The sequence below is a fragment of the Xenopus laevis genome, chromosome 5L (genome assembly GCF_017654675.1).
Source record: "Xenopus laevis strain J_2021 chromosome 5L, Xenopus_laevis_v10.1, whole genome shotgun sequence".
NCBI lineage: Eukaryota > Metazoa > Chordata > Amphibia > Anura > Pipidae > Xenopus > Xenopus laevis.
The window spans coordinates 58,194,893-58,266,981 of NC_054379.1; the positions used below are offsets into that span (position 1 = coordinate 58,194,893).

A 72,089-nucleotide genomic window follows, 5' to 3' on the forward strand; every position below is an offset into this window, starting at 1 on the left:
ATAGAAAGGATAGATTGGACTTTGCTTAAAAAAAAAAAAAAAAAGGCCATAACAGTTCTGGAAAAAACATACAGATGAAACCAAGATCAACTGCTACCAAAATGATGGCAAGAAAAAAAATATGGAGAAGGCCTGGAACAGCTCATGATCCAAAGCATACCACATCATCTTTAAAACATGGAGGCAGGGTGATGGCACTGGGACAACAGTGTTTATCGATGATGGGACACAGGACAGAAGCAGCCAAATGAATTCGGAGGTGTTCAGAGACATACTGTCTGCTAAAATCTAGCTAAATGCAGTCAAATTGAGTGGGAGGTGTTTCATAATACAAATGACCCAAAACATACAGCCAAAACAACCCAGGAGTTTATTAAAGCAAAGAAGTGGAATATTCTTGAATGGCCAAGTCAGTCAGCTGATCTAAACCCAATTGAGCATGCATTTCACTTGTTAAAGACTAAACTTCAGACAGAAAGGCCCACAAACAAACAGCAGTAGTAGTAGTAGTAGTAAAAGCCTGGCTGAGCATTAAAAAGGAGGAAACCCAGAAGCTGGTGATGTCCATGAGTTCAAGATTTCAGGCTGTCATTGCCAGCAAAGGGTTTTCAACCAAGTATTAGAAATTAATATTTTATTTTTAGTTTTTTAATTTGTCCAATTACTTTTGAGCCCCTGAAATGAAGTGATCCTTTCTGAAGGAGACCGAAGAGAAGAAGATGGCTGCCATGAGGGGTGCAGATTCAGGGTTTTTTTTTTTTTTTAACAAGGGGTTGAATTCTCCTTTAAGTTATATTGTTATAAGTGATCAGGCAGCAGCATGGGATGGGAGGGGTTTCCCTGCAGAGTTCAGCCTGTCAGTCAGTGCTGTGATCACTTCAGAGAATGAACAGACACTCCTACTCTTCATTTCAGCCTATGTTCTGACCTGTAAACATCTTTCTGCAGCTCTGATATGACAGTTTTAGGAGGTAAAATGCTTTCAAACATGTTTTGAGGAAGGATGAGTACTATATCTAAATATGAAGGTTATATAAAAGGTCTCCTTTAATCTAAACCAATCTGTGATACAACATTTTTCCCAAAAACAACATGGCTCAGTCAATAAGGCTGGCATATTGCACCTGCTTCATGACGACTTCATAATTGGTCAGAAAAAGTCCCTTTTAAGGCCCTGTTTTATAACCTTGGGTCCTCAGATGTTGCCAAACTATCTGCATGTTTTAAACCTTGATTAGTTAGAAGAATCCTTGTAGCCCAGCATCATGGAACAGGGCTTTTCAAACAGTATTAGTTACATAGTAAAACACGTCCATCAAGTTTAACCTTTTACGTCTATATATAACCTGCCTATTAGTTGATCCAGAGGAAGGCAAAAAACCCCATTTGAAGCCTCTCCAATTTGCCTCAGATGTGGAAAAAATTCCTTCCGGACTCCAGAATGGCAATCGGACCAGTGGAGCTTTAAGAGCACAAAACACAATAACTATTTGTCAATAACTAGGCTATTGTTACAATTATTCCCCATTGATAGCTCAGTTTTGAAAGTGAACAAAACATTACTGGAAGTTTAACATTTATTGGTTTATTATGCAAAAAAATAGAAACTGCCATTGTTACATTACATATCAAAAGCAATGAGATTTTATTAAATCCAAGATATTTGCTCTTTACTATGCCAGTTATTCAAAGATGGTACATAATACAGTTATATACTGCTTTCTTGAGCTGCATTACTTGCTTTCTAACAACAGCTAGTAACTATAAAATAAAGTTTTACAAATAAATGCACCTGCCTAAATATTTCTGGTAAATATTTCAGGATTTAATGTATTACATGAGACCATGTATACAATGGTAGAAATCAGGACTCATAATGAAATTACAAACACCCCCACAGCCCAAGTTTTAAGCATCTATCTAGATACAGAACTGCCAACAGGTATCTTAATTTTTAATGTTTTTTTTTTTATTATATAAGTGAAGCACTTATCTCTTAATGAAAAAACAAAATGGTTAAGATTTGAGAAAGAAAACCTAAAACGGCTTCTTACCCAACAAGGTGGTCCAAAACATTATTAAACATATTACAAACCCTAAAGATGGTTTCTTGAAAAATGTTGTACTGTAATTTTACCAGAATTTTAAAAGTGGCAGAAACCAATATACCAAATGATATGAAAGTTACGGACAAAGGCAACTGGTCGTGCAAAACATAAAACAACTGATACTGGCAATCAAATGCATTAATTATAATGGGGGTACCTAGGAATATTTTTGATTTGCTATACTGTTTTAACATGTAATACAGGGCATGTGCTTATAAGGGACTAAGGAAATACTGTGTTACTGTGCCTTCCACAATTGCAAGAAATGGGGCATAAGGACAGTAACAATGCCAACAGCAATTAATAAACCCTTCTGATAAAAAAAGGTTAACGTTCACACTGTAAAAAAAAAAAAAAAAAACCTTAACTTCTGAACACTGAAAAGGAGACTTGACTGGTGTGTTCTACCGAGGCTACCATGTTCACAATAATCATTTAATGGTGATTGTCACTGAACAGACTGCATTAAGAAAATACCCTTTCTAAAATTATGCATTTAAGATTTAACCATATCCATCAGCACCTGTGACTTTAGAGCAGTCTTACAGACAAGAATATTGTGGCGAGAAGAAAAAAGAAAAAAAGCAAATAATCATCATACTCAGAATAGTGCTTTGGTGAACAAGAATTTTTTTTTTTTTTTTTTTTTTTAATAATCATTACCCAGTGGTTCAAATTACAGCAATAAATTCTACAATTAAAAAAGCATAATCTCAAAGTAAAGGACTTCAAAATGAGCAACCAGAGACAATTTACAATGTCATAAAATGTATTTGGCATTTTTAACAAGTGCATACAAATACAGCTAAAAGCATTTCTGTTTTTCCAAGTGCTCTAAAAAGCATCTCAAGTCACAGCCTACACTGAACAGTAACTGTCACTGGATAAGAACAAATACTTGCAAATAACATTAACAAAGAGGAAATACCTTTTGAATCAGTACATACCTTTGTCTTCAAAAATAGAAACACAATGTATTCAAAAATTAAAAATTATACAGCCATGTTTATGCAGTCTACATTTCCCTTGTCTTGGAGATTATATATATATATATATATATATATATATATTATATATATATATATATATATATATATATATATATATATATATATATTATATATATATATATATATATATATATATATATATATATATATATATATATATATATATATATATATATATCACACACACACACAACTCAAGAAGTTTTAGTTAGAGATAATGGTGGCTACCAAGCTAAAAAGAAAGTCAAGAGTCCCGTTCTTTTTTCACTTTTACATCCCCAGCAAGAATGGTGGCAATTTCTCCCTGCATAAAGGCCCATGGTACATTTGATCCCACCAAGGGGCATTTTTCCCCACTTGGACAATATACTTCTCCAGATGATCCTTGTTGTTTAATACTTTGCCTTGAGCATGGGAAACAAAACTTATGAGAAGGTACGGAAGGGCACTGTACAAAATGTGTGTCTTCAAGACGCTCATGGCAAAGAGTGCAGCACAATGGTATACTGTTTGGTATAGAAGAGTCGGGAATGCTTTGAGGAAGCCCTTGTTCCATTCCTGCATGGGATGATGTTCCTCCACTAGGAAGCTGGCTTGGCACATCCCTGGGAGCCATTCTTCTTTGGTTCATAGAAGATGGGGATGGTGGACTGCTACTGTTTCTTCTTGTTGTAGAATGCACCTGGTTTGCATCTTTTGATGCATGATTGCCACCAGCATTATCAGCGACTAATATCAGAGCAGCCATGGGAGACTGCCCATTTTGTGCAGCTTCTGGTGGTGTTGTACGGTTGGAATGAGGAGAAACAGTAGAAGGTGGGGATATAAAAGATGGGCTAGCCATTGTAGAAATTTTTAGGCTCTCTGTTGCTGGCAACCATGGTTGTCCTTCTCCATTTATTTTAACAGAGCCACCTTCCCCTTCTGGTTCTGGTGAGGTTTTCCTTTTTCTACCACCACGGGCACCTGGAATATAGTGAGAGGGGAACAAGATTAATATAGATATAAGAATGTGTTTATATTTAAATCTATGATTCAACATGCACACTTTACCAGTGCAATATGCCTGGAAGCCCTTATTTGACAGATTACCCACATAGGACAGTGACTATTTTAAACATTTGTACTTTGAGCTATTAAAGGGGTTGTTCACCTTCCAAACACTATTTCAATTCAGTTGTTTTTAGATTGTTCCCCAGAAATAAAGTCTTTTTTCAATTACTTTCCATTATTTATTTTTTACTGTTTTTCTAAAATCTAAATTTAAAGTTGAATGTTCCTGTCTCTGATGTTTCAATCTGGCAGCTCAGTAATTCAGGTGCAGACTCTTAAATGTTACAATTTTGCAACATTGCAAACAGCAGCATCTCTGGAGTATTAGCAACTATTAGATCAATTCTAACAACTGCCTGTAATGAAACCTAGAGATTCTGCTCAGCAGGGACAAAGATAAGAAATGTATCAACTAAATGTATCCATTTAGAACAATTTACGGGTTGGCGACCCCCCTCCCAGAGCTGCTACATAAGGTGACATATGACACTTTATACTTCATTATTAGAAAAACGGTCACACATAGAAAACAGGAAGTCATTGGAAAAAGTCGTCATTTCTGGTGATCTATCTGAAAACAACTAGTTGTTTGAAGGTGAACCACCCCTTTAAAGACCAGAAAAAAACCAAAACAAAATATAACCAAAAATACCCAGGTAATGGTGGATGATGGGGGGGAGGTTTAAAAAAACTCTACGGGTAGGGTTGCCACCTTTCAAAAAGATTTCCACCGGCCGTGGTGAGGGAGGGAAGAAAGGGGCGTGTCCTGCCGTCAAAGGGGCGGGCCACGACACGCGATTGGACAGACGCTGGAAAAGAAGGTGAGTTTTCAGGGCTTTTGATAGGGGTATTACAGATTTACTGGCAGCTACATTGCCGTTAAATTTGTAATAACGGCCCCGGGCCTTGGCAGTTGTTTTACCGGCTAGGCCGGTAAAATACCAGCCGGGTGGCAACCCTATCTACGGGTAAGGTCACACCTGGAGATTCAGGGAGATTAAGTGAAAAAACGCCTGTGGCATGGCACTCGCGGCGCTTCATCTTTCTAAGTCATCTGAAGTTTCCTCGTGAGGAAACTTCAGAAAACGAAGCACCGCGACTGCCATTCCGCTGGCGGAAGACAGGAGAAAGCCGTTCAGGGAGATTAGTCACCCCCAAAGAAGAGGCGATCAGTCGCCAGGCAACTAAATGTCCCCGAATCTCCAGGTGTGACCTTACCCTAAGATGTAATTCACCTTCAAAACACTTCTGGCAAATTCTGCAAGAGTAGCTCTTTAGCAACACTGCAAGCTTTATAGGGCTCCATGGCAATATTTTTCTGTTGCCCTCTACTACTTTCAGCTTGAACTCGCTTCAAAATCAAAATAGTGAAAATGGACTTCTGTACTTTATAGTTCTGAAAAAAAAAATGCTTGCTTCCAACACGTGCCACTGGATTATTCCAAAATGAAAAGATGCCATTTAAAGGAGGCTTCTGTAGCAGCCAAAGGCAATCACAGCCCTTTAGCAGTAAAGATCTGTGTCTCCAAAGATGTGCCAGTAGCTGCTCATCTTTTCTGCTGATTCAATGCACATGCTCTGTGCTGCTGTCACTCACTGATCTTAGGGATCCACTCACAATATGCAGTACACATAGAATAGAAATGTCACAATATAAGGCTAATTAGGAATTAATACAGATAATAACTACATGGCAGCACAGAAACCAGAGCAACTAGCATCAGAATTTAAGAAACAGCCCTGTAGCATCAGCTTACATTACAGACCAACCTCATTTTCTGCTTGATAATTTGTGACAACCCCTAACCTTAGCTTCTCAACAGCTGCTCAAAGCCCACTGAGCATGTAAGTGTCACAGACACTTTCCAAGATGGTGAACCCTTGTGACAAGTTTGAAGTCCTGGACCATTGCTGCTATAGAGAAGTTGGAAGTTTAGGCTGGTGCAATAAGTTCATTATATAAAATGTGGCATTTTTAGTCATAGCCATCGTTAGGGTTTAGTTCTCCTTTAAGTACTACAGTCCAAACAGGTGGCTTGCATGAAGCTCCATAAAAAAACACAAAATCAAGGACACAAAACACGCAGGGTTACATCAGCCAGTGAATACACATAGGAATGTCTCTTACTCCCACACTTTTCCCTATTACACTCAGAAATGCATTTTCTACTTTGCCATCACATTATCTGTAAGGGACCACACATAAAAAATGGAAATATTATCATTGTACATGGGATGTATTATCAGGTGAACAAACCTGGTGTAGGAGCCTGTCATTAGTATTAATGGAAACTGCCTGTCACCTGTAACGCTGGTAACAGGTGGCTCCCATTAAAGGTAGAGTAACACCAAAAAATTGAAGTGTTTTGAAATAATAAAAATATGTTGTAGCTGAACTGCTATCTGCTGTATGTAACTTGAGCCCTTTTACTTTAAATAGCTGCCCCAAAGGCTACAGAGCAGTCTATTTATACAAACTATAGTAGTGTTTCTGAAGCAAAAACAGCAGTTTAACTAGTGCAGGGCAACACTGAATTATATTTTTATTACTTTAAAAAAAAAAAACTTAAATTTTTTGATGTTACTGGTTCTTTAAAACGAATGACAGGCTCATCGGCAGGATTAGGAAGCTTTTCCACAAGCTGAAAAACGCTGACGGAGAATATGTCCTGCATGCCATGAGCCTAAAAGGTCAAAAGAAAACAATGTATCAAACTGTATGAGCAGTAGGGTGTGTAGATGCCAAAAAACAACTGCCTGAACTCAAATGCAGATAAACAATACAAAGATCAGGATTCAGCTCTAGCGAAAACACATTGATAAGCAGCAGGTATGACTGGTATGTCCATGCAAAGATTGCCTTTGCCTAGTCCAGTTAAGTCATTTAACAAAGACCTTTTCATAAAAGAAATCTTAGCACAAGATGCAAATATAAATGTAATCTGAGAATACCTGTAAAAAGGCAAATTATTTAATTTAATGTATTTCTTAGCCAGCCAAAAGAACAAATACTGTATGACATGTGCCTTGCCATCTACAGCTGCTGTTTCTAATTAAGGAGCAAAACCCTCAAAAGCATTTACTGGAAATTCCCATTTTGCAGCTGTTAACAGAAACCATCCACCTCATGCTTTCTATTACGGTTTTTTTACTCTAAAAATTGGTCCACATTCTTAAAATTTATTAAAACCAATTAATCCTCATATCTGACCAATAAATCACAAGCTATTCTTCTAAGTTCCTTGATTTCAGCAAGTCAGCAGCTGTATTAACAAGCAGGCTGGAAAACAAAATTTGCATAATTTACATATGCAAATTAGGATTTTTATTCGGTTTGGCCAGGCTGAAGGATTCGGCTGAATTGAATCCTGGATTCGGTGCATCCCTAGTGTGTGTGTGAAAAAGTGGAATCCTGGATTCGGTGGTGTGTGTGTGTGCGTGTATATATAAAGACCCTGAGTAATGCTAAGAAATGATTCATGACACACTACTGCGGCCTGCAAAGGTACCGACACATGGTAAAATGCAGAGGCTGCAAATCAAGTCACAACAAGCTATGAGATCTCCCCTCCCCAAATAAGGCTAGGGACATGTGATCTGTACTTACATCATTACTTCACAAACAAAAATTGCAACTGAAATCAGACCAGACAGGTGGATGACATCAACAATAGAATGACTGATCTCCACAACCTACCCCCCCCCCACAATGGTTGCCATGTTTACAATGGTCTTCATAAATTGTACTGATCTGTTCAGAAATGCCCCCATTTTAAAATGGGCAGGCAAAACCAATAATAAAAAAAAAAAAAAAAAATAGAGATAAGGTAGAGAATCACAATCAGTTTGATGGCTGAATTAACATTTTCACTACAAAAGACAGAGGAGACGTTAAAGGGGTGGTTCATCTTCAAACAACTAGTTTTCAGATAGATCACCAGAAATAATGACTTTTTCCAGTGATTTTTCTATTTTCTATGTGTGACTGTTTTTCTAATATTGAAGTGTAAAATATTCACCTTCTGAAGCAGCCCTGGGAAGGGGGTCGACGACCCTGTAAACTGTTCTAAATGGATACATTTAGCGGATACATTTCTTATCTTTGTCCCTGTTGAGCAAAATCTCTGGGTTTCATTACAGGCAGCTGTTAGAATTGATACAATAGTTGCTAATACTCCAGAGATACTGCGGAAAAATGTATCAACTAAAAGTTGCAAAGTTGTAACAGTTTATAGTCTGCACTTGAATTACTGAGCTGCCAGACTGAAACACCAGAAACAGGAACATTCAACTTTAAATTTAGATTTTGGGAAAAAAACAGTAAAAAAAATATAAAGTAATTGAAAAAAGTATTTATTTCTGGGGAACAATCTAAAAACAACTGGCAGATTCTAAACTACCTGCAAAGTGTTCACACTATATACCACATCAACTTAATTTTCTTCCTAAAGTTACACTACACATATTATTCCCAATCGCATAAAGAATATATGTAAGCACTGCAATGGATTAGACTTTTGAGAGTACTATGTTTAAGTCTGTATGTGTGATGGGACAATCTTGAAATGTCTTAACACAAGGAGCAGGCAAACAGGTCCATACAAGAAAAACCATCCATGAAAGATTTGTCAAATATTCACTAGATGGCTCCTACTCCTTACAGTGAAGTACTAATTCTGTCTACAGCAAAGAAATGACTGAGAAATGTGGAATGATATCTTACACGCACGGAAATTTCCATTGCATCTAAAAAGATTACGCTTTGCTTCTGACACAAACTAGAAGAATAACAAATTTTTTATTCTGAAAGAAATGTTCATACCGCAAGCCATTTAGTATTCAGCAATTCAGTCCCCAACAACTTAGCAAGGCAAATGCTGAGCAACAACATATTTCATGACTGAATTCACCTTCCAGAAGTTTAAATTGATTTCCCCAAAAACAATACAGATGAATCCAAGTACATGAAAGTGAAAACTAATTACATTTACAATTAGCAGGTCATAAATAAGAATACAAGTGTGTGGAACCTGATAATGCCCAAAAGCGGTCCAAAGAATGAATATCTAAAACAAACCATGAAAGCTTAGACTTCAATCATATCCCTTGAGTGCTTAATCCGATCAAAACCGTCACAAAGTCTAACAAAAGTTTATAGACTAAGAGATCGAGAGAAAAAAGCTACAGTAGTTGCAAGGAGACTGAGAAGGGGAGAATGTCTTGAACATGAGAAACTTTACAAGTCCCCGACCCTTGTAAATCGCTAAGTCAGCAGATACACACATTGCATGTATGCTGAGGGCTGGGACACACTGGGCGATTTGGGGAGATTTAGTCGCCTGGCGACTAATCGCCGCGTCTTTCCACGACCAATCTTCCCCGAATGCCTCCCCTCGCTCTGCACCTGGCTAAAATGAAAAATCGCCTGCGCTAATCACACGCGGCGATTCGTTTTCCGAAGTCGCCCGAAGTTTCCTCGTGAGGCAACTTCGGGCGACTTCGGAAAACGAATCGCCGCGTGTGATTAGCGCAGGCGATTTTTCATTTTAGCCAGGCGCAGAGCGAGGGGAGGCATTCGGGGAGAAAAGTCGCGGCGATTAGTCGCCAGGCGACTAAATCTCCCCAAATCGCCCAGTGTGTCCCAGCCCTGAGAGTCTGACTTTAGGGCAGGGCACAGTGTGCTGGGTGCACCCTTTCGGTGCCGACATGTCCCGCACATGGCAGCACTGCTCATACACCAAGACGTGTGCTAATACGCAGCGCAGGAATGTCTGCACTTCCCTCATCATCCCACCATTTTGCATGAACCCGCACGCAGTAAGAGTACAGGCCCGAGTTCCTGACCATATACAAAGCTCTACTAGTTACTATAGGAAATAAGACTTTCACTCGCTACAGGTTAGGTGCCAACCATGCACACATTGGAGAAAGTCATACCAGATTTGGAAACGGGGTTGTTGGCTTCAAAGCTCAGCACCCTTCCGGGCCCGGTGTCCTTCTTGAACTTGGAGTCAAAGGGCGAGTGGCTGTGCTGCATGGCCATCAGCGTGTCCCTGACCGTCTTGGGCTTGCTGATCCACTCCTCGGCCCTGCTCTTGTGGTTCTCGCCCAGCTCGGAATAGCTATCGGCCCTGTGCTTCTCCTTGCCATCGTGTTCACTGCTGGACACAGAACCCGGCCGCTTGCCAGACAGGTCCGCAGAGGTGGTGGCGGCGGCAGCTGCCACCAAAGAGGCCCCAGAGAGCCCGATTGTTGCCCGAGCGCTGCCCATGGGAGTTCCGTTCATAAGTGCGCCAAGGGACTGAGGCACAGTGCTAGTCCTGCGCGGGTTAGGGCTTTGCCGGTTTAGTTCCGGTGGCTCCTCTGGCTTCGGGAAACCGTTTGGTAAAAGGATGCCGTTTACCTGCCTGCCCAAGCCATATTCCGAACCCAGACGAGGGGGCGGCGGTCTCTCCAACGAGTACCGGTCCAGGCACTGCGGAGGAGGGGGTTGCTGCGAGGTCCGCGTTACCCCCTCGGGCCCCCCCATCGTGTGCCCGATCTGCGCCATCTCCTTTGCGCTGAGCTGCGGCTTGACTGAAGAGGAGGAGGAAGATGACGAGGAGGATGAAGGCGAAGGCCCGGGGGACCTGCCCTCCTGGAATCCGTGTGCCCGCTTCAAATGACGAGCCGTCTCGATAACAAACTCAATGCGATCGGCCCCTTCATAATTGACGCAGCCCCGGCACACGGGCTCTGTGAAGTCCCAAATCATGGCCCATGGCATGCGGGGCAGGTCGCAAAGGTAACACGACTGCCGCCGGGAGGCAGCCACCGTCGCGGACGACATAACAAAAAAATTATAATCCACCGTTTAGTATTTGTCCAGTAAATATAGATTCCAGAATTGGAAATGGGCACAATTCCCTTTCCAGTACGTGTTTTGAAAATCGTATTCTAATCCTTCCACTAGAAACAAAATGGTCGGGTTCAGCCTCGAGGGGCGGCGGCGGCGCCCTCCGCCTCGGCTGCTGCTGCTGGCGATTCCGGCTTGAAGCATACACGCTACGCCCAGCTCTGGATCCAGGGGAGGAGGAGGAATTATTATATATTTTTTTCTGGTGCTTCTCCCTTCTCTCGCTTTCCTCAGCTGCACAGCTCCAGAGAGGGAGGGAGAGAAGGGGGAGGGGAGGCGGCCCGGTGATAGGCTGTTGCTTCAGTCACCAGAGGGGCCCCCCTTGCCTGAACTGCCAAGAGCTCACAACAACTCGGGACATTAACCCCTTCCTGCACTTGGCGAGCGGTGTACAAATATAATTTGTCGTCGAAGTGAAACGGGAAAATGTCCTCACGTAGAACTGTAATTATGCAGCTGCCAAACCAACTGCTTTTATTTCCCGCCTCCCTCTCTTAGACCTCTTCTGCTAGCAGCTCTGCTAAGGGTGGTGACGTCACGGTCGAGCCAACCGTTGTGATTCCAAGTTCTCTGTTTACTTGATTCTTCGACAGTCCCCGGCCAACCACCACCCCCTCCGCGCAGGCGCAGTAAGTGTTACTGACGTACCCGCCCACGCTTCTTCACCCTTTTCTCCCCCCCACTCCCTTCTCCTTTGAACTGCTGCCAAGACAACAAACAAGAGCTGCAACAAGACGAGAAGCACTGACTCAGTTACTATGCCCTGTTGCAAGGGCTGAGAGAAATGAGGAGGGGAGGGAGAGGTAGAGAGACTTGGATGCGTGTGATGCAAACGTAGGCTTTAATAATTGTGTTCACAGAAGTTAATTCATAATACATTTTGTGGCAAAGGCAGCCCGATACCTATAACCTGAATTTTGCAGATTTAACGCAGAATTCCGCAAGGTTGAACTACACAGGTGTTTCCTTTCCGCGCGGTAAAGTATTATGGGGGGGGGGGGTTATATTATGTGCAAGTTGAGCGGTTTATCCACTGACACCTTAGAAGGGGCCACATGGTGACAAGGTAAATCCCACCATAATAGCTTTTTATTTTCAAACAGACCAAAGTGAGTGGCAAAATGGCATATTTAGTTCCAGGGAGCCAGTCGGTGAGTCCCTCGAAGTGAATGGAAAAAAAATCAGGCGAATAATGATTTAACCAGTGGGCATTGAGTCGAGGAAAAGCAAAGTCCTTACAGAAATATCCTGTTCCTCACCCTCCCTCTAATGTGCACTAGTTTCGGGCAAGGCCCGCCCTCTCCCAATGGACACTCTTTAACTATTATTTGGCCGCTTTGTAAACTCCGTATCTAGCCAGCCTGTATGTTTGTTATTGTTTCCATTGCTTCAGCAATTAAATATGGAGAGTGTCTTATTTTCCTCCCTGGTATTAAGGGTGCTGAATCACTGAGCCAAGGGCGCTTGAGTTAGCAGGAAAAGAGCGAGGTCAGAGCAGAGAGCGGCTAACAAAACACATTGCAATTGCAGCGTGTGCTGGGGGGAGGGGGCGCTAGTCCCTGTCCCTTAACCCCCTCTCTCCCGTAATGATTCATGATGAGGGAAACTTCAAAGCTTCTAATGAAACAAGACTTGAGTCACCGAAATCTTAAACGTCACAGCAAGGCTCTCAATACAGATCAGGTGTTGCAGACTGAACCCCCACATGCAGCTGAATTTGCACAGTGGCGTAAAGACGGGAAGCACTAATAATTATCTGGACAATTACCCATATGCGCAGTGACTGACAGCACTGTAGCACTCCTCTTTCCGACTCACCCTAGAACCCCAAGCCATTATACACATACACTGTATCATCCAGTTTCTATCAAAGCTTGACTCTATAGCCCCCTAACAGAGGTTAATACACTATCCCTGTATCGACGGTGGATGCTTAGTAAATCATGTGATTCCAAATGTAAACCGGCCTTTGGTGCAGTCAAGACAGTGCTTGCTTTTATTACAGTTGCACAATTCGCCCACCCCCGGATGTTTAATAATGTATCGCTGTTGTTTCAGCAAAGGGCTACCTGAAGCTTCCATTCTTTATTTCAGTCACAGTTTAACGGGTTCCAAGCACCTAGGACTTTGCCCAGATTTTATCTCTGGGTACTGGTGGTTGTGTGCAAATAACATTGCAGCTCAATGAGTCACGGGCTCTTTGTCAAGCAGACTTTTTTTCTGTTTACAGTAAGACATTCTACCCAGTATATTTATATTCGCGGCTCTGTGAATCACCGGGTACCTAACATCTAAAAGGTCTGGGAAAAATCTCAAATCCACATTCCATCGATCGCTAGAAGCTTTCCCCCCTCAAGGTCTTCCATGCTGAGCATGATAACGCAATGCTTGTTTACGTGAGCCAGAGGATGGGTGGGGGAGCGGTGTTTTAGAGAAGGTGGCAGATTGCCAATGCTGCTGGGGTTTGGGTCTGAGCATGCGCAGTTTTTATATGACTGCGTGCCTGTGGCACTGGGAGTCTGACATTCCAAGGAGAGCGAGAATGTCAGTGCTGCGTCACCACTCTCACTGCTAATAGCAGCTATCATTTCTGTAGCGCGGAGCCATCCAAATATAGCATGCGCTCTGCTGGGAGCTTTATATAACCTGGCCTGCTTTGGATCACGTGGCAAACAAACAAAAAACATTATTGTTATTGATTGCCCTCAGTTATTTACCGAAACTAGTATGAAACATTAATGCGAAAAAACCCGAATACATTTGTGTCCTAAATTCTATTCCCGCGGGGCCGTTGCTTTCTGCACTAGCGCTAACTTGTTCCAATTGTGGCTTGTAAAAGGTTAGCCGGATTCCAGGAATATACGATGTGCAGCTTTTCTCTTCTAGTACTTGGGCGTGTTACGTTTTCTTTTCGTATTTCAACACGCTGGGGAGTTAATATATTTCTTTTCAATGGAGCCGAAGTTTCAACATGTTGTGGGTGGATTGTTGTTATATAAGTAAGCAAATAGCAATATTTATATTGCGGAAGTTGGAACCTGTGCCAGGTTATGTTTCTCATGTCTGGGATCGATGAGAGAAAAAAATATCTAAACTGCGCGTTACAAAGAGCCGATTGTATTGTAGGTGCGACAGCAGGATTGTGTTTCTGCTGACGTATCAGCGACATGAAATGCTTGCCTGCAAGGGGTAAGAAAAAACAATATCTCCTGTTACACAAGGGATTTTTTTATGTTGCCGTTCTCTAGACATTTCGCTGACTAGTACTGCATCTGGATATGTCCTTGGGAATTTCCAGAAAAGTAAATATCCTGCTCCCCTTCGGCTCAGGTTTCAAGCACTGACACATTTCAACGTCCAAAGTTCTAGTGGATGTGTTAACCAATGCACGCATCGAGTTCATGCTTGCTGCTAGTTACACAATTTAAGCACATTTCTGTGAGGATTTTGAAAGCCGTGTATTATTCACAGGTCTGGTAACAAGATCGTTTTTTTAGTTCCCCCTTGCCATCACTGAAGTCTGCAATATTTATCTGCAATTATTTTCAATGAAGTGACCTGAAACATGTCCTATTATTTAGTAACATCTCATATTCTTTCCTTAGTGTTCAGTGGGGATCAATGTTCATGCTCTGAACCTGCACATAACACACTCAAAAACAAATTGTGGTACACACAAAGAATTGAGTGGGAAAATAAACTATTTTGTGTTACAGAGGAGTTTCATGACATATAAAAACACGACGCCGTGGAAGAGGTCATGGAAATCCGAGGTAACTTCTAATATCCTCGTATTTTGAAACTGGGGCTACTTTATTTATTATAATACACACGTTTCAGTGAGTTATGTGACAGAAATGACATCAGAACTCACCGTTTATAACTGATGACATCAGAACTCACCGTTTATAAGGATATAATTTACAAGATATTCATGGCTTTTGTGTATTATATATGTATACAAAGCATACAAGTTTAAAATGTGTGCACAAAATATTGTTTTGTGCACATAACAAAAAAGGAATTAGAGGGGACGTTGGCAGGGATCCAGAATCTTCTTAGGACACATACCGGTTTCCTTACCTTTGGTAGTGTCATGTTTTAATGCTGTACCAGCACTAGCTGAAGACCATAAAATCAAGCAAAAGGCTACTTTATGTCCATAATGCACCAGATCTGTTCTGTTGTTGGAATGAACAGTACCCATGCATATAAAAAGGTCATGCAATTATTCCTGAGCCTTTCCAACTCCTAAAATGCTACTGCCACTTTTTTGATCTTTTTCAGGTTGTAAGGAATGATGTTTACTAGTGCTAAATGCCACTTGTTAACCACTTATAAAGGAATGTGCTTTTACATGACCAGTAACCAGAATTGAGCAGTTATTCATTACAGGTGTGGGTACAATACATATCAGCACTTCATTATTCATTTTATTCCCATGATTTATTGATAGAGAGCTATGCATAATGCTTGGTTTTCTGAATAACAACATTTTGCTTTAATGTTGCTGGTTCTTTCTTGTAACAAGACCAGATCATGTAAATCTCACTGACCTTCATTCTGTGAATGGAGAGTTGGCGTTAGTTGAGGCAAACAGAGTGAGGCCATACTGTTCTTCGTGACTCACTCCAACAGGCAGGGTTTAATGATGGTCCTAAGGTACAGTTTGTGTTCTACATAGTAATGTCTTGGGGCACCTTGCTGCTTTCTGTCATTTTGCCATAAGAGACAAGAGTATCTTAAAATATTCTTTTGTCTCCCTGCATGTGCTGCAGACTAATCTAATTTAAATCTCTTATTCTGTTGACTGTATACCATAAAATGTATATGTATAACAGAATCTAATGCAATTATTTTGCAAAGTTTGCATTGTACTTCTGTTTTTCACATTATTATTCTACTTCCTCCCCTGGAATAATAGCTAAATGTTAGCTAATTTCAGTTACCAGAGCTTGACATCCCTGCCTAGTTTGCAATATTTAATCATGTAAAGGTAACAAACATGACCTTTGTTATTGTGTAACCACAGTCACAGCAAGAAGAGATTGGAATCCTTCCAATGAGGTCGCTGAGCTGCCTTTATGAGAAAAGCTCCTGGGTGAGGCAATGCGTCTGAAATTTGCAAAAGCAACACACAAGGCAGGAATTGTAATTGCTTTTCATCATGTGATGTCTTATAAAAGAGGAAGTTTAAAGGTTTAGTCACGTACACTCTGTACACATACGCAGACTTTTTTTTTCTTGGGCAGGCCCAGTTAATGAATGCATTCTTTTTACAACTGTATGAGATTGTTTGAAAACCATAGCCTTGGGTAATGTATCCAGGGTTGAACACTGTTTGTAGGAAACAAATAACACATTTCATTTAGTCCCAGCTGTTAAAAATAAAAACAGTTTACATGTTTAATTCATGTTAAGTTTTGCCCATTGCCCATCATACAACTGTACAGTGCAAGAAACAAACATGTTTACCTGCGTCACCTCACTGGGAGCTGGCATTTTCCTATTTACTCCTCTGTTACTAATCCAAGGCATGCTGGGAAATGTAATTTCAGCAATTATTGCAGCAAACCACCATAATGATAATATTTAGAACAAACAATTGAGTCATACACAGGTTGCATATTGACTGCTTTTAAACAGCATTGTCATATAAATCCCAACTGAGTGTGTGATTTTAATAAGTGTGCCATGCCAACTGGCATATATAGAAAACATTTATGTATTGTGATCAATAATAGCAGAAACAGAGAGTAAAATGGTAAGAGGGGGAAAATAAGTATGATGGTACTCTGTATATTAAATTAGAAGCCATACCTCCCAACATTTGAAAATCATATAGGACAAAAGTGGTGTAGCGTGTGGAATTTTTTTGACTATGCCCATTTTGTGATCATACCCCCTAAATAACATGTCTATTTTACAAAATTTTGCAGGTTATGGAAAGTTTGAACACATTTCTGGGGGTTTTAGGGCCATTTGTATGTGTTATTTCAGTTTTTCTAATAAAGATGTACGTCTTAGTTCTCCCAAGAGACTTGCTTATCTTAAGTAGTTACAATTGTATCTTTGCTTAGCTTAAATTGTTATAAATGTATCTAAGTGTAGGCACTGAGTATTCTGGGCTCTCAGCCAAAAAGCCTCTTGTTTAATTAAGTTTTAGAAACTTTGTATCAAACAAAAACTCGGGACATTTCAGTGAAAATCAGGACTGTCCCGCGAAAAACGAGACAGTTGGGAGGTATGGAATCCTGTTATACAGAAAGCTCCAAATTACAGGAAGGCTCCAAATTACAGGAAGGCTATCTCCCATGGACTGCATTTTAATGAAGTTATTAAATATATGTTGCCGTTTCTCTGTAATAATAAAACAGAATTGATCCCAGTTAATATATAATTAATCCTTATTTAAAGCAAAATAATTGTATTGGGCTTATTTAAAGTTTTAAAGACTTTGTTGTAGACTTTGTTGTAGACTCAGTAATGGACTTTTCGCCAGCTTCGCACCCATCTCACCACTTCCCCAGGCGCAGATATGCTACGAATACATTAATTCATTGAAATGTGCGAGCATTTCTTAGCGAAGATGCGGTAGCATTCATTTGTGTCTAGTGAAACTTCGTGCTTAGGTCAATTTGCATAGGGCAGGATATTTTTTATATTACACGTGTCCAGGGAACCTTGAAGGGGTGGTTCACCTTTAAGGTAACTTTTAGTATGTTATAGAATGGCCAATTTTAAGCAACTTTTTAATTGATTTTCATTATTTATAGTTTTTGAATTATTTGCCCTTTTCTTCTGACTCTTTGCAGCTTTCAAATGGGTGTCGCTGACTAAAAAGCAAATACTCTGTAAGGCTAAAAATGTATTGTTATTGCTACCTATGTATGCCAAACCTATGTAGTTTTCAGAAGTCTGTTACTCCCTTAATTTTGTGTCCCTAGGGTGCAGGATGGATTAGCAGTGACTTACTCAACTGTGCACATATTTGTGGGGAGATATGATCTTGACTGGGTATGCAACCAAGTGACAGTTCTGTGCCCAGCAAGACACTTTGATGTTTTAAATATGTACAAAACCGGACACTGTTTGCCCAAGGTGACATACTATATAACACGTGTCTGATACTTGTAGCTCTCTATGGTTGCATATCCCAGATGTCAGAATTTTACTAAGGTCACAGATTTTTCAAAGATTATGGATTATGCATTAGGCAAGACTACCATAAACTATAGGGAAGTGATGATGTTATAGGAGGTTTTAGTACTGCCTACAGCCCTACAGAAATATCACAATATATACTTTTTAAAAATATGTACACTAGATTTTGATGGACTATGTATTGCTTTATATTGTTTTACGTACATGGCATTATGAGATTACTATTTCCTGTTTACTTTGTATATCACACTTAGGCATGCTACAGATGTTAGTCATGATGCAATATTGACTTTTAGATAAAGATGACGTATAGGATTTTCAAAAATGATCATTTAGATCTGCATCTTAATGTATTTTTAATGCAACATGCTACATTGTTTTTTAAACTGGTGTCAGTTATATAAAAGAGAAATGCATGTTAAGCTCACTAAAATACACGTGCTTTTGCTTTAAAAACACATATAAAACATGTATTTTGAATTGATGCTTTACATTCAAAGGCACCTCCTTATGATTTTAATTGTAACAGTCACAAGACAGCATTCAATTATGTTTTCAGCAGTACTGTTATTGGCAACATTTAAACATATATTCTTTTCTCACATATAGTAGCTACTACCATTGGAGCTGTGCTTTAGATCACTAAGTAAACCATGGATAAACATGTCTTGAAAGAATGTATACACATATGGTATAGACTAAAAATAAATTAACCAAATAAAATGTGTTACCTCTGGATCATTATTTAAGGCCCAAGCATTCAGCATTCAACTACTTTGTACGTGTTAATCAGTGCTTACCAATTTTAATAACCTCTTTCTTTCAGATGAGAGTGTCTTTCAGAGGGCAGGACTGGCAACTTGAATTGCAAAGAGTATTCTTGAACTGCAAACGTCAGCAAGACCAGAGCCAAGTATTGTGGGAACATCCTACTAATGTTACATGTTGAACAAGGAGATTCAAACAGAATATGCTAGCTGAACTGTCTGGACAGTACAAAATAATACACCTGTTTGCAAAAGGTACAGCAAATACAGTATTTGACACCAAATCTGAATATGAGGCAGTACATAGCAGCAGACAGATGCTGAATAGTTGGAGTCATTTGTATATGTTTGTATACTCTGCACTTACATTAAAAGCTGGTCAAGGTATGGGGACTCTTTATTGCCACACTTATGGGGGTATTTACTAAGTATCAAATTTGTCTAATTTTTTTATTAGAAGAAAGTGGACCTAACTCCCATCAACATATTTAACTAATTTATCAAAAAAAAATCGAATTGAAAAAGTCACTGTAGAAAAAGTCTCAAAAAAATTGTGCGACAATTCGAATCTCGCAACTTTTCAAAGTTTTATGCTTGACTCACCAGATAACCTTGACTTTTTTGGATTATCAAACGAAAACCAGTGCAGATCACGATGTCAAGAAACATCTTCAAATTGTAAAAAGGACAATCTGCCATTGACTTCTACATGACTTTGACAGGTTTTAGCTGTATTCGGATTTCGGATTTGGATTGTTTTTAACTTCGGGGTATAATAAATCTCAAAATTCGTTTTTTTTTTCCTCTAAAAAATTGAGGTTTTCCCCTTTAAAAAACTGACCAGAGAAATATGAGGTTTTCCCCTTTAACTCCAAGAAATACATGCTGCAGCACTCGGAATCCTCTGAATTCTGCTTAATTGATAATGACATAATGAAGGAATTGCCCACACCTGCCCATGAAATAGCCTTTCAGTCAATAATCCAATACTTTTGAGCCCCTGAAATAAAGTGACTGTGTTAAAAAAAAAAGCTCTTACAGACGAGCATTTGAAGCTGCGCTCCCCTGCATTCCGTTTTTATGCGTTCAGCCGCAGGGGAGCGCAGGAGTAGACACATTCATTGGGGCTGTACTCACACAGGCACATGTAGGTGCCGAACGCAGGAAAAATGCAGCATGTTGCGTCTCAACCTGCGTTCGGCGCCTACATTATTATGCGGCTGAACGCATAAAAGCGGAACGCAAGGGACCGCAGCTTCAAACGCTCGTCTGTAAGAGCACTTAATTCCTCACATTTTTATGCAATCTTTTTGTTCAACCCACTGAATTTAAGCTGAAAGTCTGCAGTTTAACATCTGAGTTGTTTCATTGTGGTAATGTACAGAACCAAAATTAGAAAAAAGTTGTCTCTGTCCAAAGATTTATGTATATTACCATAACTCAATCATACATTTTCTGTTTTAAAAAGTGTAGTCATACCAAGATCTTTTAAGACCGAGGATTGGTACAAGGCATGTCTACAACACATAAAACATCTGTTTTAAACTGCTTTTAGTTGTTTTGTCATGTAGTAAGGAAATATTTGGGTGTTAATATAGGACAATAAAAATGCTAAAACAGTGATGCTGTTTGTATCAATGCCTTTGCAAGAAAAAGAAAGCAACACAAAACTAGCAAGCCTGCCTCTAATATCAGTACTATTCACCCTCATTCTCTGCCACAGCTCTTATGAATGTCATGGAAACAAATGGAAACAAATGGAAACCTCCATATGGTTTTATTTAGTTACTTTTCCAAGTAAAAGTGAAAGAAATGCAACTGAACATTAAAAGTGGACAATGGAGACAATTAGGAATAAATAAATAAAATACAGAGATTACAGTTTCAAAAGGAAGTTGGACAAGAATCTTGATTTTAAATTTGGGGATGTCTGGTTCTCCTCCCAAACAACCAAAAGTTTTCCCATTGTAAAGCAACTGAATTCTGTTGCAATTAAACTCTCACTTTAGAGTTTATTTTTACATGTGTGAGCTACACGTGTGTGCCGAAGCGTGGTTTGCGTATGTGCTTGTGATTTCTAACTATCCTGATCCTTGGCCTGACTACTGACTTGTGAAGTGAAAGGTGTTGGAGAGGTTAAACTTTACGTTTCTGGACTTTGCACTCAAGCCCTAAAGGGTATCCTAAAACCTAGAGATCATAATCAAAAGGCATAAACATAGATTGTCAACATTTTTGAGTTATTAATATTTTTAAAGGATAAATAAGCAAATGGATGTTAAATTGAATGTGCATTGATTGCATTTAAAAAGGTACTTGCTCCCATGTGCTCCGATAAATGAAGCACAAGTGCACATATTGAAGCAAGGAACTCCTCGAATTTCTGCTAGCTTGAACATTGTGATAGTCCCAGGGTTTCACTACTGAGGTGCAACAAGCGAGCCATATGCTATTGCCTTTATTAACACTGTGACTCAATTCTAACATCAACAGAGCAAAAATTGTTGCCCAATGCAACTTGCCTAATTTGTGTCTATATTGGTGCATAACGCAAAAGCTGCATTATTTGCAACCGGGCACTATACCTAAGCATGCCCCACCATTCGCGAACTGCTTGTGACATCACTTCAGCCCAGACACGTTGCTAAGCTTCAGCTACCCTTCAGAACCCCAGCTCCACCAGCAAGTCTTCAGCAGCAGGAGCTGTGAACATTTCAATGTTTTCCCAAAAAATATTTAATTTATGATATAGACTTTTTATTTGTGAACCTTTTAGAACAAGGCATTATGTGGTAAATTGATGTTTTTTTCAACTTGCAGAGTTTCATATAGCTTTCCATTGTACATTTTCACATTTCAACATCTCTTCACCTCAACTTGCTAGGTTTTCTTTTTCCCATAGGATAGAATGATTTTCACCTGGTGAAACTTGGTAATATGGTAATGCCAGGACACTAAAACAAAATTTTTAGAACTCCTCTCCTAAATCTTGACCAAAATCAAGATACAATTTGCTGGAAAGAAAAAAAGATTATGTGCCACCAAGCTAAAGGAGTTTCAAATTTAAATACAGGTATGGGATCCATTATCTGGAAAACCGTTATGCAGACAGCTCCAAATTGCAGGAGGGCCATCTACCAAAGACTCCATTTTAATCAAATAATTCTCATTTTAAAATGATCTCTGTAAATTAACCAGTATATTGATCCAAACTAAGCTGTAATTAATCTTTATTAGAAGCAAGACAACACTATTGAGTTTCATTTTTTAGTAGATTTGAGAGACGGAGATCCAAATTACAGAAAGATCCCTTTTCCAGAAAACCCCAGATCCAAAGCATTCTGTACAACAGTTCCCATACCTATATATAATTTCCCTAAACCATTCTTCTTTACATAATAAACCTTTTCTCAATTTTAAGCAATAGTCTTATTTCTGAAAATGGTAATGGACGACAGAAGTCATTAATATCTCACTGATTCCAAGCCTTTTACTATACAATGGTATATGTTCACACATTATAACAAATCATTATAAGTGGCATTCCAAAAATGGGTTAAAGCTTATATATCATAATTTTTAGTAAATACAGTGAATTAAGAAAGTATAGTAAATAATGAACACTGATGCATCCTTCCAGGTGTTCACTAGTGTCCGACTGAAGGAGGGCACCAGGCTTAAAATTTTCCTTGTCACACACAACTTTTAATGTGAAGTGGCTATAACTGGATATCAGTACGTGAGTGCATGAAAAACATATCTTTGTTATAGATGAAGACATCCTTACTGGTCTATATTTATTATTTGTTGAATGACCAATATAAAATAATTAGATTTTGGCCTTCCTGATGTTTAAAGGTGCTGAATTATAGTGACCACAAAATAAATTTAAATTTAATGTTTGTGTTTTTGCTACTTCTTGAAAATTGTCATTAGATGAAAGAAAATTTTTTCTTTGCATTGTGGGAAGGTGAAGTCATTTTTACATTAAATTGTAGAGCAGATTGAAATAATCTAAAATAGAAACATACCTGTAACAAATTTTTGGACTATCCAGGTTAACGGGCTTAACAATCATCTAGTATACTAGAACATGGGTTACACTGGACTCGATCACTTAAGGCAGGGCCTTCACAAATGGTATTGAAGGTGTGGTGTAGTGCAACTAAAACCCCCATAGGCTACTGTGCATTCACCAATAAAGAAATGGGCGCCAGGAGGTTCTTGCAAATCAAACAGAACAAAATAACTTTATTTGTCAGAGACAAATGATCCACAGGTTACGTACATCAGTAAAGAGGCATTTGCAGAATATATATAGGCACTCACCTCAGACAGTAAGTTTATCAGAGGTAGATGTAGGTGCATTCCCTAAGGATGTAGTCAAGGCAGTACAACTTCCCTCTAGGCAGAAATACCTCACACGAGGTCTGGATCTCACCCAGTGGAGTGGTCAGGGAGAAGAACCTGAAGCCTGACACCCTATCCACTGTGGTCCCTTCACTGTAGGCAAATCTTACAGCCTGGGAAGCGACTCCCTGCTACACCTCCTTGACATGGCACAAAGCTGCTCTTTCCTATCTTCCATCACTTGTTTTACTCTCCTAGAGAGTACTATTACAATTATATTCCTGCAACTCACTAGCCGCATTCACGAGGTCCCTGCTCCCCAACTTCCACACTAGAGGTTCCGGTCCTTCTAGGGCAAACTGGCTTTAGTGGGCCTTGGTGTACCCAGGCTCCCTGGAAACATCCAGATGGGTAAGACACCATAAGCCAAAGAGGAAGATCCACCCCTTCTCACTCACTATACCAAAGTGTGACAGGAAGTGGCCACAACAGCTCTTTGCCAATAACACAACTATGCAAAATACAACTAGCTACATGGGCATCTGCCCAGCAACTAGGGAGATCAGGAAGTGTAGGGATTTAAAGCCACATGGGCACATTAACCCTATGGGTCCCTACATACCCATAAAAAAAGCAATGAAAATAATCACAGTCAGCCCCCCGTTATTGTTTGATATGCTCTTACTTTGCTGTGCCAATCTGTATCAATTTATGTACACTGCCACCAATGCCTTATAAGGTTTACAAGACTTATTTATAACAGACGTCAACCCAGAGGGAGGCAGACCAAATGGGAACTGAAAGTTTTTTCGGAGCCAGTGACTTCACAGGAAGTGACGTCATTGTGCCCACTCACCACCGGAAGTTATGTCACTGCATATGTGCATTTGTTTGTCTGAAGCCTCTAATTATTCACTGCACATGTGAAGATGCTCTGCTGATGTCACTGAATGCATACATTTTTTTAAAAAAAATTCTGTATCATTTCTTATTGATATTATTTTTTAAATTATAAAATATAGTTGCTTTCTTCTTGGAATGTTTTCTGGAAATTAAGTTAGGAAAGTCCCTTACCTGCACATCCAGGCCTCTCCACTTAATTCTAACTGGTGCTCAGTAAATTGCGGGGGTTCGGCACTCCACCAACACTTGAAGGAGACGAAAAATACAGGCACAACAGAAAAGATGTAACATTTCAGGGGCAATCCACTTTCTGTCTGATGAAGGGGGATTGCACCCGGAACTTTACTCACTGACATTTTCTGAATTCAATTGCTCTGCCTCTCTGCTGAATGTTTTTTTAAAGAGCTTTTTTGGGGGACCTTTACAAAAACAAAAACCTTGCAATGTTTTAGGTAGTACACTTTTTACATCTGTCAGAAGCCTAATAGAAGAATAAGAAAACACTTGTTTTTTTTAAAAAGCATATTCAACAGCAAGCCAAAATAAACCCTTGAGGTTTAGATTTGTAAAAATCAATTGCAAAAACTGTAAACTCACTCACAGAACTTACTTACAGTTTCTGTAGTTGATTTCTATGGACCAGAACCTCTATGGACCAGTTGAGTGGGGGTCTATCCTATAGGACAATGATGCCTACAGGCCTTAAATAAAGTTTCAGATTGTGTCCATAAGCTGCACGACACTGTTGAATGAAGACGCAACATGCAAACATTTGCATTCCGCAGTAGTATCGTGTCAGAGGCACTGTAACTGCATAAAAAAAATGCACAAAAAATGCAATTAATTTAATGTATTTGGGTATAAAGCAGCATTTGTGCTAGAATTTTTTTTTCATATAGTTAATTTTCTTTTCATCATATACCTGCCATATTAATTTTGATATGTGGATGTAGTCCTCCTAAAATTTTGCATAGAATTTTTTTTCTGTTTCTTCACTTGTGTTTCAACATAGCAGTTCCGGCGTTTTAATTTCATTTCAAATTGTTGGTATGTGTTTATACAAACTAAACCTTGCTTTGATCCGGCGTTTTTTCATTTCATTTCAAATTGTTGGTATGTGTTTATACAAACTAAACCTTGCTTTATACAAACTAAACCTTGCTTTTATGTACAATATTCACTTTAAAAAGAGTGCTGGTCAGTTTTTGCATTGGAATACAGGTTTCTTTTATTATGATAGGGAAAGGGAAGTGTTTAACATTTTAGAGTCTCTGAACCAGGCATTTGTCTTTTAAATATATTAAAAACAAGTTTAGCAACTTTTTCAGAGGAGTCATCTTGTCTTCTGTTCCCAAGCATCAGAAACAGGTTCAGCAAGTTCTACAGAGGACATATCTTTTAGCCAAATATTTGGGCAGGAGGAAAGCCTTTGTGGGACATATTATTGCAGCACTCATAACACTCCTTAAACTGACAAATTCCCTCTGGACTGATTGTTGTGAAACTGAGTTGTGAAAGATTTGTGGGCTTAATGCCACTAACTAAATTATAAAATGCAAAGTTTAAATAAGAGACACAAGTGATCATTTATAATTTGGAATTTGAAAGTAGACCATGAACAACCATAACTGCTGTGATGTGAACCCTAGAAATAGTGCTGCTGTGATTTTAACTCTAGAAATAGTGCTGCAGTGATTACCTACAGCAAACTGAATACAAATGACTAGTATATAAAAACATGTAATTAAGAATAATAAACAGATGGTGAGTTATCACCCTAAAAACCATACAAGTTTTTTTCAGGAATGGATTTACAATTAATTAAACCATTTGCACCTCCAAAAAAGTGTGGTAACAATGGACTGTAACCTTATCCTATAGGGTAGTGCTGTCCAACTTCTGTGGTACGGAGGGTTCAAATTTTTCTGGCCTGTGTGGTGGAGGGCTGATAATGTGTTGACCACGCCCTGTTTTAAACCACACCCACTTTAGACAACACCCACATTAGCACAAGAACTTTTAAGGCCATATACATATTAATGGTGGTAGCACACCAAAAAAAATAAATGATTTGTGTCCACTGCACAGATATCACTGATCACTCATATGTTAAACAAATTTATAATAAGCCATATTAAGACATAACCTTAAATCCATATACCTCATCCTCACATAGCACAGCAACCCCCAGCACATAATTAAATTTCCAAATGCTAACAAACCCCCACCAGGTTTACCGCCCACAGGCAGAATATGGCATACACAGGCAGTGTAGGGCATTCAGAATTTGGCATACACAGGCAAAAGTAGGGCAGGCAGAGTATGGCACACACAGGCAAAGTATGACACATACAGGGAGCATAGGGCAGACGGTGTATAGCACACACAGGGAGCATAGGACAGGCAGGGGATGGCACACACAGGGAGCATGTGGAAGGCAGAATACAGGCAGGAGACAGGAAAACAAAATGATGACCTATAAGATGAACAGTTCTACTGTGCTACATACAGAGACACAATGCTGGTGCCCCTCCAGCAGTTTGTATGAGGTATAAACAGGGGAACAATGTAGGTATGTATATCTAGTATAGGTCAATCTAAAAAAAAAAATCTAAAAAAAAAAAAATGTAGATATGTACTTTCAGTCTGGGTCTGCAAGGGGAAAAGTACAGGGCTTTAGGGGTGTGAACAATAGAGTGTTCCAGCTGTGAACAATGCAGGGGGGATTACAGGTGTGAACAATGCAGGAGGTTACTGTCTGAATTTACACAAGGTATGCAGTCACAGCAGGCAGACTTTCATACGGGGGGTCACACAAGGGGAGAGTCGCGGGCCGCCAGTTGGGCAGCACTGCTTATAGGGAATGAAGTGAACAATTAATAAATGTTAAAAAGTGAAAAATTACTCTTTCTATTCCTTTTAAAAATGTACAAATCTTACAAATATTAACTGAGCTTGCTGAGCATAGGGCTGCAAAGCAGTTATTTTTTTTAGTTATTGGGTTGCCCAATTTCCAGTTATGCCACTTCCTAATGTGGAAACCCCGGTAAGATGGATTTCAATGAAAGTGATTCTTTTAGGAAACCGTCATGATTGAGGTAACTGAGCTGCAATTTTTTCTGTGCATGTGCATAAATTCCACTTGGGCTGCACTCAATGGAAGCAGAGGGAAAATTCTTAAGGTAGTCATTCACAGTTACCATCAAGATTAAAAAGATTAGAAAGTTCATGGGGAGAACAATAGCAGATTTGTCTGGCAATATTGTCCTGGGATAGAAATGGTTTGAAAATTTCAGACAGAAAAAGATCTGTAAATGGGCACGACAGACAGATATTATTGCTAACTGTGTGTCTGTGTGTTTTAACAAAAACTAATGAAAAGGTACATGCACATTGCATTGCAAATCTGACACAGTTGTGCAGAAGTCTACCTGGTGTAATTTCCTGTGTTCAGCATGCAAGTGACATCTACGATTTTTCTAGTAGACTTATGGTAAGAAGACCTGAATTACAGAAAGATCCATTATCCAGAAAAACCCAGGCCCTGAGCGTTCTGGATTACAGGTCCCATACCTGTATAGAGAAAAAAGGAAATAATTAAGTGTCAAATATTTGATTGGGATTTAAGGCATTCAAGTTAGCAAGGTCATCTGAAGCTTTTTTGTAATACAGAAGGCCTAATCAAGCATATAAATAAGCAATCAGGTAAGTTACAATTAAACATTAAATAAGAATTGCTGAGCATTTGTCCGACACTTCAGTGATTCCAATTGCTAACATGTTACACCAGGCTGGCACTCCTCTTTCTTCTGATTAATACATGATCATCTGTTTCACTGTTCCCAGGCCACCCCTGCACCTATTAAAACTGGGGCAAGCACAGTACATTTTAGTTATGAAACCATGCTGGCCATTACACTAGTTTATTTCCCCAGAAGTTACACATTTGGTTTAAATAAAAATAATTTAACTTTTCTTTATTTCATAAATATATATAGGGTACGTATACAAGGCAATGCATAAAGTGAAAAGTCACATTAGTGTTAATTGTTAACTATATGGTTACATGTAAAAGTACTCTATTTTGAGAGTACAGAGTCAGTGTTAATATATTTAACAGCAAATGTTCAATCACACAAACATTAGGGGGCCCATTTACTTAGTTCGAGTGAAGGAATAGAATAAAAAAAAACGTAGAATTTCGAATGTTTTTTTGGCTACTTCGACCTTTGACTATGAACTAAAAACCGTTCGACTATTCGATAATCGAAGTACTGTCTTTTTAAAAAAAACTTCGAACTCCTACTTCGCCACCTAAAACCTACTGAGGTGCAATGTTAGCTCATGGGGAAGGTCCCCATAGGCTTCCTAGCAATTTTTTGGTAGAAGAAAAATCGTTTGATCGATGGATTAAAATCCTTCGAATCAAACTATTTTTCGTTCAATCGTATTATTTGCAGTAAATCTGTCGACTTCCATATTCGAAGTCGAAGGATTTACAATCGGCAGTTAAATATCGAGGGTTTATTAACCCTCGATATTCGACCCTATGTAAATCTGCCCCTGGATGTTTAAGTAAGTCTGAGCATATCAATTATTATTCCTTTATGAAAACAATTTTAAATTTTTTAAAATAGGGAATATAGTGATAATATTTTTTATTAATAATAGTTCTTATTCTGAGCAGGTATACTGGTAGATGCAATGCACAGGTTCACATTAGCAAGTGAGAGAGTTCGTGGTTACTAGTATAAATATTGAGATATATAGTACAATGTTGATCCAGAGTGTGGTGCGATTTAAATTTTGGGTTCAAAAGGGAATTTCTTATCCCTTCTGCATTAAATTGAAACTACTTCCAAGGGTTTATTTACTCTCCTCTGCATCAGCCACATGCTATGTATGAATTAGTTGATGATGGGCTATTATTATGTTTATTTATAAAACACTTACATATTCCTTAGTGCTATACAGTATGTAATTATGGAAATTTGTTGGAGAAATAGCTGGGTGGCCATTAGGTTCATAGCTGTTAATAAGGAGATAAAATACAATTGTGAGAATCCATGGGGATTAAATATTTCCAAATTATTTTCTGTAAATCAAGCAAAATAAACTATTTACACTATATAAATTACTTCGATTTTGTTTTGTTCTGTTTTTTTGGTCTTGTTTTTTTTTAATTGACTGCTAAGATTTACGTATAAAAAATAATTTGTGTTTCATGTTTAATTTGAAAATGACTTTTATTATACAGCTTTTTATGCCTGTGTAGCAGGTCCCATTTACAGACTTTTGTAATTGAGCTGTAGAAGTTAACAGGGCTGTGTGTAGGCTTGGTGCAATAGGTTTTAAGGCAACATCTGAACTCTGCAGAGTAGGTGAGCATCTGAAGTTGATATGCGTACAAAGCCACTCTGGTGAAGTCCTGTAAGCATGCATATGAAGAGTTCACTCAGGAGGAGGATATATGAGGTCATTCGATGAACAAATCAGTCAATTTGAAGAGAATCTGGAGAAAGGGATTGTGAGGTAGAGTGTGGCATTGCTAAGAGCTTTATAGGTGAGGGTCAGCTTGTTACAAGAGTGTATAAGTATCCAATGTAGGAATTTACAGTGAAGTGCAGCAGAGATGGTTTTATGGGTGAGGTAGATGTGTTATAAAGCTACATTTTGGATTGGTTGAAGAGGGCATATCTACATGTGGATGTGATGGCCAATAAGGGGGACATTTCACTAGTCTAGACAGGATATGATTAATAAGTGGACTGACATTTTAGTAATTTCCTGATTAAGAAAGGGGCATATTTTTGAGGTGCAGTCAACAAGATTATGGGAGGTATTGGTTGTAAGGAATAAAGAAGCATTTTATTGAAATTATTACAGTGTTATATGTTTGTGAAGATTCTCATTCATCCGGGTCATGGTATATCTATAGAAATAAGTGAAATCAACTGGACTGTTGATTGTATTATATCTTTATGATAAACAGATTATGCTGATTGGAGCAACATTCCAGAGAATATATGTTCTCGAAAGGAAGATTTACAAGTTGTTCTGAATTGAGAAAGCCAGTTGGATGACTGGTAAACCGTCTTCTAGGAAAAAACACAGCAAGTCCAGTTGATTTGACTTATTTCTTATTTCAGGGTAGGGAATGTGTGTGTGGGAATATGATTAATTCCATTTTGTTGAGTTTTAGGAAGCAAGAGCAAAAGAAAAGAGGCAGTTATACTTATGATATAACATATATGGAAAGACCAGGAAAATAAAGATAGATTTGAGGGTCCTCAGCATAAAGATGGTACTGGAAACCAAATGAGCTGATGAGTTTCAACCTGGAAAGAAATAGTACGAATGTCACCGGGAACTTGTGGTTAATATGGATATTGTATAAATGTGTCCTTTATATTTGGCTGACAAAAGATCATTGGATACTTTAATTAGTGCAGTTTGAAGTGGACTGAAGTGGGAAAAACCAGACTGGAAGGTGAGGTATAGCAAAGACAGACAGGAATGTAAGAAATAGCACGGTAGCAAAGGATCAAGTTTGGTTTTTTTTTAGAAAAGGGGTAAGTAGTCCATGTAGGTATTTGAGGCATGAGGTAGATAAAAGAGAACATACAGGTAAATGGAGGGCACACCTAATTATAAAGGAACAAATATGCAATGAGAGGTGCAAAAACCATAAGTCGCCCCTACCGAGCAACTAGATATAACATATACAGAAAATCAGGTCTGCACACTCAAAAAAATTTTTTGACTCAGGTGGTAAAATTGAAATATGCTTTACTAATAAATGAACAACATAACAGCTGCTTAATGTTCACAGAAACACAAAAGAAACATTTCACATGATAGCGATATACATACCACCCTCAAGTACAGAAAAAGGCAGACAAGAAATTACAAGTAGTGGATACACCTGCCAAGATGAGAATAACCCCAACGTTTCGGCAAAATAGCCTTTGTCAAGGGGATTCTGTAGATAAAAGAGAAGATACCTTCTTTTCAGTGACTGAGGGGGACTGAAACAGTGTGGCATGAGTGGAGCTGGGCATGTGTTGCATGATGGTGATGATGTTGGATACTAAGATATAGGGGGTTATTTACTAAAACTCAAAGAATAAAACAAACTCAACCAAACTCCCATCTACAATTTTACCTTTTTTATTAATATAAAATAACTAGATATATTTGGTTCAGGAAAAGTCTCGATAACACTTAAACTTCCAAAGAGGTGAGCAAATGCAAGTGCCACCACTTAGCTGAAAAAAGTAAACCTCACTTACTGCTTATTAGATAGTTTAGTTATTGCTTAGTTATTATTCCACAGTCCCTAGACAGTAAGCAAAGCAATTGCCAAGAAAGAAAAGATGGGGAAATTCTGACATAACTTTGCAAACATTGTTGATATTTGCCAGTGCTGGCTGCTGTAACATTAAGTTGTTACAGTAGTTCCTATAAATAAATTATATAATTTCTAGAATTTTGTCAGACATTAGTGCTCAGCTATTAAGTCCAGAAAAGCTTTGGAGAACCACACACCACACAAACCCAAAAATCCTTTTCCTGGTGCCCAGCGATAGAGGAATCAGCCACCTCACATTTAGGGTAATAAGAATTTCACTGGCAGACAGGAATTGCGATAGCAGGGCAAGCCCTTGCAATTTTATGAAGCGATTGTGCAGCATTTCGGAGACACACATTTGTCAAGCCCCTTTATTAAGCTGTAAACTAACATTTTAAAAAATTTGTACCCAAATGTTAGAGCATACATCAAACATACAGATTACATACAAATACTGACAGATACAGGAGGTAAGTTTTAAAAACTAAAAGGACAAGGAGTTATGAGGCACAATGTGAAGGGGTTAGGCAAGATAAGGAGAAATGTGAGGGTTAGGGTTAGGGCACACACATAAGGAGTTACACACCTGGGTGCAATACAGTAATACAATATCCACAGGATTTATCATGAAAAAAATTAATGATTGATTTGACCGACGTTTCGGTCCTCACTATGAACCTTTATCAAGATACAACAATAGACAAGTGAATATTATTTATAGTCTCACCGACCAAACAACCACCACCAAACCCTGCCCCTATTATAGGTGTGTGAATTAATCAATAAGTGAACATCCAATCAACTGGTGTGTGATCTCCAAAACTATGGTCTGAAAGAAAATACAAAAAATACATAATAATGTATAACTATTTTGAAATGTTGTATACAAAACCTATAAAATTGATTAAAAACATATAAAACACATTATCTAAATGTTAAAAAACAATCATAGTAACCATAGATATCTGTTTAAGCAGGCCTAAAGCAACAGGGTTATATTACATATTAGCATGAAGGTCAACTGTTTTTATCTGATATCAAGAAAGGGAGTGAAAGAGCAGTATTCATTTAATCCCCGTGGGGCCACAGTGTCCAACGTTTTAATCCAATAAACTTCTTTTTGTAATAACATTTGATCCCAATCACCACCCCTATTCGGTTCAGGTACTAAATCAATACCCATGAACTTCAAAGTGGGGAGTCTATGTCACTTCAGTAAAAAGTGTTTAGGTAGGGGTAGATCTGATTTACCTGTCTCAAATGCTCGTTTAATAGAGGACCTATGGTTTCCCATTCTTTCTCTTAAAGTATTTTGAGTCTTACCAACATATGTTAAACCACAGGGACATGTTATAATATAGATAACATGTGTGGTTGTGCATGTAATACAATGTTTAATATGAATCTCTTTACCAGAATGAGGGTGACGAAAAGATTTACCTGATGTCATATTTCTACATGTGGTACAACCTGCACATTTATAATAGCCCTTCTTGAGTGTATTCAAGACACTTTTATGCGATTCATAACACTTAATAGGGTCTGTCTTCATTAGCAGATCCCTTAAATTAGGGCCCTGTTTGAAACCCCACATAGGTCTCCCCATCAAAAACTTAAACAACTTTTTATCGCTCTGTATAGTTGGCCAATGTTTATCCACAATAGTTTTAATTACGGTAGAACCTGAAGTATAGCGTGAAGTCAAGATAAAGCAATTTTTTTGTATTTTCTTTCAGACCATAGTTTTGGAGATCACACATCAGTTGATTGGAGGTTCACTTATTGATTAATTCACACACCTGTAATAGGGGCAGGGTTTGGTGGTGCTTGTTTGGTGGGTGAGTCTATAAATTATTTTCACTTGTCTATTGTTGTATCTTGATAAAGGTCCATGGTGAGGGCCGAAAGGTCGATCAAATAAATCATTAACTTTTTTCATGATATATCCTGGTGTGCAGCAGCATTCTTCTCGAGTATATATATATATATATATATATATATATATATATATATATATATATATATTTATTTATTTATATTGAGTAAAGGTTTAGTGGACTAAAGATATATATATTTATTTATTTATATTGAGTAAAGGTTTAGTGGACTAAAGATGTAACATCCAAGGTATATGTTGTAACAGGCATGCTACACAACATTCATCAAAAAATTTACTAGAAACATATATATTACAGAGACACGCAGAGACACGCGGTCAGATTCGGGGAGATTAGTCGCCCGGTGACAAATATCCTCTTCAAATATCCTCTTCTTCAGGGCAATCTCCCCGAACTGCCTTCCCCTTCCTTCCCGAGCACATTTAGGGCAGAGAGCTGTGTTCCCCTTCCTTGCTGGGTAGAATGTAAATCACCGGCAGGATGGCATTCTGAGAGCTTAGTTTTCCGAAGTCGCCCAAAATTGCCTCTCGAGGAAAGTTCGGATGACTCCGGAAAACGAAGCACACCGAGTGCCATCCTGCCGGCGATTTACATTCTAGCTGGCAGGAAGGAAGGGGAAGGCAGCTCTCTGCCCAAAATGTGCTCACTCATCCAGAGCTTTGATGGTGTAACTCAAAAGATTTAGGGGCAAATTCACTAAGATGCGAAGTTGCACCAGGCGCAACTTCGCCGCACTTCGCCAGGCGTAGTTCCGCCAGGGCTCCGCAAATTCACTAAAATCCGAAGTTGCGCACAGGGGTAGCGTAAGGTTGCGAAGTTGCGCTAGCATTGATTCGCCATATAAAGCGAAGTTACGCTAGCGAAGGCTAATTTGCATACGGCGCGAAATTCAAATTTCAATGGAGGAACACGTATCTGCACTACAAATGCCTAGAAAACCTTCAAATCTGGAAATAAAAATTTTATTTTGCCCTACACATGTGCCCACTGTCTAGGTAAGTTGCCATGAGTCAGGAAATGTAGGGGGGAGGAAAAAATTTTCGATATTTTTCAGCCTATCAGCCATCATGTAGAAAACACGCCAGCGTTTTTTTGGGACTTAGAAAAAAAATTGACTTTTTTTTAAACAATCCCTATCTACTCTATTGCGCTTCGCCAGGTCTGAGGTGGCGAAGGAAGTCTAGCGTAAAAGGTAGCGTTCAGTACACTGCGCAAGTTAGTGAATTTGCGTAGTTTCGTCGCTAGCGAAACTTCGCCTAGCGTAAGGTTGCGAAGTAACACTAGCGAAACTACGCCAGCGTTCGTTAGTGAATTTGCGCAGTAGCGAAAATGCCAAACGCTAGCGAATTAACGCTAGCGTTCGGCGCTTCGTATCTTAGTGAATTTGCCCCTATCTGTGTAGATAGAGATTCAAACACTGTGCCACAAACTTACTCCAAAGGACTGTGACTAAAGCTGTAAATATACCTTCAAGCTCTGTCCTTGATCCACGAATAACCTCGAAGTTAACGATGAAAGTGAAAGAGTCTCACTGTGTGCTGATAACACAAAATTATGTAAGTTTGTAAGCTTAAACAGGATATTTCTTCTCTAGCGATATATTAAGTCAGTAGGGCTGATTTCAAAACTAATAACTAACAGGCTACATACACACATATACACAAATGTTCTTGTGTTTGTTTTTGGAAATACTACATCAATAGGCTTTATTTATTTTAAAACCGCATTATCTGTGGAACAGTGACTAATTATATCTACAAACATACAACAGAATAAGGAATTAGTCAATGCACATTCACAGGCCCCATGGTTTACTACAGTTATGGGATCCGTTATCCAGAAACACTATCCAAAAAGCTCAGAATTACTGAAAAGCCATCTCCCATAGACTCCCTTTTATTGAAATAGTCCACATTTTTAAAATTTCACTTTTCTCTGTAATTATAAAACAGTGTTTTATACTTGATCCAAACTAAGTTATAACTAATCTTTATTGAAGGCAAAACAATCCTACTGAGTTTAATTTATGTTTAAATCTTATTTTAGTAGACTTAAAGAGATACCGATATCTCACATGCATCAGCTGAGGAATTGTCGATAGACACGAAACACGTTAGTTTTTGAGCACCCCACTGCTGTAATAGAATATGTGTGTACTTACAATAAAGCCTTATTGATATTATTGGAGTCTCCATTCTTGGATCAGCGCCTGTGTAAGTGAGATATTGGAAGTGCAATGAAAGCCGGTAAGGAAATACCAGGATCTTGCGTGAGCTGCGACCAGAGAGGAGCCGTCTACCAGAGTGAGCTCTGCCATTAACACGCCAGTATCTTTGTTAAAGAGATACTGACACCAGAAATTGAACCTTTTTTTTTACATCTACCATAAAATTGACTTTGCATGCTTCTTATAATTTTGCCATGAAGTATTTGCCCAATGCTTTTACATTACCTATCTGACTTCCTATGATTGCCTATGAGGGGGCTGCCATATTTGTGCAGTAGGAGTCCGTTAGCATTAGAAACTTTAACTGACAGGCTGAGATGGGACAGTCAGGTTGGCAAAACAGTCAGGTTTAGGAACTTCAACTAACAATTACTTACAAAAACAAACCTCTCAGCCAAAAAACAATCAGCAAGACCTTTAGGTAACTTTTAATGTACATTCATATTTTAAAAAGTAGTTTTTTTAGTGTCAGTATCACTTTAAGGTATGAAGATCAGTTATCTGGAAAAACCTCCCAACCATTTTGGATAACCTCTAACCTAGGTCCCATACCTCTACTGATTTATTCTGTGCAAGAGCATACATTTTCAAAAGCAGCTTCTTACACATTTATGATCATAAAATTGCTGAGCCATCATATCATGTTTATATACACCCTATGCGGGGATGCTAACTATTTACCTATTGTCATATTGTTTATATGCAGACACATCCTGTACGGTTGCATTTTTAATAGCATACGACCACTTAAAATGGACGCTTGCCAATTTTGTTTGTATTTTTAAATCCCTTTAATCTATTCTTCATCACTTTTTTTGTCAGGTATCCAGAAGGAAGATGCCTGTAGTTAAATCTATATTCCCAAACAAATTACATTTTATTCACAATCTCTCTCTCTCTCTCTCTCTCTCTCTCTCTCTCTCTCTCTCTCTCTCTCTCTCTCTCTCTCTCTCTCTATTTTAAGTAAATAAATATAAAGAGCAATAATTATTGTTAAATATAAATTGCAACAATCTTTATAAAGTGCCAATTCAACCATACATAGTGCCGTAATATCCAAATCAATTAATCAATTAATTCATTTAAAACCAATTCTGTGCCATCACATTAATCAATTAATCATTTCAATTCAATTAATTCAATTCAATTAAAATCAATCAAATATTTCAGTAGATTAACAAGAATGAATTAATTAAAGTGCCTTTGCTTAATAAATATTAAAAAAAAGTGAGTTAATTAACGTATAATTTCAAAAACCTAGCAATTCATGAAATTTAGATCAGAAAAGGAAAACAGAATAGAGATGAAGCTGTCCCAAAAATTGCTTAATTTTGAACCTTGGCCCTGGGACACTACACAACGGACAGCTGTGTGGTGTCCTAGGGCCAAGGTAGAAAATTATGTATGATTAAATTTGCACTCAGCACTTTATAAACATTGTTGCACTTTATATTTAACAACACTTATTGCACTTTATATTTATAGGAAATAGTTGGAGATTGTGGGTATTTTATGGCTATCCTACTTAAGAAAAATACTGTTTAGTAATTACACCTCTATACAATGCGAAAGCGAGTAAGTGATAGTGAGTTTTTAGAAAGGAAATTCTCTCTCTTTTTTAATGATGTATTAAAGATAAAGAAAACAAGTTGCAATTGTCTTAGAATACACCTCTCTGGCCTCAACATGATAATAATAGATAATTTCAAGATGAACCGCTTCTTTAATAGCATCTAATGTTAAAAGGTAAACCCCAAACTGTGGGATTGGCCCAGCCTGAATGCAAGTATTAGGTAAAATGGGTATTTGCTGTCTTGGATATTTATAGAAGGCCAAACTAAAGGTCCATTACAAGGATTTTGTGAATAAAACTTATTTACTGTACTAGAAATTCTTGGAACTCTGCCTGAATGGATGGTTAGGCAATTATTTCATGTCTCTAGCCTTGTTATGACCTAAGGCAGGCCCTGGTCATATGTTAGAACTGAACTTTGAAGTTAACACAATTTTCTCATAATTCCCATTATCATTACCCTCAAATATTTTGTGCTGTAGCTTTTAAAATTATTTCTGTTCCTAGCTTTATTTAAACGTCTTGAGTAAATTCAGATAAAAGGGGCAGTCCAAAATGTTAACACAGTTATGAAGCCTCATAGTATGATTTTTGTTTTGAAATCATTCTAGAAAACGTGAAAAAAGAATATTGAATAGAACAATTCCAAATATATTTATATATATATATAAATTAATTTAGCAATTCACATTTAGATATATATAAATTTGTTAATAAAATATTTACCATGTACAAACAATAGTTCTTGGGTTTGGCAAAATGTTGCAAAAATGTAGAAACACTGTGCACACACCGCAAAAGTATTCTTTGGCTTCCACTTGCCTGAAGCCAACCAGCAATTGGCACAGCTTGAGGACGTATTTTCAGAAAGACACTTGCAACTGACCCTTGAAACACAGAGTTCCCCCACTTTATTGATCTATGGCTTGTTCAGTCCCACAGACACATGTGCAATGGGCAGCACTGAGATATTTTTCACAGTATTGTCATTGTCTCAGATTTTCACTTGTGTGTCAGCTCCCATGTGTATGACACGCCGGGAGATCCTCTGGTGTTCTTGCCTCCCGGCGCGTCTCTTCCAGGCTGAGGGGGCGCAGGCGCACCCGAAGATGAGATCACACACATTGAAGTGACGCCGGCGTCTATTCACTGGCGTTGACACTGATCGTCATGACACTCTCGTTTTGACGCCGAGTGTCATGACATCATCTTGCACCACAGAGTTTGAAATTTCCCTTTAAAAAGACAATTCTCCATTTGTACAGTGCCCAAGCAGTACCTGCTGAAGCATTGGAAAATTCAGTTTTTTTACTCCTGCCTGTTTTTTGACCTGCCCCCTGCCTTGACCCTTTTGTCAGTTTGTGACTAAGTTTTGCCTAATCCTTGCTGGTACCTCATTACGGACTTGTTACTACCTAAACGCATCAATTCCTGCTTGGTTCTTTAATGAATTTATGAACGAATCGGAATCCTTATAAAATAACGGCACCTCAAATTAAAAGTGATTGAATAGGGAGTAATTAACTCCGAATTTTAATTCTAGTTGGTTATCGATTTTGTGGGTTAAACCGGAATAAAATAACAAACGATACCAATTGATAAGTTTTTCTTTATTAGAATCATTTATTGTAAGGTTTTTGAAGGTGAATGTTGCAGATGGCTTGCTATAGCCAGTAGAGAGGAGTTAAATTTACCAAACTACAATAATAAGCAACATTGTAACTTGCTAATCTGGTGTTATCAGTTTATCTTAAAGACTGCCAACATAGTTTCAATTCAGACTACTGCAACAAGATAAGGGTATCCTTTTCTAAACTATACAACAAATTGAAACTACACTATTTGGAGGGAAGTGTTTGAATTATAGAGGTGTAGTAATTGATACAGTTACAAAACAAGGTTCTTTTCTTTCTTTTCTCTCTTTTTCATTATAATTAACTTATACCTTGTGTGGCTGTAGAGTCTGAGTATTTATTTATTTATCGTAAGAGTTAACTTTTCCTTCTAATACAACTGTCCTGTTGACCTGATCCCTGGCTCCATTCCTCCTAGGGGAAGAACATATCCCTTATCTGTGTCTGAGACCCAGGCCATGAAAGAATATATTCTGGATAATTTGTCCAAAGGCTTCATCAGAAAATCTACATCTCCTGCCGGAGAAAAAAAGATGTCACTCTTAGACCGTGCATTGACTATCGAGCTTTGAACAAGATAACGATAAATAACTGCTATCCCTTACCATTGACTCCGGATTGAGGGGAGCCAAAGTCTTCACTAAGTTAGACCTACGAGGTGCTTACAACCTTATTCATATCCTTGAGTGGAAGATGGCCTTCAATACCCGGGATGGCCATTATGAATATTTGTAATATATGCTATTCGGCTTGTGCAGTGGGGGCCACTGTGTTTTAAGATTTCATCAACGATGTCCTTCGTGAGTTTCTGCAGACTTGTGTCATAGTATATTTGGGTGACATCCTGGTTTACGCTTACTTGCTGTCTGATCATCTTTTCCAAGTAAAGCAGGTTCTCCTCAAGTTAAGAGAAAATGTGAGTTTCACAAGACCACAATTTCATTTTTGGGATATATTATTTCTGCCTCCTCTTTTGAGATGGATCCTGCTTAAGTCTCTAGACTTGCTAGATTGCTATTCTAGACTGGCCTGTTCCTAACGGTTTGAAAGCCATCCAATGCTTTTTTGCCAATTTTTACCGCAAGTTCATTAAGAATTTTTCCCAGACAATGGCTCCTATTACAGCTCTCACAAAGTAACCTTTTAAATCTTTATGGACCCCTCAAACACAGAAGGCGTTCTCGACACTCAAGAAACGTTTTAGTTCGGCTCTTCATCCTGATCCTGCCCGGCGGTTTATTCTGGAGGTCGATGCCTCTGAGGTGGGAGTTGGTGCCGTTTTGTTTCAACGAGCAGAGTTTCAAGGGACCCTTCATCTGTGTGCTTATTTTTCTTATAGACTTTCTCCATCTGAGAGAAATTATGATGTGGACAACCGTAAACTCGCACTCGAGGAATGTCGTCATTTACTAGAGGGGGCTAAAGAGCCTACTACCATCCTAACGGATCATAAGAATTTGGAGTACATTTCTTTGGCAAGGAGACTCAATCCTGCTGGTCTCTGTTCTTTTTCAGATTTAATTTTATCATTTCTTTTCGGCCTGCTTCTAAGAATATAAAAAAGCGGATACCTTATCCAGATGTTTTGTGCAGAGAGAGGTGAATTAGTAGTGGCTCCTACTTCATTGTCATTGACCTTTCCGATGTGGAACATCCTCCTGAATGTCCTTCTGGGAAGATATTTGTACCTCAGCAAAGCATGGCTCAAGTTCTCGAATGGGCTCATTCCTCTAAGGTTTCTGGTCATCCTGGCATTAAGAAGAAGTTTGTTTCGAGGTATTGTTGGTGGTCCTCACTTGTTAAAGATGTCAAGCTCTTTGTTTCAGCCTACAACAGTTTGTGCACAACAGAAGAGTCGCCATTCCTTACCATGCGGCCTTCTCCAACCATTACCCATACCCTGGCTAGATGTGGCTATGGACTTTATTGTGTATTTGCCTAAATCTTTGGATATGACTACTATTCTAGTAGTAGTAGATAAATTCTCAAAGATGGCTCATTTTATTCCTCTGAAGCAGCTTCCTTCCGCTGCCACATTCACCCAAATTTTCATCAAAGAGATCTTTCGCCTACATGGTGTTCCTCAGTCTATTGTGTCCGACCGTGGGGTGCAGTTTGTATCCAGATTTTGCCAAGCTTTTTTGAGACATTTGGGCATCAAATTACGCTTTTCTTTGCCTTACCACTGTCAGGGGCCAATCGGCTCCCAGCGGGGAGTAGTCAGGACCAAGGAGGAAGCCCTTCCAGAGAGCCCAAAATACAGTGCAAAGGGTTAATCAAGAGGGTAGTCAATGTCCAGGCAAGATTTCAGGAGACAGGCAGAGTAGATACACAATCAGAGTTTCAGGCAGAGGTCAAGATCAAGAAACAGCAATAATAACAGCACCCAGGAACACCAGCAAAGGAGACCTATACTTGGGCAGTGACATGGCGTCCTGGGCGTCCTTTTAACTTCTGTTTTGGCACTGAATTTTGTGCGGTCGCCGTAACACGGCACGCTAATGCTATGCCTCTGATGCGACGCACTGACGGCAGGTGTCCAGCGGGGCGCACTGATGTCAGCTGACCGACTCGTCGCTGGGCGCCGCCATTATCCGGAGCGCCGTCCAGAGCGCTCCTGACAGTACCCCCTCCCATGGAGGGCCACTGGACCACCAAAACTAGGCTTCTGTGGAAACTGATTGTAGAATTCCGTCACTAACACTAAGCGAGGGGCATGGACATCAGAGTGTTTCTCCCAAGAGCATTGTTCTGGACCAAAGCCCTTCCACTTCAATTGCAAGGATCCCCTGGAGAATCTGGAATACAAAATCTTTTCCACTTCATACTCCTGTTGACCGTCCACGGAGACAGGGGATGGAGGAGACTGAGCAGAAGAGAAGCGGTTTATTAATAGCTGGTTTCACTAGTGAGACATTCACATCTTAGAGGGAAGTGATAGTCGAATCGCCACAGGATTAATAACCTCAGAAATGGGGAAAGGACCGACAAACTTTGGACCCAACTTGGGAGATGGAACCTTTAAATGAATATTCCTAGTGGACAGCCACACCTTGTCACCAACTTTGTACTGTGGGGAGGATCTCCGTCTACGATCAGCAAAAGTTTTATGCACTAGGGCACTCTTTTCCAAATTTGCTTTGGTTGCAGCTCAAATAGCAGACACATGGGCTGCGGGAACATCCGACAAGAAGAAGTCTTGAGGGAAAGTTTGAGGATGATGACCGTAAACAGACATAAAAGGAGATCTTCCAGTGGAAGTGTGACATGCATTGTTAGGAGCAAATTCCGCCCAGGGGAGAATATCGGACCATTCGTCTTGACAGAGGGAAATATGATTCTAACGCTTGATTCATTCGTTCCACTGCCCCATTGTTTTGGGGATGGCAGACAGAAGAGAACTGGAGAGTGATGCCCAAATCTTTACATAAGGATCGCCAGAACCTGGCCGTGAATAGAGTTCCTCTATCAGAGACTATCTCCACCAGGAAGCTGTGCAGTCGAAAGATGAATTGGATGAACAACTGGTACAGTTCCACTGCCGAGGGAAGTTTTCACAGAGGAATGAAGTATGCCATCTTACTGAAGCGATCTATAACTACCCAGATGACAGTGTTCCCTCTAGAGGGTGGAAGTTCTACAATGAAGTTCATTGCTAGGTGAGTCCAAGGATGAGAGGGAGTGGGTAGAGGTTGTAAAAAACCGCTGGGACAAGTATGGCTAGCCTTAGAGTTGGCATAAATAGTACAAGCAGCAACAAAGTCTTCGACGTCCTTACGGATAGTCGGCCACCAGACTAGGCGTCGTAGAAGCTCTAGAGTCTTTTCAGGACCAGGATGTCCAGGATGTCCAGCCTGCTTAGAACAATGAGTCTGTTGCAAGATGGGCAGACGAAGCTCAGAGGGTAAAAACGCCATCCCAATAGGTGTATCAATAGGAGTGGAGGACTGACCAGCCAGGATTTGCTCTGCCTATTCATAATACCCATCTCGGGTGTCTTCCATTCGTCCCCTTCACGGATGCGAATGAGGTTGTAAGCCCCGGGTAGATCCAACTTGGTGAAAACCTTAGCCCCTTTCAAACGATCAAACAGTTCAGAGATGAGAAGCAAGGGGTATCGGTTTTTAACCATAATTTTATTAAGTCCATGGTAGTCAATACAAGGACGTAGACCACCATCCTTCTTCTCCACGAAGAAGAAACCTGCCCCCGCCGGAAAGGTAGAGGGATGAATAAAACCCCGCTGGAGGTTATCCTGGATATAATACTTCATGGCAGAGGTTTCTGTTGGAGACAGGGGATAAGTACGTCCTCTAGGGGGCATGGTTCCAGGAAGAAGATTGACAGGGCAGTCATAGTGCCGATGAGGAGGGAGAAATTCCACAGACTTTTTACAAAAGACATCAGAGAATTCCCTGTAGACTGTCGGCAGAGACTGAAGATCAGTGAAGGAGATGATCACACGGTGGAGAAGAGTAGCAGGTAAACAATGTTTTTGACAGAAAGGAGTCCAATGAGAAATCTGTCCAGAAGACCAATCAATGGAGGGATTGTGTAGATGAAGCCAGGGTAATCCCAAAACGACAGGAACGGAGGGGCAGGAAATAATGAGGAACAATAATTTCTCTTTATGTATATCCCAACCTGCACAGGCAGTTCCCCTGTAGTCATGGAGATTATCCCAGACGTTAGTGGCCTGTCGTCAATAGCTGTAACCCATAGGGGAATCGTCAAAGGAAACAGAGGAACATCCATATACTTGGCAAAAAAAGCATCCATGAAGTTCCCGGCAGCCCCGGAATCAAGGAAGGCAGAGCCAATGATCGTCTTAGCAGCCAAGCGAATCTGTAATGGCAGAAGAAACCTGTGAGAGTTCTCTTGGGGTTTGGGAGTAATATCACCCGCAAGTGTCATCCCAGGATTACCTTGAAGAAGAGGACCCTTTGGCTTCGCAGGACAGGAATTGGCGAAATGAGTTTGGCCGCTACAAAACAGACAAAGCCCTGCCAAACGCCTCCAGAGCTTCTGCTGCTCAGAGAGACGTGCCCTTCCAACCTGCATGGGTTCCTCTGGAGGAATAACAGAAGGCTGCTGGGGTGACAGAGGCAGCAGGGGTCTTTGGAAGCCTGGGGCCAAGGTTAGCTGAAGTCTCTTGCCACGCTCCCTGTCAGATTGATGTTCCCTGAGCCTTGTATCCACCTTGATGGCGAGAGCACTTAAGTCTTCCAAAAATTCAGGAAGATCCCTGGAGACTAAGTCATCTTTGAGTCTGGATGACAAGCCATGATAGAACACAGCTGCGTAAGCCTCGTTGTTCCAGTTCGTTTCAGCCATCAAAGTTCTGAAATCAATGGCATACTCACTGGCACTGTGGTTCCCTTTCCGAATGTGTAGAAGTCGGGAAGAGGTGTTGGCGACACGACCAGGGGCATCAAAAACAGTATGGAAGGCTTGAAGGAATGCCTTGGCTTTAAAGGTCAGAGGTGAATTCTTCTACCAAAGTGGTCTTGCCCATTCGAGCGGTTTCCCCTCCAAACGTGACATCACATACCCCACCTTGGCACATTCACAGGAAAACTGCAAGGGTTGAAACTCAAACTGGATTAGACATTGAGTCACAAAGCCTCTGCAAGCTTGAGGATCACCATTACAGCGGGGAGGTGAAGAAATGCGGGGTTCTCCAGCTGACGAAGCCACAGTTGGAGAAGTAACGGCCGCGGGAAGATTACGGACAACCGGAGACACAGAAGGCATGTGGGAGAGAAGAGTATCCAGTACTTGCCCAATACGGACCTGCTGAGCTTCATACTCTTCCATGCGGGACGCCAGACCTCGGAGAGCTCGTCCGACACCAGGTGCAGCTTCCTCAATGGGGTCTGTGACACGGCGCACTGATGCTGTGCTGTGCCTCTGATGCAATGCGCTGTCGTCCGGCTTGGCGCACTGACGTACATTATCCGGAGCGCCGTCCAGAGTGTTCCTGACAACCACCCTCAAAGCAATGGTCAGACCAATCAGGCGCTGGAGCAATTTCTTAGATGTTTTATTTCCCCAAATCAAGAAAATTGGGTTAGACTTCTTATCTGGGCTGAGTTTGCTCATAATAATCTTCAACGTGATTCTCAGGGCTGTTCTCCCTTTCTTTGTGTACTTGGCTATAACCCTTTTGCCCTCCTGCCTAATGTTTTTAAGACAGATATACCTGCAGCATCTGGTCCCAGGCTCATCAATTTCTCCTTAAAGCCTCTTCTTGTCAGAAAGTTGCTGCAGACAAGCACCATCGTGCTATTCCTCCCTATCAACTTGGAGATTTTGTCTGGCTGTCCACCAAACATGTTAAACTTCATTTGCCATCTCCCAAGTTTGGACATTATTATATTGGACCTTTCAAAATCAAAGAGGTAATTAATTCTGTATCTGTAAGATTGGATCTTCCTTCTAGAATGAACATTTCGAGTTCCTTCCACGTCTCTTTGGTCAAGCCTTTTGTAAGGAATATTTTTTTCTAGGGATCAACTTCTTCCTGCTCACATTATTCGCGATGATCATCATGAATTTGAAGTTCAAGAGATTTTGGACTCTAGGAAACTGAGAGGCAAGGTCCAGTATTTGGTTTATTGGAAAGGTTTTGGGCCAGAGGAAAGGTCTTGGGTGAAAGCTGCAGACACTAATGCTCCTCGTCTGATCAAGATCTTTCACAGAAAGTTTCCTGACAAGTTTTGGGAGCCCCTAGGAGGTTACCCCAAGGGGGGGTACTGTAAGACGCGCCGGGAGATTCTCTGGTGTTCTTGCCTCCTGGCACGTCTCTTTCCCGGCTGAGGGGGCACAGGCGTGCCTGACGCTGATGTCACATGCATTGAAGTGACACCGTCGTCGCTTCACTGGTGTTTACGCTGAGTGGCTTTTTGACGCCGAGCATCATGATGTCATCTTTCGTCATAGAGTTTGAATTTTTGGTGCCAAAATTCCCTTTAAAAAAGCCAATTCTCAGTGTACAGTGCCCAAGCTGGCTTCTGTTTACAGACCCTGCTGAAGCATTGGAAAATTCTGTTTTTTGACTCCTTGCCTGTTTTTTTACTTTGATTCCTGCTGCCTGCCTTGACCCTTTTGCCTATTTGTGACTACCTTTTGCCTAATCCTTGCCGGTACCTCATTACGGACTTGTTACTACCTAAACGCACCAATTCCTGCTTGGTTCCACAGCAGAAAGCCCAGGGCCCCAAACGGGCATTGGTGAACACCTGAATTCACAGGGGTTTCCCTTGTGCATCGGTGTGTACCTGCTGCCTTCAAAGGTTCCAGTTTGACCAGTATGTTACACCATGTGTCCCCCAAGAGTTTTGCTATTAATGGCTGTGGATGATGCATACAACAACTATAAGTTTTATTTTTACACATCTGCACCATTGTTGAAAATGCATATATTTTTATTCTTGTTCTCTGTGGTTCACTGCAACCTGAAGATGGAAGGGACAGCCTGCCAGAGATGTTTCATTTATTGTAGTGAGAAATTTATACAATCTTTAAAATCCTGTGAAGTTTTGTTCACTCTGCTATCTCTCAAAATACAAACCCTTTCATCTAGTCCAAGTGTTTTAATTGTATGCAACAGTCTGTGATGTGGAACAGTATCAAACACATTAGCTAAATCTAAATATATATAATATATATAATCAACCTTGATCCACTTTACTATTTATCTCCTAAACCAAACAGAATTGGCTCCAAGAATATGCCATTAAACATGATACATCTACATAATAAATGCATATTGGAATGGAATCTATCCCTTCAAAATATCCAAACTGACCTCTGTCTCTGATTTACCTAGATATCTATTTTATACAATACCACTGGCGGTTTTTTTTAATTCTATTATATTGCTTACAGAGAATAGTAGACCTAGCGTGTACCTGTTGCTATCGATTAATTTTAAAAATGTATGATATAGAGATTTGTTAAAGGGGACATGTAGAATTTATATATTCACCCTCCTTATGTAGGCAGTGTTAATAGTAATATATGGTGCTTGTCAACAATTGGGGCTAAAAAGGACTGTTAACTATAAAATCTACACCTTTATTGGAGCTCTCTGTAGATCCCCTCATTTGCTGTCTGCTACAATGGTGTGGTGGGCATGTTACATAGTTACATAGTTAAATTGGGTTGAAAAAAGACAAAGTCCATCAAGTTCAACCCCTCCAAATGAAAACCCAGCATCCATACACACACCCCTCCCTACTTTTAATTAAAATTCTATATACCCATACCTATACTAACTATAGAGTTTAGTATCACAAAAGCCTTTGATATTATGTCTGTCCAAAAAATCATCCAAGCCATTCTTAAAGGTATTAAATGAATCAGCCATCACATCACCCGGCAGTGCATTCCACAACCTCACTGTCCTGACTGTGAAGAACCCTCTATGTTGCTTCAAATGAAAGTTCTTTTCTTCTAGTCTAAAGGGGTGGCCTCTGGTACGGTGATCCTCTTTATGGGTAAAAAGGTCCCCTGCCATTTGTCTATAATGTCCTCTAATGTACTTGTAAAGTGTAATCATGTCCCCTCGCAAGCGCCTTTTTTCCAGAGAAAACAACCCCAACCTTGACAGTCTACCCTCATAATTTAAGTCTTCCGTCCCTCTAACCAATTTAGTTGCACGTCTCTGCACTCTCTCCAGCTCATTTATATCCCTCTTAAGGACTGGAGTCCAAAACTGAACTGCATACTCCAGATGAGGCCTTACCAGGGACCTATAAAGAGGCATAATTATGTTTTCATCCCTTGAGTTAATGCCCTTTTTTATGCAAGACAGAACTTTATTTGCTTTAGTAGCCACAGAATGACACTGCCCAGAATTAGACAACGTGTTATCTACAAAGACCCCTAGATCCTTTTCATTTAAGGAAACTCCCAACACATTGCCATTTAGTGTATAACTTGCATTTATATTATTTTTGCCAAAGTGCATAACCTTGCATTTATCAACATTGAACCTCATTTTCCAGTTTGCTGCCCAGTTTTCCAGTTTAGACAAATCACTTTGCAAAGTGGCAGCATCCTGCATGGAACCTATAGTTCTGCACAATTTAGTATCATCTGCAAAAATAGAAACAGTACTTTCAATGCCCACCTCCAGGTCATTAATAAACAAGTTGAAAAGCAAGGGACCTAGTACGGAGCCCTGTGGTACTCCACTTACAACACTGGTCCAATTAGAAAATGTTCCATTTACCACCACTCTTTGTAGTCTATCTTTTAGCCAGTTCTCTATCCAGGTACAAATACTATGTTCCAGGCCAACATTCCTTAATTTAACCAGTAACCTTTTGTGTGGCACTGTATCAAATGCTTTAGCAAAGTCTAAGTAAATCACATCCACTGCCATCCCAGAATCGAGGTCTCTACTTACATTCTCGTAAAAAGAAATTAAGTTAGTCTGACAAGATCTATTACGCATAAAACCATGCTGGCACAAACTCATAGTATTATAATTTGCTATGAAGTCCAGTATCTTATCCTTTATTAACCCTTCGAAAAGCTTTCCTACAACTGACGTCAGACTAACTGGCCTATAGTTTTGAGGCTGAGAACGGGATCCTTTTTTGAATAGAGGCACCACATTAGCAATTCTCCAGTCTCTCGGCACTATGCCAGATCTCAATGTATCCTGAAAAATTAAGTAAAGAGGTTTGGCAATCACAGAGCTAAGCTCGCTAATTACCCTGGGATGAATACCATCTGGCCCTGGACCTTTGTTAATCTTAACATGTTCAAGTCTCTTTTGAATTTCTTCATGTGTGAACCATGCATCATTAGTTGTATTACTAGAATTGGGACTGTTAAGAAGGAAACCTTCACTTACTGGTTCCTCATTTGTGTAGACAGATGAAAAATATGAGTTCAGAATCTGCGCTTTTATTTTGTTTTCATCAACCAGCTGACCCCCCTCTGATAGTAAGGGTCCCACCCCTTCCTGTTTCATTTTTTTACTATTAACATATTTAAAAAATAATGTAGGATTTTTTTTACTGCTTGCTGCAATATCCTTTTCTATAGCAATTTTAGCTTGCCTTATAGCTTCTTTGCATGATTTATTGGCCTCCTTGTACCTTATAAATGTTTCGGCTGTACCAGCTAACTTGAAAGCCTTAAAAGCTCGTCTTTTCTTACCCACCTCAACACCAACGCTTCTATTGAACCAAAAAGGTTTTGCTTTGCAACGGCGTTCCTTGCTTACAAGTGGAATATACTGACAAATATATTTATTAAGCAGCATTTTAAAGACTTCCCATTTTTGTTCTGTGTTTAACCCTGTGAAAAGCATATCCCACTTAATATGTTGCAGAGATGCCCTTATACTGTCAAAGTTTGCACGTCTGAAATTAAGTGTTTTAGTTACTCCCTTATAGAATTGCTTCTGCAACAGAATCTCAAAGGAGACCATGTTATGATCACTATTCCCTAAATGCTCACCCACACAAATGTTAGAGATGAGTTCAGTATTGCTAGTTATTACAAGGTCCAAAAGAGAGTTATTCCTAGTAGGTTCTTGAACGAGCTGGAATAAAAAGTTGTCATTCAGCATATTTACAAACCTAATAGCTTTTTCTGTCTTAGCAACCCCATGTTATAAAGGTCCTGCTCCAAAAACACTATACAAAATAGGTAGCCAGTCACAGGTCTGCCTATACAGGGAGTGGTGAACTTATGTTCCTTTTCAGGTGAGCCTAGTTATTGACTGGTTGGCATCCTATAGTGCGCAGAGCTGAGACACTCAGGGTCATATAAAAAGTTTGGAGAACCACCCAACAGAATGGCCGCTTAGTAAAAATAAGATTTTTAGATACATTTTTGTTTAATTAGCACGAAAGTTAAAATATTTTAAAATATTGATTTCTAGTGTATATTTAGGCCTCTAAATATTTTTGTCAATGCTAAATTCTTCAGGTTAAACTTTGTGGCATAGCAAAGAATGCTTTGACTGCTTTGAGAACGGATACATTGATGAAGTAGTCAGGAAAGTGTTTCTCCAAACAGATGTGTAATAAATCTGTCCTATATTCTAATATTTAAATCTGTCTGATCGAAGTAGGCTAAAAATTCTCCAAGGCATGTTTCACCCCACATCCCATATACAAGAGCACTACACTTTTTCAAGAACTGTAACTATAATCCTTCTCACACAGTGCAGCATGCAAATGAGTGCAGATTTAGGGGTGATTTATCAACGCTATTGCATTATGGGGTTTTTTGTGCTTAAATTCACAAGTTAGAATTTTAATAAATAAGCATTTGGTTAAATATTTATTTAACCAAAAATATACTTCTTATCTATATGTAATACTATTGATATGGTTCTGAATGTTGGCCAATTTTGATTTTCCTGTCTGGCCACAAGTGAGTTCCACCACCTCAGAGTTCAGTTTAGGCAGTGAGAATAGGAGAAACCACCTGGAAGAGGAACATTGTTAATATTTTTAACTGTTGACTTACTATAGTGAAATAAAATCTTGTATGAGGTTTAGCAGCCATAATCTGATTTTACCCTAGTGATTATCACCAGTACAGGAATACAAGTGTTATATTCTGGAGTACAAATAAAGGAATCCAGGTGTTATATTCTGGAGTAGAAATAGATACTGTCTAAGAGTATAATGTATAGATTTTTGCTGTCCTGATTTTGAAAGTGGTGTAAAGTGGACTAATATAAACAAAACAGGTAAAAATCTACAAGAAGGAATATCCAAGAACATTACACCAAAAAGGACTGGCAAGAGGGTGCTAAACAATCATTACTATTATTATTGGGCAGAGGACAGAGCTGGTGTGAACAATTGAATATACAGGTATGATATCTGTTATCCAGAATGCTCGGGATCTGAGGTTTTTCTGAAAAGGGATGTTTCTATAATTTGGATCTCAATAGCTTAAAGAAACAAGAACACCATAAAATTAAAGTTTTTTAAAGTAATGTAAATATCATGTACTGTTGCCCTGCACTCGGTTTGCTTCAGAAACACTACTATAGTTCATATAAACAAGCTGCTGTGTAGCAATGGTGGAAATTTAAAAAAGGCTACATGGCACAGGTTAAATAGTGGATAACAGAGAACACCATTATGTTTTACAGAGCTTTATCTGCTGTGTAACCAGAGCCTTTTTCCTTTGAATGGCTGCCCCCATTGCTACACAGCAGCTTATTTATATAAACAATAGTGGCGTTTCTAAGGTAAACACAACAATTTTACCAGTGCTTTATATTTTTATTACTTTAAAACACTAATTTTTTGATGTTACTTTAAGTCTACTAAAAATAATTAGCTAAACCAAATAGGGCTGTTTTACCTCCAGCAAGGATTAATTATATCTTAGTTGGGATCAAGATCAAGGTACTGTTTTATTATTACAGAGAAAAAGGCAATCATTTAAAAAAAAATTATTATTTGATTACAGTGGGGTCTATGGGAGATGGCCTTCCTGTAATTCTTTCTGGATAACAGGTTTCCAGATAACCAATCCCATACCTGTATTAAAGGGATTTCTGACATAATTTCTAACGCATTACAATATTTCAGCAGTGTCATCTCCATCCTGATATACTGGGAATAATCCTAGTTTTTAAAGTTCTCTATTTGCAGAACTGCAGAAGCTTAAACCACTTGATTGCTTTGACTTGACTCAAGTTTCTGTGTGCTCTGTTAAAAGGAGTACTGAACTAACTTCCAGGATGATTGTATCCTACAAGTACAGGATGCTGTATCTCCAAATATATAGTGCTTTGAATAAAAGGGCACCATCCACGCTAATAGTAATCCTATTTAATAGAAAAACCTACTGGAGATGATGCCTGTATAATGAGTTCATCTATTTAGCTAGGAAAGCACCCAACAAAGACAGTTATAGTACCAAAAGCCCCATTTACCATCAACAGTCTATTACATATGGGTGTTTCAACCTCTATGTTTTCTCACTGATAACACACCAATTCCAATGCAGCCATTATAGGTGTACTAAGTATACTGGGACACCAAGGGGGTTATTTATCAAAGTCCGAATTTATCTCAATATTTTCTGCTACAAACTCCGATTAAATCTGCTCTGGTTTTTATGCTTATTTATTATTACATTTTCCCGAAAATTTGCTTAAAAACTATTTGCAGTAAAAAAATCAGATTTTCATGATTTTTTTTGTATTTTTTCATCCGATTTTAATGAATTTCACGATTTTTTCTAAATTTTCACCCATTGACTTATTTGCAACTCGGCAGGTCTGAGATATAGGATTTACATATTCTAACTTTTCCATCCTCGGGATTTAATAAATTCCAAAAAATTTGTGATTTTTTAAAAGTCCTATTTTATAAAAAAAAATCACAAATTTTTCGTGATTTTTGCATTCGAAGTTTAGTAAATAACCCCCCAAGAGAATAAGGGGCTGATTTACTAAAACTCAAATTAATCTCAGTCTTTTATGAAAACAAAGTCAAACAAACTCCCTTCCACGAACTGAACTCATTTATCAAAAATTATTCTTGAAAAAATTGGAACCAAAAATTGAAGATTCAAAAATTGGAACCAAAAATTGAAGATTCAAAACTCAATTTTATCCATTTTTCGCTTAGATTATGGACGAAAACCCCAATTTTATCAGATTATCCAGAGCAGATCACAATGTCAAGAAACAGCTTCAGGGACATCTGCCATTGACTTTTACATGACCTCGACAGGTTTGAGATGGAGTATTTCCAGATTGGGATTTTTAGCAGCTTTCGGGTATGATAAATCTCTAAAATTTTGAGTTTTTATTTTTCCACAAAAAAAATCAAGTTTCCCCCCTAAAAACATGGACCAAAATAAATCGAGGTTTGATAGATGGGCCCCTAAGTGACCAGGGTCACAAAGAGTTGCCTCTGTAAATCAAACCAGGTGTTATTGGTCCTTTATGGTATAGGGTTGATTCCTTATGAAATCCATAATAGCAACCCTGCCACATATATTACAGCCCCTCATTACCCAGGGCACATTGTGTGACCAATTTGTTACCAGTGGGTGCAGTGCCTTAATACAAATACTCAAGTGGGCCTTTACATGCTACACTGTGTAGGAGCAGGGCAATGTACTGGCTCCTGGAACTTATGCAATTGAAATACAACCCCCTCGCCATCCCATCATGAGCAGAATGATGTCTTTTTTAAAGTTGTTCTGTGATGATTTTTATGGTATAGTTTTTATTACTAACTTACACTGTATACCTTGCAAACAGTTCATTCTACCTTTTGAAATGTTATTCTTGAACCAATAAATTAAATTTTTTTGTAATATTGGCGTGTATCCAGCCATCTCAGGTCATTGTGCCTGGTTCTATGCATTTAGCAAAAACCAGCACTTGATAATGTGACTGCTTTCAGATAAGCTATTGTTTGTGTTGCTCAATGCAACTAAAGGAGTCATGATTGGGCTTGGGTATTTTACTATTGATTGCTATTCTCATATCTACCACTATGTGGGGCATTTTTAGCAGTGGAGGTGTGAGGAAACTTCAGAATACTTCGGAAAACTGAAGCGATGCTTATGCCGATTCACAATTCTTGCTTTATAGCAGGTAACTAAATCTCCCCGTTTGCCACCACCATAACAGTTCAGAATGAAACTGCATTACTGAGTTGCCAGACTGAAATACCAAACACAGGACTATTACATTTTAAACTTCAATTTTGGAAAAACAGAAAGAAATAAAAGATGGAAAGCAATTAAGAAAAGTCTTTATTTCTGGTGAACAACCCTGTTTTCCTGTGACAGAATCCCTTTAAGTTAACCGATTCCCACTTCTACCATCTATTTTTAAGCCAGCAGGCAGGAAGATACTGTGTTCTACTTCATAGGCTCCTGGAACCAAATTGAAATAAAAACCCCTTGCTATGCCATCATAAGAACTAATGACTTTTAAAGAGGTTCTGTCGTGATTTTTTATGGTATAGTTTTTATTACTAAATTGCACTGTGCACATTGCAAATAATTCATTCTAGCATTGAAACTTTAGTCTTGAACCAACAAATGTATTTTTTTAGTTGGAACATTGCTGTGTCGGCAATCGTTTCAGGTCGTTGTGCCTGATTCTGTGCTTTCAGCAAGAGCAAGCATTCACAATGGAACTGCTTTCAAATAAGCTATTATTTCTACTACTCAGTGTAACTGAAGGAGTTGCAGTCTTGGGTGTTTTACAATTGAGTTCTATTCTCATATCTGCACAGGAGCATATTGAGCAATGCAGGTGTCAGAGAATCTGTTCTTTTTGATAGGCTGCTGGAGGGGGGAGCTATCCCTCCAACTTGCAGTGCAGCAGTAAAGAGTGACTGAAGTTTATCAAGTCACATTGCTAAGGGCACCTGTGAAACTAAGAACATGTCTAGCTCCAGGTCACATTTCAAAATTAAATATAAAAAAATCTGTTTGCTCTCTTGAAAAAATGTGGTTCGTTGCAGTATTCTGCTGGAAGAGCAGGGATGCATTTTTTCTTGTGACAGAATATTTTTAACTGATACCCACTTATCTTTTTTCTAGTCAGGCCATGCAGGCAGAAAGATACTGTCTTCTGCTTAGCTTAAAGGAACAGTAACGTCAAAAAACAAAAGTGTTTTAAAGGAGAAGGAAAGGTTAAAACTAAGTAAGCCTTATCAGAAAGGTCCATCTAAATATACCAGTAAACGCCCAAAGTAGTGCTGCTCTGAGTCCCCTGTCAAAAGAAACACTGCATTTCTTTCCTTCTATTGTGTACACATGGGCTTCTGTATCAGACTTCCTGCCTTCAGTTTAAAAAGCATTGCCCTGGGCAAGAGCATGCTCAGTTTGCTTCTCTTCCCCCACCCCCTCCCTTCTCTACTGTAATCTGAGCCCAGAGCAGGGAGAGACTCATGCAGGAAGTGATGTCACACCACGTTAATACTGCAGCTCCTATACTAAACAAACAGAGAGTTTCTAGAGCTTTTTACTCAGGTATGGTAAAACATTCTACAGAATAAATATAGCATTCTAGCTTGTGCTATTGCAACTAATCTATTGGCAATAAAATGCCTCGGTAGCTTTCCTTCTCCTTTAAAGTAATGAAAATATAATGCAGTGTTGACCTGCACTGGTAAGACTGCTGTGTTTGCTTAAGAAACACTACTATTGTTTATATAAATAAGCTGCTGTGTAGCAATGGGGGCAGCCATTCAAAGGAGAAAAGGCTCAGGTTACACAGCAGATGGCAAATAAGCTCTGTCTGTCTAATTTCCACCATTGCTCCACAGCAGCTTGTTTATATGAACTATAGTAGTGTTTCTGATGCAAACAGATCAGATTTACCAGTGCAGGGCAACACTACATGATATTTTCATTACTTTAGAACACTTACATATTTTGGTGTTACTGTTCCTTTAAGATTTTTATAATTAATGGAAATAAATAAAGATAAAATAAAAATAATTCAATAGGATTTTAGTTAAAATGTTTATGCTTGAAACATTCCAGTCTAAGCCAGAACTAGAGCACACGTGGAGTTCAGAAAAACAAACCCCATGTTTTCTGCTTGGGGAAATCTAGAGAATTTATTGAACTGGTTTACAAACCCAACCAGAGGTGTGTATTCCAAGTGAAAAACTGGATGTATTTTTCTATCATTTTGGCCTGCATCCCAGATCTCGGTCATCAAGAACAGATGTCTGTTACAAGACCAGTTTAAAATTACAGGCCTAAAAAATCAGTTTTTAGCAGTAGAATGTATTGATGAAGGGGCTGAAAAAATCTGTTGTACAGAGCTGGTTTGGCCCCCAAAATGCAACAGGCACCACACACTTTTCAGAGGGTATTAAAAGATAAACCATTACCGTTAGATACAGTAAATGCACTAAACTGTAGTGGATGCTTCAAAAATAGAAAAAAAAAGAAAGAGAATCATAAACCTTTTTTGTGCAAAGAATTGGTTTTGGCCCAAAAGGCAACAGGCATTGCATTTAATATCTGAGGGTGCAACTGTTTAGAAATGTTCTATATTAAAGGCAAACTGACACTTTTATAAAAACACACATACAACTGTAATGAATGCTTAATAATTATTCTTCACAAAATAGGTTTTATTATATTTTTAAATATATATTTAAAATTATAAATGGCTAATTAGTGTGCTTCTGCAACCTAATATTTTCCCATCCTGCAAACTATTTAAGAATGCTGTGTCAGTAGTGCAGTTCAAATTGCAGACCTATACTGGAATCAGCCTTTTAGGGTAGAACTCCACAAGTATTTTTCGGCGAATCGACGCCCCTGACAATATGTACGCGACAAGTCGGATGGAGTTGCACTTTTCAAGATCTAATTGGACTGAATGAAAAGTCAGAGGTAACAACTACACGTTCCGACTGTCGGATGAAGACGCTGCTTTCTGTGTCCACATCCGACAGTCTTGTCGCGTCTGATGTTATGTAGTTTTACCTGCGAGATTTCATTCAGTTCAATTAGAATCTTGATGTCTCGTCTCCATCCAACTTGTCGCGTGTGTAAGACACACCCTCACTAACCACTTCCCATTTTATAAATACACACTCGGTGAATATATAAATGAACATGGCAATTCCAAGTACAATACCCCCAGAATTCATAGTAGGATGGCATAGAGGCAATTCCATGTACAATACCCCCAGAATTCACAATAGGCTGGCATAGAGGCAATTCCATGTACAATACCCCCAGAAATCATAGTAGGATGGCATAAAGACAATTCCATGTACAATACCCCCAGAATTCATAGTAGGCTGGCATAGAGGCAATTCCATGTACAACACCCCCAGAATTCACAGTAGGCTGGCATAGAGGCAATTCCATGTACAATACCCCCAGAAATCATAGTAGGATGGCATAAAGACAATTCCATGTACAATACCCCAGAATTCATAGTAGGATGGCATAGAGGCAATTCCATGTACAATACCCCCAGATTTCATAGTAGGATGGCATAGAAGTAATTCCACGTACAATACCCCAGAATTCATAGTAGGATGGCATAGAGGCAATTCCATGTACAATACCCCAGAATTCATAGTAGGATGGCATAGAGGTAATTCCATGTACAATATCCCAGAATTCATAGTAGGATTGCATAAAGGCAATTCCATGTACAATACCCCCAGAAATCATAGTAGGATGGCATAGAGGCAATTCCATGTACAATACCCCCAGAATTCATAGTAGGGTGGCATAGAGGCAATTTAATGTACAATACCCCCAGAATTCATAGTAGGATGACATAGAGGCAATTCCATGTACAATACCCCCAGAATTTATAGTAGGATGACATAGAGGCAATACCCCCAGAATTCATAGTAGGATGGCAACATTGCTAATTAAAGGTAAGGAAAGGGTTAATAATGGCACAATGGGAGAAACTAGGTGAAGCAGCTAAAACTTTGCAAGATCATTGATAAGGTAATAGTGGGGGGGGGAGTGAAACTCAGTGAAACAGACAGAGAAAATAAACAGAATCTTACCAGCATTCTCTGCCTGCCACTGATCGCCTGGGAGGGGGGGGGAGAGAGGAAATTTGCATCATAGAGAACAGGATCATGCCTGATCAGTCAGCCGAGTCCAGCTGAGTCCTGCAGAGGTGCAGTCCCCCACTCTGACTGGTTATGGCAAAGCAGTTTCTGGTGTTGCCACTGGTGATCCGTTAAGTGACCACACTGAATTACATCTCTGTTGGGTGGTTGTCATTGACATCCAATTCCAACACTGTTATGGTGACGCTGGCTTAGGAGGTCATGGCTGGCTCTCCCTTGTCCCTGGCTTTTACCTACCCCCAAAGTGTACAACTACACCGTCTCTCGGTCCAGCTCCAGAGACACCGTGATCCAGCCGGTGTTATTATTGATGACAAAGGGGAAATTGGGAGGGGTGTCAGTGAGCCGGTACTGTCGCCAGAGTCGGCATCACTGGCCTGGATATAAACCAGAGAAGCCTAAAGGCACATTCTCAAAGCACGGTGGCCTGGAAAGGGGTGCTGACAAAGATGGGAGCATTGTCATTAATGTCCACAGCTTGCACGTCACCATACCCATAGTGTTGCTGAGTGGTGGCCGCCCGCTGTCATGCGCTTTGATCCTAAGGGCTGTACTCCTGGATAGCCTTGTAGTCCACCAGCGCACTTTACTCTATAGTCTCCCATGTTCGTGATGTCATCAACCTGCTGCCTTCTTGTTATCATCTGTGTCCCCTGCCTGTAGAATAATGCAGTGCGGACCCTGACAGACTGCTTCACTGGGATTTTTTAAAGATTTTTCTGCAGACAGGGACACTTCATGGAGCATTTTCAAATGGGAACTGAGGTCCTGAAACGGGGACGAATGGTAAGCTTATATTAACAGATGTTTAGAGGTTTATACTACTTAGACTTCAGGTCAAGGGTGTCAGGTACCCTAACTGTATATTGTGGCGAATGGAGGGATTTTGTAGGCAAAAGAAGCAATATTTCTGCCAGCAGCTCAACTTGCATGTATAAAGCTATACATGCAAGTTGTTTGGTACAAAAGATGGCCCCACAGGATGACGTGGAAATGTATTGCCTTGTATTTGAAAGCACAGTTACCAGGGGAGAAGCCCCACTATGGAGATGACGGCCAAGACTCCCATTCTCAGGGCAATCCCTTCCCTAATGGAGGGGAATGACAGCCATGGTAAGACTCCAGAGGCACCAGTATAAATGGTCTCCATCAAGTTAACCCCCTAATGGTCTGAAGGAGGGCTCAGTGCTGGGCCAGCACATTGGTGGGGGTGAATATCCATTTGGGAGAGTGGAGAAAGTTACTGAATGTAGTGGTGATTGTGGAGTGATATCCCCAAAACAAGAGCAGAGTAAAATATGTAGACTCCAACAGTTAATTAAGGGGTCACCAGGAGAAAGTGAGAAAGAGCCAGTACCTGAGGCCGCAGTGGCAAAGTCCCCTCCAGTGGTGCAATTTAGTTAGTGAGCCAGCTGTATTCGTAGGACAGATGTTTTCTGTGCTTATCACAAGTGAGCCCAGGGGGAATGTGACTGGGGCGCCTGTGTATGGCCTTAACTTGGGAAAAGTCTCCCCAGAAAGGGAGAAAGTATTACCTGTTGCTATGTCTAAAGTCAGTGAGAATTATACGTTATATTATATGTTTTCAGCTACTGGCTGAAAGGAGTGTAAGGGGCCACACTAGAGCCAGAGAAGGTGGGTTCTTCTTTGATAACTCTGCCTCATAGCTTCATTGCCCCTTTAAAGACCACTAAGGAGAGAGGAAAAGATACTTGGATTTTCCCTCTACAGACCAATCGTAATATATTTTAGCTTGTATCCCAAGTGGCAAGGATAGGGCTTGTGCGTGCACTATTTATGTTTGATCTTGGCAGTCTGACATGCTCCAAGAAGGATTCCCTGCTGGAGTTAAATGTAAATGTAAATGCTGGAAGCAACAGGCACTTTGATGCCAGCGTACAGTACAGAGAATTTATGACTAGGGACAAAGTAATTCTCTGTGATTTGGGCCAAACTGTAAAACATACAATGAAAACTGGTTGTGGACAGTGACTGTAGTTTATGCTACAATTAATAGGCTACACTTTCTATGCAACCTGTGGTGAGTAATGTTTGCTTAAAGGAACAATAACATCAAAAAATAAAAGTGTTTTAAAGTAATGAAAATATAATGCAGTGTTGCCCTGCACTGGTAAAACTGTGTGTTTGCTTAAGAAACACTACTATTATGTAGCGCTATTCTGGGCTATCCAGACCATAAGAAGTTAAGCGGTCCAGCTAGTGGAGTGAGCATGGGTGACATGTGACCTACACAACATGGCCAGGGCTTTTGCCAGGTGGAAGCTTCCCCTTTAAGATGTAGTAGAACTACACAACACAGACTGTTAAGTGCAAAAGTAGATAAATTGAACGCCAGGAGGTTCTTGATAAAATAACAGGAAGGAATTTATTGCACTACGACAATTGACCTCAGGTTTTACTTACGCAGGAGTACAGGAGATAGCAGATGATATTGAGCCAGGCAGATCACACAATACAGATATGGAGTACATCAATTCATACAAGACCGATGTTACCTCTGTGGGGATCGGGATCTATTACTGTAGAGATCAGGCAGTCCTGTGCTAACCTAGGTCCCTATCACTGAGTTCCCTGCATTAAAGGCAACAACAAGGGAAGCCTTGTAGTAAGCTACTTCCAGCTATCAATCCTTGATGGAGCGACAACTGCTCATGCTGCCAAGTACTATCTTCCTTACTCTCCTAGAGAGTCTATTACCACAGCTTCCCTAGACTAGCTATTCCTTTCTCAAGGGGTTTCCTGGTGCCCTAATCAAGCACCAAAGGTGTCAGGTCCCTTTGAGGTAAATGGCTTTACTGGGGCCTTGGTGATCCCAGGTTCAATGGGAACACACAGCTTTCAAGGACAACAGGAGCCAAAGAGGAAGAGGCCACTTCCTACACACACTATATAGCAGTGTGGCAGGAAGTGGTATTACACCCTTTGGCCTATAGCTGTAGTTGTTATACAATAACTGTTACAAGGGCTTATGCCCAATAACAAAGGATATAAGAAACTATCAGAAAGGTAGGTGAATTTATTCTATAGGGGCATAGGAATCCTATAGGTCCAGTGTCGGACCTGGCCCACCGGTATACCAGGAAAACTCCCGGTGGGCCAAGGTGTCAGTGGGCCCTCCTGCTTCTAAACATTTGTCTTATTTCATGGCCATTCCCTATTTTTATGAAAACAAACAGGCTAAATAGATGGAATAATAGGTTATAGTATGTAAAGAAAAGAGAACTGGGGAATAGAGGTTGAGTAAGGAAAGGAAGAAAATAATACTTAGAGTGGGCCCCTGGTGGGCCAGTCTGACACTGTATAGGTCCCTGCAATTGTTTATATAAATAAACTGCTGTGTAGCATTGGAGGTGGGTGTTAAAAAGTTTGGTTTTTCCAGCACACTGTGTTGCCTGTGAGAAGAGATGGGAGCTCCCTAGAGAGACTGCTCTGTTCAGAAAGCCACAGTTTGCAAAATAGGTGAATATCTTCTTAGTGTTTTGTACGTCGGGGTCAGAATAGTTGACTTAGAGAGGGAAACCCTGTGTTTAGTTAGACTTCGGACAGGAGTAGGATTTGATTTCGTGTTTTATTTTGTGCAAGCCCTAAAAGGGGAAGCCAGTTGTCTTATTCCTTCACTGCCAATTGGTCATATATGCACTTCCTGGTTTCAGTCAACACTAGGGCTGCTGATTCTTAGTTCTTCCAAAAGCCTGATATAAGAAGTCTAAAATATGGAAACAAACTGGGAAACAGCTAAAACAGAAAATGAATGTAAATTGCAAAAGTGCCCTGAGTAAGTCTACATCACTTACATTTTTGGGTTTAGATTCCCTTTAGCATTGGTTTACTGGGAATCACTGGGTCTGTGCCTCCTCTAACCCCATAACCATATGTTTTACCATTAAATAATGGTACCAGTATGGTTGTAACAGATACAGAAAAGGGCAAATGTGTTAAATCGGTTCTTTTCTTCAGTGTATACAATAGAGGAGTCTGAGTTCCCAGGCTCACTTCATAGCTACACTGATGGCTCAGCTCAATCTAGTCAGTGGCTGACTCAGGATATGATCCATAAAGCTTTAATAAAAACTAATGTAAACAAGGCTCCAGGGCTTGATAGCATACACCCCCTGGTTCTAAGATAGCTTAGTGTGAGGAATCGTGTCTGCGTTCTGTCCGGCGCGGGACGTCGGCGACGGACGCGGGCGCGAAGGCGCGGGCGGCGGTCGCCGGCGCAAAGACGCAGGCGAAAACGACTATGACGGACGTGCTGACGTCAGTACTGCGACACCAGCGGAATGACGTCAGTTTGTCGCCAAAATAACGGTATTTAAACCTGATTCAGACTGTGATGCATTGCCTGGTTATTAGGTTGTTTAAACTGAAATCCTAGCGTCTCTGCACTTCTTGAATTCCTGTTACCGACCCTTGCTTGTACCTGGACTTTGATTCTTGCTGCCTGTCTCGACCTATCGGCCTGTCTCATCTTTACGGATCTCGCTGCCTGCCTTCTGACCTCGGACCTCCTGACCACGACTCTGCTTTATCCCTTGTACTTCGCAAATCGTCTCACTGGCTACTCTCCACAACCTTGCTCCCTGTTCCACTCCAGGTGGGTAGCAGTTGTGTGAAGCGCTTGTGGGTTCACTATCTACTGCTCCAGCTCCTTCTACGACTGGATTATACTGGTGAGTCTGACAGTATAACCAGGCCAGATGGATCCAGCTGAAGGGGCGTCTCCATTTGCTGTCTTAACTCAACAGCTGTCTTCACTAACGCAAGCTGTTCGGGAGCTGCAAAGTGGCTATTCGCAGCTGCAGGAGCATATTAGAACCCACCCGCCAGTTGTACTCCCCTCCACGGCTGCTGCAACTCCTTCTACTCCAACGGAAGTCCAGATGATTACTTCAGAAATCTCTGAACCTAAAGTGGCCTTTCCAGAGAAATTCGCTGGTGACCGAAAGATGTTCCGGAACTTCAGGAGCAACTGTAAGCTGCTGTTTTCGCTCAAACCCACACATACCCCACTGAGCAAACCCGGGTTGGGGTTATTATTTCTTTTCTTACGGGAGAACCACAGACCTGTGCCTTCCGTCTCATGGATCGTCAAAGTCCTGTATTGGCCACAGTGGATTCTTTTTTTGATGCAATGGCGGTTATTTTTGATGATCCACACAGAGCCACCACTGCCGAGGCCGCCCTGCGTGCTGTGAAGCAAGGGGTCCGTCCAGCGGAAGATTACACGCTGGAATTCTGGCAATGGGCGGATGATACCGAATGGAACCCAGCAGCTCTAAAGAACCAGTATCGCTTTGGACTTTCACCCGAGTTAAAAAATGAGTTAGCCCGTACTGGCATCCCTGATAGTTTGGAGGATCCCATCTTTATTTCCATCCAATTGGACCAGAGGCTCAGGGAACGCAGGGAGGAAGAAAAGGCTGAGAAAGCAGGACTTCCACCTCAGACTTGGCTATTACCATCTGCTCCTCCTCCTATCCGAATGCCTACCACATGTTCTCCAGCTGTTCCTCCACCCGTCTTCAGTGCAGCTCCAGAACCTATGCAGATTGGAGCCATTAGGTCTGCATTAACCCCAGAGGAGCGTATTAGACGTCGCAGACTTAACCTCTGCCTCTATTGTGGACAAGCAGGTCATCTGCTTCGGGGTTGTCAGACCCGCCCAACGGGCAAGAGGATTTTTGAAAAAGACTTTACTGGTTGTCATGTTCCTGTGCCTCTTTTGACAGTCTCTTTATCTTTGCAGTGGGGAGACAAGCGGGTAGAACTTCAAGCAATTCTTGACTCCGGGGCAAGCGGGTGTTTCCTGGACAATAAAGTGGCACTACAGTTCCAGATACCGCTCCAGTCCAAAAAGAACCCCATAGCTCTTCGTGTGGCAGATGGTTCTCTGATTACTTCAGGCCCTGTGGTACAAGAGACTATCTCACTTTTTGTTTTGTTAAATAAAGGGCATGCTGAAGTCATGAACTTTGACGTGGTTTCTTCTCCCTTATTTCCTGTCATTCTGGGATTACCATGGTTGCAGAAACACAACCCGTCCATCAACTGGGCTACTGGTGAAGTAACCTTTCTTTCAAATTTTTGTTTTTCCCAATGTATTCTCTCTTCAAACAGAGTCTGTTCTTTATCTCCTGCCTCTGAAACCCATGACCTTCTTCCTCAAGCATATTGGGAATTTACGGACGTTTTCAATAAAAGAGGGCTGACAAGTTACCTCCTCATCGTATTTACGATTGCCCTATTAATCTTCTTCCAGGGGCTCAAATTCCTTTTGGACGAGTTTATCCTTTATCTGAGTCTGAACTTTTGGAGCTTCGTTGTTATTTAGATGAGAATCTGGCTAAAGGATTCATTAGGCAGTCTTCTTCTCCAGCAGGAGCTGGGATATTCTTTGTTGAGAAGAAGGATCATTCGTTAAGGCCGTGTATTGACTACCGAGATTTGAACAAAATTACAGTCAAAAATCGCTACCCACTTCCTCTCATTCCAGAACTATTCCAATGTTTGGCGGAGGCTAAGATTTTTTCTAAGCTGGATCTTCGTGGCGCATACAATCTAGTCAGAATAAGAGAAGGTGATGAATGGAAGACGGCCTTTCGCACTCGTTACGGACATTTTGAATACCCGGTCATGCCTTTTGGTCTTTGCAATGCCCCTGCAACATTTCAACACTTTGTTAATGATGTATTCAGAGACTTCCTTGATATATTCGTAATCATATATTTAGATGATATCCTTATTTTTTCTAACTCGTTGGAAGAACATAGATTACATTTGAAGAGGGTCCTGGCACGTCTGCGCACTCATCAGCTGTATGCTAAAATCGAAAAATGTGTGTTTGAACAAACGTCTGTGGACTTTTTGGGTTTCTTTATTTCTCCTCAGGGAATCCAGATGGACTCCAGGAAGATTTCTGCAATTCTGGACTGGCCAATTCCGTCATCTAAAAAAGCTGTTCAACGTTTTATTGGATTTGCAAACTTTTACAGAAAATTTATAAAGAATTTTTCTCAAGTCATTTTTCCAATTACTGAGTTGACTCGCAATAATCAAAAGTTTTGTTGGTCACCACAGGCTCAGGGGGCTTTCGAGAAACTGAAGGCACTCTTTACTTCTGGCCCAATTCTTCACCATCCAGACGTTTCCCTTCCTTTCACCTTAGAAGTTGACGCTTCAGAACTCGCAGTGGGTGCTGTGTTGTCACAGAGAACTGGGATTCAAGAGGAACTTCATCCTGTTGCTTTTTTTTCTAGTAAGTTGACCAAGAGTGAATGTAATTACGATGTAGCTGACCGTGAATTACTTGCTATCAAGCTAGCACTGGAGGAGTGGAGGCATCTCCTTGAAGGGTCTAAACATCCGATTCTCATCTTTACGGATCATAGGAATTTGGAGTACCTACGTTCTGCTAAGAGGTTAAGACCTAGACAAGCAAGGTGGGCTTTATTTTTTATGCGATTTATTTTTCATCTCACGTACCGACCCGGGTCAAAGAATATTAAGGCGGATGCCTTATCACGAATGTTCTTCCCTGAAGACGAGTTTCTTCTGGCTCCTGAGACGATTTTAAACTCTAATAATTTCCTCCTGTTACAGTCTACTCTTGTAGATGGAATTAAAGATGCATCCATTAACATTTGTGAACCATCATTAGTTCCCAAGGAGGGTTTTCTTCTTCATAGAGGCAAGATTTTTGTTCCAGAACAAATGCGTTTAGAGGTCCTTAAGAATATTCATGATTCCGAACTGGCGGGTCATCCAGGTATTAAAAAGACCATTATTTCGGCTAAGAGATTATTTTGGTGGCCTGGGTTGGCTAAAGACTGCTTTAAGTTTGTCTCATCATGTGAAGTTTGCACCAGATCCAAGGACTCTCATTCTAGGCCTATTGGTCTTCTTCAACCACTGCCAGTACCTTCTCGTCCATGGGGATCAGTTTCTTTAGACTTTATTTCCGATTTGCCGTTGTCCCGTGGTTGTTCCACCATTGTTGTTTTTGTTGACCGTTTAACTAAGATGGCTCATTTTAAGTCTTTACCTAAACTTCCTTCTGCCTCTGAGACTGCTGATACCTTCATTAAGGAAGTAGTAAGACTTCACGGTCTTCCAGATGAGGTGGTGTCGGATCGGGGACCGCAGTTCACGTCACAGTTTTGGAAATCCTTGTGTGGAGCACTTAAGATTTCGGTGTCCCTTTCTTCTGCTTTTCATCCTCAGTCCAATGGTCAGACCGAGTGAACTAACCAGACTCTCGAGCAATATTTGAGATGTTATTCTTCGTACCTCCAAGACAACTGGGTAAATCTTCTTCCTCTTGCAGAGTTTGCTTATAATAATGCTCATCATTCCTCCATCAGTCAGTCCCCTTTCTTCGCAAACTATGGTCTTCATCCAGTAACTTTTCCCTCTGCCATTGTTGCTGATATTTTAGTTCCCGAAGTCAAGGACCGGTTAACTTTTCTGTCCGATAATTTTCAAAAGCTCCAAGAAAACATGAAGAAGGCTCAACAAAACTTTAAGACTTATGCTGATCGGAGACGGAGAGGTGACCCAGAGTTCAAGGTGGGTGACTGTGTATAGCTGTCAACTACTAACCTCAAGCTTTCTTGTCCCAGTAGGAAGTTGGGTCAACGTTTCCTGGGTCCTTTTTCCATTATCCGTCAGATTAACCCTGTGGCTTTCCAGCTTAAACTTCCAGCATCCTGGCACATTCATCCAGTGTTTCATACTGCACTTTTGAAACTGGTCTCAACGTTTCGGTTTCCTGGGCGTACGGCTCCTCCTCCGCTTCCTGTTGTGGTTGATGGTCAAGAAGAATTTGAGGTTGAGGAGATCCTGGATTCCAGGTTAAGAGGCAAGCGGCTCCAGTACCTGGTAAAATGGAGAGGCTATGGTCCGGAAGAGAATTCTTGGGAACCAGTTTCTAACATCCACGCTCCGGAGCTGCTGGAAAAATTCCATGGAACTTACCCTGGTAAGCCTACTGGTTGTCGCGTCCTGAGGCCGCTCCTTGATGGGGGGCAATGTGAGGAATCGTGTCTGCGTTCTGTCTGGCGTGGGCGCGGGCGCGCTAATGCGCGCTGGCACGTGACGCGGGAGCTAAGGCGCCGGTCGCCGGCGCAAAGACGCAGGCGAAAACGCCTATGACGGACGTGCTGACATCAGTACTGCGACGCCAGCGGAATGACGTCAGTTTGTCACCAAAGTAACGGTATTTAAACCTGATTCAGACTGTGATGCATTGCCTGGTTATTAGGTTGTTTAAACTGAAATCCTAGCGTCTCTGCACTTCTTGAATTCCTGTTACCGACCCTTGCTTGTACCTGGACTTTGATTCTTGCTGCCTGTCTCGACCTATCGGCCTGTCTCATCGTTTACGGATCTCGCTGCCTGCCTTCTGACCTCGGACCTCCTGACCACGACTCTGCTTTATCCCTTGTACTTCGCAAATCGTCTCACTGGCTACTCTCCACAACCCTGCTCCCTGTTCCACTCCAGGTGGAGAAAAGCTGATGTCATTCCAATATTTAAAAAGGGATTTCGATCTCAGCCTGGCAATTATAAGCCAGTAAGTTTGACATCTGTGGTGGGCAAATTATTTAAAGTCTTGTTAAGGGATCACATTTAAAATTTTGTCCTAGTGAATGGCATTATGAGCAGCATGGCTTTATGAAGGATAGGTCATACCAGACAAATTTGATTGCTTTTTATGATGAGGTAAGTAAGATGCTGGAGTGTGGGTGGGGGCAGTTGATGTAATCTATTTGGATTTTGCGAAATTATTTGATACCGTGCCCCACAAATGCCTGCTTTCTAAACTAAGGTCTGTTGGGCTTAATGAAGTCGTTTGCACATGGATAGGAAGCTGCCTTAGGGGTTGTTCACCTTCAATTAAATTTTTAGTATGATGTAGAGAGGGACATTCTGAGACAATTTGCAATTGGTTTTCATTTTTTATTATTTGTGGTGTTTGACTTATTTAGCTTTTTATTCAACAGCTCTCCAGTTTGCAGTGTCAGCCATCTGGTTCCTAGGGACATAGTGACTGAGAGTGTAGAGAGAGAGGAAGAGAGAGGGACAGAGAGAGGGACAGAGTGACACAGAGAGACAGAGAGAGGGGAAGAGACAGGGACAGAGTGACTGAGAGTCAGAGTGACAGAGAGAGGGGAAGAGAGAGGGACAGAGTGACTGAGAGTGTAGAGAGAGGGACAGAGTGACTGAGAGTGTAGAGAGAGAGGGACAGAGAGAGGGGAAGAGACAGGGACAGAGTGACAGTGAGAGGGACAGAGTGACAGAGAGAGAGAGAGAGGAAGAGAGGGACAGAGTGACAGAGAGAGAGAGAGGAAAAGAGAGAGGGACAGAGTGACAGAGAGTGCATAGAGATTAGAGAGAGTGACAAAGACTCACAGAGAGTGCAAAGAGAGATCTGGTCTTCAGCTTCAGCGATGTCAACGATCTTAATGGGGGCTGGCTAATCCTAAAATAGCAGCGCAGCTGGGCCCCCCTTTAAACCTAAATCCTGCTGGGCCTGGGACGACGGACCCCCCTTTGCCCCCCTGATGGCCTACACACAGCACTGCAGCACTATAACAGGAGTGGGAGGGGCGGAGCCACAGTGGCAGAGAGGATGGAGGAGCGGTCCTAGAGCCCGCCGGATTCTTTGAAAGGAACTTTCTAATACAGCGATTAGATCAGGAGCGGCCCATTTATAGAAAATATACAGCAGGCCCTCGGGAATTTGCCCGAACTGAGAGATTGCCAGTCCGGGCCTGCCCTCAGGGCTCGGTTTTGGGTCCACTTTTATTTAACTTGTTTATTAATGACTTAGGGGAGGGTATTGTAAGTAATGTATCAGTGTTTGCAGATGACACAAAACTATCCAGCCCAATAAATTCCATCCAGGATGCGGCATCTTTGCAACAGGATTTTCACAAACTGGCAATCTGGGCAGCTAAGTGGCAAATGAGATTCAATGTTGATAAATTTAAAGTCATGCCACCTGGGATGTAAAAATATCCAAGCCACTTATACCCTTAATGGGACTGCACTAGGCAAATCCATTATGGAAAAGGACCTTGGATTCCTTGTAGATGATAAACTTGGCTGTAGCAAGCAATGCCAGTCAGCAGCATCAAGGGCAAATAAGGTCTTGAGCTGTATTAAAAGGGGCATTGATTCACAGCAGGAATCGGTCATTCTTCCACTTTATAAAGCACTGGTAAGGACCCCTCTAGAATATGCCGTACAGTTTTGTTCTCCATCACTCAAACAGGACATTATTGTATTAGAGAGGGCACAGAGAAGGGCAACTAAGCTGGTAAAAGGTATGGAAAATCTTAACTATGAAGAAAGACTGGCCAAATTTGGAATTTTCATGCTGGAGCAGAGGCGTTTAAGGGGTTATATGATAACTATGTATAAATAAAGGGGATCATATAATAATCTGTCTAAAGCATTATTTCCCAGTAGGTCTTTCCAGCTGACACAAGGTCACCCATTCCATTTAGAAGAAAAGCGGTTCTGCCTAAATATTGGAAGGGTTTTTTTACAGTGAGAGCTATGAAGATGTGGAATTCTCTCCCTGAATCAGTTGTACTGGCTGATACATTAGATAGCTTTAAGAAGGGATTGGATGGCTTTTTAGCAAGTGAGGGAATACAGGGTTATGGAAGATAGCTCATAGTATAAGTTGATCCAGGAACTAGTCCAATTGCCATTTTGGAGTCAGGAAGGGATTTTCCCCCTCTGAGGCAAATTGGAAAGGCTTCAGATGGTTTTTTTTGCCTTCCTCTGGATCAACTGGTAGTTAGGCAGATTAAAAAAAAAGTTAAAAGGTTAAACTTGATGGACGTGTCTTTTTTCAACCTAACTTATTATGTTACTATGTAATACTAAATCGCAGTGAATTTTATTATTTAAAGCCGACCTAAAGATACTAAAAAGTGCCCTGGATAATAAAAAAAAGTTTTGGTTAGGGTACATTAAGGGGGTTATTTATTAAAGGTTGAGTTGTGTTTCACCAGAAAAAATTTTGAGGATACTTTTAAGTAAAAACAAAAATTTTCAGGTTAAAAAAGAAACTCGAATTTTTCAAAATGCATTATACCCCGAAGCTGGAAATCGTTCAAATCCAAAAATACTCCAGCTAAAACTTGTCGAGGTCATGTAGAAGTCAATGGCAGAGGTTCCTTGAACCATATGAAGATGATTGTAGCCTTCAAGATGTTTGAGGTTTTCCGGTGGGATTTGTGCGAAAACTCGATTAATATGAGTGACTTGAGAGTTTTTTTGCCGAAAACTCTATAAATTGGAGTATTTGGGTTTTCACTCCGAATTCTGATTCAAGTTTTTTCCGTTTCAGTTTTTTCATAAATAAAAAAACATTCAAGTTGTGAGTTTATTCGAAGTATAATAACCCTCACAAACTCAACCCCCTAAATCTGGGAAAACTAAAGTCTGGAAACAAACTGGGATTTAATTTAATTTTAATGTTAAATGCATTCAAAAGTACAATAAAACTGATTGGAACTTTGGACATGTATGAAATATAATAGAGTCTATTTTAAATTATCTACATTCTGGGACTTAGCAACTAGAGATGCAACAGAAGGATAACCTACTACAACCCTCCAAGTCCAGTTATTCACCATATTTTTCTCTCATCTGGATTATCAAATTTGTGGCTACTGAGGTGGGAAATCCCTTACAGGCCTAGAAGCACTCCATCCTGTAAAGCTGATTAACTTGTGGTGTTTAGCAGACAAAATGTGTTTTGGCATATATGTGGGGGTATGTGAAAATACCATGAGCAGAGGGGCAGAGAGAAAAACATTAGATCGTGTTTTTTCTGTCTCTGCATATACAAAGGGCTTCTATTTTTTTTAGCCAGAATAGTATTTCTATTCGCCACAAGCCAGTTCAGTCATATAATTTAACCTAAATGGCCACAATAGGGTTCATTGTCTACAAGTTGCAGCAAACAGTTTACAGTACAGATTTAATTGATTGTCATGCATAACTGCATTGGGGCAATTTGTATCTGTCTCAATCAATTAGTTCCAGTGTATGTCCATTATTAATGTGGCCCTAATCTAGCTTTTGCAGCATTCTGTTAGATCTAGTTCATGCATTTATTCTCTTAAAGGGGACATTTCATATAATCTTTATATTTAGATATAGTAGTCACCTATCCCACAAATGTGTAATGATGCAGAAAAAAAAGCGTTTTGAAAGCAATTTACCTCCTAAAACTGTCACTATATCAGAGCTGCAGAGAGATCCTTGAGTCTAAGCTGAAATGAGGTGTGGGAGTGTCTGTTCATTCTCTCACAGGAAATGATTGACAGGCTGAAATCGGCTTCAGCTCGGAAAACCCCTCCCCTCCCACTGCCTGTGTCTGTTCCCAGCTGCACATGGCTGTCTTTGCTGCTGCCTTATCTATTTGTAACAGAAAAAAATACTCAGCAGTTGTGCTGAAATAAGTGGATTCAGGAAGTTGTTACGAAAAAATGTGGAATTCCACTAACTTTGTACCATTATAGATAGACAAATTGGTTGCAGGGAGTTGTTAAAAAAAAATTTGTGGTGTTTAGATATGCTGTCCAGAGCATTATTCTGGCAGCACTACGAATATACATTTTTTTATTGCAGCTTCAACGGTATCTTCCTCCCTCCCCTTCTCTTACTGGCTCTCAGTCCTTTTCCCTTACCACCTCTCTCGCTCCCCTCTCTGTTACCGGCTCTTGCTTCCTCACCCTTAGCAGCTTTCTCCCGCACTGGCTCTCTCACTCCCAAGCTCCCTCATTCTACAGCTACGGCTTGTTGTCTGCCTGCTTCAAAAGTCGCGTGCACGCACACACACACACACGGAGAAAGGCAATAAAACTCAAGTCCTGTCAAGCGTTCCTGCTATCTAGTTATGTGTGCTGTAAGGAGGAGGGGGAACTGTAGAATGCGCAACCTGGGGAGTGAGAGAGCCAGTAAGAGAGGGAAAGCTGGTAAGAGAGGGGAAGACGCTGGTCTGGAATATGGATATTTGGATTCCTTTTTTTTTTTCCAAGGGAGGGGTGTGAATGTAAAGCAGGGTGGGGAGAAGAGCAGCACTGAGAAGGACCCGAACGTGTCGAGGCATCAAATAGCCCCGCCCATGCCTGCACGCCCTGTCCTTCTCAGTGGCTGTGGATAGCTGGGGAAAAGCAAGAGACGGCCGACGGCCGCACACAGTCTGTATGGGTCGCAGCACAGGAAGTCTTGAGAGAGGGAGGAGCGACATCCGTTTTCAAGCAATTAACCCCTTAAGTTGACCCTAAAGGTATATAATAAAACGTGTTCCCTTCAATTTTATGGTATGAGGAATGGATTAATGAAGAGTTAAAAATGATGGTATATGTCCCCTTTAAACAAAAGGCCTAAGACAACCAAATCCAATATAATTTAATTGCTAAAAATGCCTTTATTTACAGTATGTGGATTTTTGTTTTCAAATTAATGTACTACATTTTCTTAAAAGTCCTATTATTTTAAACTCTCGAGGAAA

General features: G+C 40.2%; 1 protein-coding gene and 1 long non-coding RNA gene across 3 annotated transcripts; one reads left to right on the plus strand and one right to left on the minus strand.

The window, feature by feature from the left end:
• Positions 1-1,569: 1,569 nt before the first annotated feature.
• irf2bp2.L (interferon regulatory factor 2 binding protein 2 L homeolog) lies at positions 1,570-11,606 on the minus strand. 2 transcript variants are annotated; one of them, NM_001087099.1, is given in 3 exon segments: positions 2,737-3,176; positions 3,255-4,084; positions 10,109-11,287. In NM_001087099.1, coding segments are annotated over 2 exon segments (1,614 nt in total). In that variant the 5' UTR covers positions 11,001-11,287; the 3' UTR covers positions 2,737-3,176; positions 3,255-3,362.
• A 200-nt stretch (positions 11,607-11,806) lies between these two features.
• On the plus strand, positions 11,807-20,031 carry LOC108716727. Its single transcript, XR_005961242.1, has 3 exons — positions 11,807-14,839; positions 16,099-16,167; positions 19,057-20,031. It is a non-coding gene; the product is annotated as an uncharacterized LOC108716727 (long non-coding RNA).
• Positions 20,032-72,089: the final 52,058 nt, after the last annotated feature.

What these genes read in the sequence shown, in the direction of transcription:
- irf2bp2.L (XM_041562085.1), bottom strand. Translation starts at nt 11,000, where the DNA reads ATGTCGTCCGCGACGGTGGCTGCCTCCCGGCGGCAGTCGTGTTACCTT. An exon ending in CAACCCCGTTTCCAAATCTG is followed by an intron (nt 4,085 to 10,108) that starts GTATGACTTTCT and finishes ACTATATTCCAG; the next exon opens with GTGCCCGTGGTGGTAGAAAA.